Source organism: Dipodomys spectabilis, unplaced genomic scaffold, assembly GCF_019054845.1.
Source record: "Dipodomys spectabilis isolate Male_0828 unplaced genomic scaffold, ASM1905484v1 ptg000169l, whole genome shotgun sequence".
NCBI lineage: Eukaryota > Metazoa > Chordata > Mammalia > Rodentia > Heteromyidae > Dipodomys > Dipodomys spectabilis.
Genome location: NW_024870846.1, coordinates 376,820 through 448,908, shown reverse-complemented (window position 1 = coordinate 448,908; position 72,089 = coordinate 376,820). Strand labels below are relative to the sequence as shown.

The 72,089-nt window shown below is 42.7% G+C and overlaps 2 protein-coding genes across 2 annotated transcripts in view; both read right to left on the bottom strand.

The window, feature by feature from the left end:
- Positions 1-15,576, bottom strand: part of Serpinb12 (serpin family B member 12) — a 15,952-nt gene extending 376 nt beyond the window's left edge. The window contains exons 1-8 of the mRNA XM_042693508.1: positions 15,545-15,576; positions 13,479-13,664; positions 11,655-11,780; positions 9,738-9,878; positions 8,168-8,285; positions 6,048-6,190; positions 4,598-4,765; positions 1-2,637 (exon numbers count right to left, since the gene is read on the bottom strand). The exon at positions 1-2,637 is cut by the window's left edge and continues 376 nt beyond it. Coding sequence (XP_042549442.1) covers positions 2,233-2,637; positions 4,598-4,765; positions 6,048-6,190; positions 8,168-8,285; positions 9,738-9,878; positions 11,655-11,780; positions 13,479-13,646 — 1,269 coding nt within the window. The 5' untranslated portion in view covers positions 13,647-13,664; positions 15,545-15,576 and the 3' untranslated portion in view covers positions 1-2,232. The remainder of the gene's footprint in view (positions 2,638-4,597; positions 4,766-6,047; positions 6,191-8,167; positions 8,286-9,737; positions 9,879-11,654; positions 11,781-13,478; positions 13,665-15,544) is intronic.
- Positions 15,577-49,757: 34,181 nt separating this feature from the next.
- Positions 49,758-60,566, bottom strand: Serpinb5 (serpin family B member 5). Its single transcript, XM_042693522.1, has 6 exons — positions 60,399-60,566; positions 59,814-59,951; positions 57,584-57,701; positions 56,370-56,512; positions 53,737-53,904; positions 49,758-50,279 (listed from the first exon to the last, which is right to left on the bottom strand). The coding sequence occupies exons 1-6, from the start codon at positions 60,564-60,566 to the stop codon at positions 49,887-49,889; spliced, it is 1,128 nt and encodes a 375-aa protein (XP_042549456.1). The 3' UTR covers positions 49,758-49,886.
- Positions 60,567-72,089: the final 11,523 nt, after the last annotated feature.

Sequence of the window (72,089 nt, the reverse complement as noted above, 5' to 3'; positions counted from 1 at the left end):
ATGGGTCCCTTGACAGAATATTTATGGTCAGCAGAAAGGAAGCCATTGCTTTTGAATCTGAATTACCTCATTTATTCTACCTGTTAACATTGCTGGGATAAAGGGAACTTTGAACTGAAAGACCCAGGAGCTCATTCCCCTACCAGTCTCCAGGATCGGGTGGGTTTTCTAGCAATTGCAGCTGAGTCCTCATTCTGCCTCTGGCAGTCATACTGGAAGGTAAACCTTGCCAGGGCCAGAAAACGAGGGTCCGAATTTCCTTTTCCCCCAAAACTGCCAAACAATCCAAAGACACATTGTTTTATTCCATAAAAGAGATTAGTCCATGAGAAGGCTGTGATCTCCATTCCCATCTGTGGGCCTGAAATGTGTCTCTCATAGCAGAACGAAGCCACTAGGGATGGTAAAGAGCCCACCATTGGGTCATATAGTTAACTATTGACCTGGCTACCTGAGAGGTGGAGACAGGAGGAATACAGTTGGAGGCCAGCCCCAGGAAAGTTGCTTGAAACCTTACCTGAAAAACAAACTAAATTCAAAAGCTCTAGGAGTGTAGCTCAAGTGGTAGAGTTCTGGACCCTAAGAAGCAAGTGAAAACCCTCAATTCAATCCCCAATATTGCTAAAGAAGAAAAGGGGAATGTTAACCCTAATGAGTCCCGCAAAACTTGCTGCAGCCTCCCTGAACCAGCACAGTGGCAGCTGGGAGGATTGTCATCAGGAAGAGCAGCGAAATGGGACCACAACCAAGATCAGAAATTCACCTTGGCAAAAAAGAAACTGGCCAATTCCTTGAGTTAGATGGGCTGGGCAATCGTCATTCCAAATCATTTAATGTGGGCTCAGAGGAGGAACTCAGATCGTTGAATCAGAGACAAAGCCGGAGGACCAAGCGTCTGAATACAGCGGGGGGTCAGGCGTTCAGTGGTGTGGAGTTGATGGAAGCAGCCACCTTGGAAAGGGTTTGCACATGCACCGTGTCCATGAGAGGAACTCTCACAGTGTGTCCAGGCAGAAGGCCTCTTGGAGAATGGCAAAGGGGTCCAGAGAGAGTGAGGAATGCGGAGCCCCGCTTCCACCCTGGTGGAACATGCTGGGTTTTTAGGAACACCTAGCCACAGATGGAAACTCTCTGGGGAAGGGAGTGAAAAGACAGAGGGAAATGTTACCTGATGATGTCTTACAGTAATGATGCAACATGGAAAACTGAGAGACACCTTTCCTGGAAAATCCACTTGTCACCTTGCGGGCTCATTGTCCAATTGGTAATACAAATGACAGTTCACTGTTGTACTCAAAATGAATGCTGCTTGGGGGAATCATATCTCCTTGAGCAAGTCTTAATACTTCCACACCCCCTGCCATCTCCCACATCCTTGCCGCAGAAGACGTTAGGGGAAGAAGCCGGCACCTTACCCAAGGTGGGCCATGATTATCACTGCCCAGCAACACAGCCGGGTTTCCCAAACACATTCCAGTCAAACACTATCTCTTGCCATAGGTGTTAAAGTGATTTCTGAGTTTGCCATCCCAGAGAGGCAGGCTAATAAACTTTAAGGATTTCTTCCAAAGGAAGTAGATCAACAAAATCAATACCAGTCTATATATCAACTGATTTTCAAGTCACCCAGGATGAACAACAAAATGCATTTGATTTGTTTTGGTGGTACTGTGGTTTGAACTTAAGGCTTCACCCTTGGAGAGCAAGTCTACCACTTGGAAAAGACCTCAGCCCCTTTGTCTTTACTGAAATTTCAGATAAAGTACCTTTTTGCCTACGGCTGGCCTTAGATCATGATCTTCCTACCTGTGTCTCCCACAGAGCTGGGATGACAGGCATAAGCCACCATACCCATGCATTGGTTAAGATATTCAGCAGAGAGAATCTCACTAAGGTTTTGCCTAGCTTAGCCTTGACTCTCAACTCTCCAAAGTAGCTGGGACTATGGATATAAACCATCACATCCAGCCCCCACAGGCTGACATATTTTTGACAGCTGAAGGTCTTAAAGGTTAGAAAGGAGATAAAGGGTGCGTCAATACCAACAGACGAGAATCAGTTTCAGGGTGACAGGAGGATCAAGAGAAACTAAGGGTGATAGGGATCATAAAGTGAAGAGAGAATTGGATCATCTTTAGATATTATCAGAAACACAAGGAACCATGATTGATGCTACGGGAAGACTGCATTGTGTTTTCCTCTTGTACCCAAGTACTAGACATTGTGTCCCTTTCAAGGAGAGCAAACCCTGCCATAGAAAAGAATTGTATGGGTTTCATTGTGTTTGATAAAAAAGAGAAAAGGATGGTTGGCATTGAACTCCACCCAAGATGGCCGTGATCTTTCCATGCCAACAGCCCCACTGGCTGCAGCTGCCTGTGTACCAATTTCATCCACCTCCACAAAGGTCTTGTGGATCACTTTGGACAGGTACAGCTTAGGACTTGGAGAGATTCCAGTGAGATCAGCCTTCGTCTCATCAAAGATATCTGTAATGCCCATGTTGTACAGAGTAGAATTGAGGTCATAGGTATTTTCCATGGTGAACTGGGGGAAGGAGACAGACACTGATTCTTCTGACATGTTTTCTGGGCTGCTCCAGGCTACTATTTTTTCATAGCTTATGTGCTTTTCAAGCTACAAGAGGAAGAATATAATAGGTAGAGTTAGGTCACAATCCTACAAAGAATGGCTCAATTATTTCAAAGTACCTAAATTCATTTTAGCAGTTATTTAAATACAGCCACTCAACTCTTGTGAACAACTAACTCAGAGTTTAACAAAATGAATAACCCCTGTTTTCACTGTATTTGATGTTGGTATAATTTGGGGAAGAAAAGGGAAAAAAGTAAATTGTTTAAATAGGGATACTGGTGGACCCATTGCCACAATGAAATGTACAAGATGCTATGTTGAAAAACAAACTTTACAACTTTGGAGGGGGGGGCAAGGATGGTAAGGGGAAACAAGTAAATAACTTGGGTGGTGTGCAAGTGTACATAAATGTATTAATTGGAATACAGTAGATTTAGGGGAGAATTCAAACACTATAATTTCCTAGAAAAGCAGAATCATGGTTCAACAAAATGAACACCAGGAAACTGGTAACTTGAAGGGGCTGGAGAGGAGTAAAGCAAAAGGGGTAGACAAATCAAGGGGAGAAGGATGGTGTGCTCAAAACTTCCATATATATGGGTTGGGAATGTGGCTTAGTGGTAGAGTGCTTACCTAGCATGAAGCCCTGGGTTCAATTCCTCAGTACCACATAAGCAGAAAAAAACAGAAGTGGTGCTGTGGCTCAAGTGGTAGAGAGCTAACCTTGAGTGAAAGAAGCTTGGGGACAGTGCCCAGGCCCTGAGTTCAAGTGCCAGGACTGGCAAAAAAAAATCCATATATAGTCTTAATAAAAATAAGAAAACTGAAGGAAGAGTGGGGTTGGGAGGGATGGGTGAGAAGGTTGAAAGGGGTGACATTGATCAAGATGCATTATATTCATAAACTGCTTTGTCAGACGTTAACTTCCTTGTATAACTACTTAAAGATAATAAAAATAGTTAAAAATTAACAAATCAACTAATAAAACCCTAGGAAGATGAATAAATAAAACTCCATTGAGAAAATCTGTTTCCTCTGTAAAACCTATAGGACAATCTGGGTTCCAGCATTTGACAACCTTGTGTTCAGAGAACTGCACAGCTCACTGGGTAAGCTTAAACAAATGTGAATATTCTCTACCCAACAAAGATGATATGATTGAACTCTTGCAAAGATTAAACAAATAATATACATAAAATATTTAATATGCATAGAATAATGTTGGCATATGGTAAATTTTAAATAATGGCTGTTACAGTATTGTTATTATAATTAACATACTGAGTGCTCTCAGTTTCTCTCTCTCTCATTCTTTTTCTCATATCTATCCTTTATTTCTTAGGACAATATGCAATGCACCTCCCTAGCCTTCATTAATTCTTGCTCTTACTTCTATCAGTGTAAATGTACTCTCACAGAGAATCACAGAAATGATGTGGCAAAGGGTGAACTAATTCTGTGGTGATACTCACTAGACACTATTGGAAATGAACTTTATAACTTGGGGGGAGGGAGGTTGGGAGGGAAAACTGGGAGAAAATGAGGAAGGGATAACACTGTTCAAAAAGAAGTGTACTTATTACCTGACTTACATAACTGTAACCCTCTGTACATCATCTTTACAACAAAAATAATGTAGCCAAAAGTCTTGAACTCAAGTATGATGAAACTGTCTGATTAAGGGCAGAAGTGAACATCTTCAGGAAAAAGACAGCTGTTTCATTTATAGAAATTTCAAAGTTACTCAGTATCACACTGGAAAAAATTGATTGCAGAAATCTGTGGATTTTTGAAGACAAACTCCTATTCCTTGTTATGTTTTTTCGCATTTGTTCTTTAGGTTTGGACAAGTAAGACATATATATCTAATCTCACCCACATTTCTATATAGCCCTGGATATGACTGATAGCTGGACTCTAGCCCTTAGGATGGTAAATGATCACGTTGTTCTCTGGCGATCCGGAATGAAACTGTGGCATAGGTGTGACAAGGACGCCTTACCTCTTGGAGTCCCTTCGTGTTGTCCTGTGAACAAGGTGGCAGCAGGACAAACATGCTGAGCTTCCCCATATGGTACCGCATTTCCAGAATCTGGGCCTGCAGCTCCTCAATGAAGCCAATTCTAAACTGACCCTTCTGATTCATCATCTTTACACTCTTTTTCTCATTCTGCAGTGAACAAGCAAGAAGTCACAGGTGGTTATATATAGCTAACAAAATCCAAGCCCTGCTTCCCTTCTCTAAGATGAGAAAGATCTGCACCAGAAGTGTGGAGCCACACCAATGCCCCAGCCTGAGAGGCCTCTGCCTGTGGTCAGCCAGCCCTTGCCTTGCTAAACACTTCATCTCTCCATGCCTCTAATCCATCTTGCTGAAGACTAGGTATTAGTGGTCTTTTCACCCAAACATCTCCCATAACTTTGTCAGCCAAAGCAAGGCCAGCAAGCGTCCCATCTTCAATGCTGGCTCCACCCCCCAACTTCTAGCTTCAACCAGCACCTAGCTCCACATCACTATGTCTGCGGCCTAGACAGCCCATCCACAGCACCAAGGGAAGCCATAGTGAAAAGGTAATCATCTACATATTGAATAATAGCACCTACTATTACATAGGCTTTCTTTGGAAGAAAAGGCCCTACCCTGGACACCTTATATTTCATAATAACCTTGAACTTTGAGAGGTCCCCAATAGACAGCTGAGGATAGTCACCATTTGACAGGGGAAAAAATATGTGCACTGTGATAAAGCTAAACCAAGTACCCAGTGGTTGGTTGGGGTTTAGAATGAACAGAGATGTGACTTCTATGGCATAGCTAAGTAAATTAGCCTTTGTAAAAAAAATTTCTCTCAAATTCTCAGTGGAAATAGTAACAGCCATTTCATAATATTCTTTTGGAGAATAAATGAAATAACATAAGGATTGCATTCAGGGTGACACTTGGGTGGTCTCCTCCCTTAGGTACAAGAATTGCCCACGTAACCACAGAGTACTTCTCCCACGAGCCCTGGCCTTGGGCTGGCTTGAGTCTCTGACGTGAGGGTGGCGGGGGATACACGTCAGAGGAATGGAGCAAAGAAAGAAGACACTGCAAGGAAACAGAACAGGAAAACTAAACTCGGAGAAAATATGAAGCCCTCTCACTTCTCTGAGTTTAAGACAAGGATGCCAATTTGATTTGGTAAATGTATTCATTTCTAATTGCTTAACAAAACGTGTACCTACTTACCATGTACATGATATTCTGAAATACATGCATACCACAGAACAGCAAGCTCAGACATGTCACTGAACATGAGGTACTGACTACAGTTCATCACAAAATGTTCTTATCATAAATGCAAGCTTAAACTAGAAAGCTAAAAGCTGTAGATTTGAGTGGACCTATTGTAAATTTGCCGGGAGGGCTAACAGGTGGACTGGCTGGAATACCGCAGGCGCTCATACAGTACCTCATTTAGCGAGAAAGGGGCATCAACTGTGTTTTCACAGTCAAAGCTTTTTTCCCATTTGGCCTTGAAGTAAACAGCGTTCACCAGCACCAGCACAGTGGCATCGTTGATGGTGTCCTTGCCGAACAGTTCCTTGATCTTCCCTAGAGAAAAGGTGCCAGAGGACATTCTAAGCATTCACAGGGTATCCATGCCTGTAATCCTAGCTGATCAGGAGGCTGAGATCTGAGAACTATCAACCAAAGCCAGTTGGGGCAAGAAAATCTTGATTTTCTTGAGACACTTATCTCCAATTGGCCATCAAAAAGACAGAAGTGGAGATGAATCTCAGGGGGTTGAATGCCAGTCAAGAGTGAGAGAGAAACAAGAGGGAGAGGCCCTGAGTTCAAGCCCAGGTGCTCTCTCGTTCTCTCTCGTTCTCTCTCTCTGTCTCTCTCTCTCTCTCTCTCTCTCTCACACACACACACACACACACACACACACACACACACACGAAAGTACTCCCAGAGACAGAACTCTTAATACACCTCAATATGTCTAAGGTTAGAGAATGGCTCATTCAAGAACAACTCCAACCAGGTGTCGGTGGCTCACGCCTGTATTCCTAGCTACTCAGGAGGCTGAGATCTGAGGATCTTGGTGCAAAGCCAGTCCAGGCAGGAAAGTCCATGAGACTCTTATCTCCAATAAAACCACTAGAAATCTGGAAGTGGTGCTGTGTCTCAAGCGGTAGATTGCTTGCCTTGAGCTGAAAAGCTAAGGGACAACACCCAAGCCCAGAGTTCAAGCCCCACGACATACCAATAATAATAATAATAAAAACAGAACAACTCCAAAAAACTGAAGATCTAATAGAAGGGCATGTGTAAAATGATTATATTCAAGGGTGACAGATCCGGGTGCTGGTGACACATGCCTGCAGTCCTAGCCAGCTACTCAGGACGCTGATTCCTGAGGAGGGAGGTTAAAAGCTAGCCCAGGCAAAAAAAGCTGAGACTGTTATCTCTGATTAACCAACAAAAAGCTAAAAGTGAAGAGGTGGTCCAAATGATAGGGTAAAGAAGCTTGAGAGTAAAAACTAAGGGGAAGCATGAAAGGCTGAGTTCAGTCCCCAATTCCAGCACAAAAAATAAAATAAAATAACTGTGACTGGGAAGAAATGACCATGTAGGTACTCTGCATCCCTTTTAGAGACTTCTGCTATTCAGAGCTAGGAAAGTTTTGGGGGTTTTGTGTGTGTGCGTGTGTTTTTTAATTGTGAAAATGCCATACAGAGGAGTTACAATTACATGGGCAAGATAATGAGTACATTTCTTATCAAGCATTGTTGCCTATTCCTTTGTTTCCCCTTCCTATCCCTTCCCATCCTCCCCCACCCCAAACCCTTCCCACCCCCCAAAACCTCCCCATGGGCCAAAGTTGTAAAGTTCGTTTTTAGACATAACGTCTTGTACATCTCATTGTTGCAATGGGTCCACCTGTATCTCTATTTAAACGATTTGTTTTTTCCCTTCCCCTCCACAAATTATACCAACATCAAATACAGTGAAAGCAGGGGTTATACCGTGGGGGAGGGACATACAAAGCAACAAAGAAATCATCTTATAAATACATTAGAAACAATCACATGAAAGAAAAGACATTTGAATACTTATCTTGGGGTTCATTTCACCTAACATCAACTCATCTGACCTTTTCTGCTTGTCTCAGACATATACTAGTTATTGCAAATAAAGGAAACCATACGATTGCATTTATGTTGAATTCAAAGTGCCACTATTTGATATCATCTCAGCATCCCCTTTTTTTCTAAGAAATGCCTCTTTATTCACCAAAAAGTTGGTACAAAGACTTTTATTGTGGCTATAGTCCCTAAATAGCCAGAACTGCTCTGTTACTTTTTGCTAACTTCTTACTGTTAATAGAATTAACAGCCTACTTTGGTGGAAAGGCATTTTTTATTTATGTTGGCTCAAGAGTGACAATAAGCAACCGAAACTTTATAATTGTTTGCTGCTGTTCAAAATGAGCTTTGGACACAGTTTACCTATAGAAATAAAGATCAGTGGCCTGAAAAGCTCAGCCATGTTTTTGCCTGAAATGTATTTGGTCTTTCTTACCTTGACATTGACTTTCAACCCAGAAGTTGATCTTTTGTCTGGAATTCTCTGTGTCTTTCCGAAAATCAACACTTTCAATCGTTGTGTGGTAAAATTGAATCACACCATCTACATATTCCTGTTTGATTGAAATAAGTGGGATACAGCACAACAAAATTATGTAGATCTGCTAATGGGTTAGAGTAACTCAGTTGTAAGCAGTCTAATGGGATAGATGTTTGGGGTCACATATTATCTGAGAAGTAGCCTTTCCTTTTCCATCTAGCCCCAGTCCTAGTTTTGAAAAACATAATCAGTTATTACTAATGTATAGTTATAAACACTACATTCTTTCAGAGGGACCACAGTGTTCTTTATTTTAGCATAGATTGTATTTCTAAGTGGAAAATCTGAAGTTATAAACTGGTTGTAGGAGAACTTTCCTATATTTGAATTTTTCTTGTCACCCATTTGACTCTTTCTTGCATCATGAACTCAAGCAATTGTAAGGAAGTTGCATATAACAGGTCCAGGTAAATCTGTCCTAGGTAATATGGGTGCCTTGCCCCTATAATCCCCAGCTACTGGGATGTGAAGATTGCAAGAGTTGCAATTTGGGGACAACCTCAGCAAAACTTGTACAAGACCCCATCTCAACAGAAAAAGCTGAGCATGGTCGTGGTGTGCACATGGCATCCATGCAGGAAGCATAAACGGAGGATTGTGGTCCAGACCTGGCAGGTGTAAAAAGAGACATCCTGTCTCAAAGAAAACCCACAGCAAAAAGGCCTTGCGTTGAGTGAGACTCAAGCAGTAGAGCAGCTGCCTAACAAATGCCAAGCCCTGAATTCAAACTCCAATACCCCCCACTAGAAAAAAAAGGGGGGTCGGGGGAGGGTAAAATAGCAAATTTTGGTATATGTATTTTACCGTATTTTTTCAGTGAATGATACTATATACCAAAACTATTGTGTTTTGTGATATGTGAGTTTGTTAAATCTGTATTTTCCTCCTGGGATATGGAGTAGGAGAACACACTTTGGTGCAAAGTAGGTTCTGCTGGCCCCTCGCTCCCAGGATTGCCTGGGTGGCATCCTGGCCTGGGTTCACTCGTTCACCTCCGTTGCTTGGTGCGCTGCTCTTTCTGGACACACAGCAGCCCATACAGAGGGTCCTCCTACTCCACAGGGGCAAGACCTGTGGCTTCTGACTAGCACTGGGGCCTCTATTGGCCACAGCATATCTTGCCTGCGGGCCACCGAGGTTCCCCTAAGGCCTCGATCGTGGCACAAAAGGAAATTTTAGAGAATGACCTGAGGGCAGCCACTCAGCAGAGATGTGCCTCCCAGGCGCCTTGGTTGGGAAAGGCAGTCACAAACGGGCCGCGACGCAGCCCTCTCCGACTCAGGCCCCTTGCCCACCGCTCTCTGCCATCGACAAGGGCAGCTTCAGCCCAGTTGAAAACCGAGTAGACGCATACAAACATCTGGGGCAGAGGTGGGTTGGAGACCCCGCCAGGCACAGCGTCCTGGCAGAGAGTTTCGTGCTATCCGTTCCATGGCCGTCTAATCACCAGCCACGGGCGACTCACCGGGCAGAGGGGGAATTCCTGCTCCCCGTAGAGCCGGTTGGCCATACTAAGGGTGTAATACGCTTTGACCCGATCTAATTTGGAGAGAAGTTTCCCGAAGTAGCAGCTCAGCAGTTGATTGTCGCCTTTTGAAGATTCAGCCTAACAAAAGAAGAAACACACTGTCATCTGGAGCAGGGCGAGGAGAAAGGCTACACGAGGTGAAAAGGAGAATGGTTTTTGCACAACTTGGAGTCACCCAGGGCCATGTCATTTCCCGGTGTGGTTCTGTGGAGACTGAGAGTGACCCACAGCGAGGCTGCGGTATTGGATCCTCCCTGGAAAGCATAGATGGTATCTGGCACTACACAGGGTATTTTTACTGAGGAGTCTTTGGTTTGCCCTGTATTCAAAAAGATATAAGATAGTCGCTATGTCTCCTTTCAAGAGCCCCCACAGTGTGTGAGTGTATCTCTGCCTCTCTGTCTGATTGTCTACTGGTCTGTTCTGCTTCCCTGTTTGCTCAGTAAAGCTCTGCCATATTTTCTTCTGCTAAAAAAAAGAAAGATATAAGAAAACTAATCATCTGTCCACTCTCTTCTCCAACTTTCCAAGGTAGAGATAACCTGGGGAAAATCTCTCCACCTCCTGGTCTAAGAAACCATGAGCTGTCTGATCTGTGTGTGTGTGAGCAGCTTTCTAAACAAAATAGACAAAAGGCAAGAGAGAGCCAGAATTCCACAGTGACCCCGAGCCTTCCCCTTCCCTTTGACCATTCCCATCTGGAGAGCTATGACTTGAAGACACAGGTGATAACAAGGTCTGAGGTCAAGGTTTCTTTATCATGAGGAAGACAGCAATGTCTTCTCATTAAGAAACTAACTCATTTAAAATCATTTTTTCCAAGTCTTTCCATTTCTTAATAAATGGGACAATGTCAGCCAGGCCCAAAGAGACATAGGTCCCATGGTTTCCCTTATTTGCAATAACTAGTATATGTCTGAGACAAGCAGAAACAGTCAGATAAAATTGATGGTAGGCAAAATGAATCCTAAGATAAGGACTCAAATGGTTTTTCTTGCTTGCTATTGTTTCTAACATATTTATAAGATGATTTCTTTGTTGCTTTGTATGTCCCTCCCCCACGGTATAACTAACCCCTGTTTTCACTGTATTTGATGTTGGTATAATTTGGGGAGGGGAAGGGAAAAAATTGTTTAAATAGGGATACAGATGGACCCATTGCAACAATGAAATGTACAAGACGTTATGTTGAAAAATATACTTTACAACTTTGGCTGGGGGGGGGGGGCATGGATGGAAGGGAAGGGATGGTAAGAGGAAACAAAGGAGGAGGCAACAATGCTTGATAAGAAATGTACTCACTATCTTGCTCATGTAATTGTAACCCCTCTGTATGGTTTTTTCACAATAAAAAACTTATTAAAAAATATATTAACTCTATGAGCAAAAAAATAAAGGAAGAAGAAGAAACTAACTCACAGCCGGGTGCTGGTGGCTCACGCCTGTAATCCTATCTACTCAGGAGGCTGAGATCTGAGGATCATGTTCAAAGCCAGCCCAGGCAGGAAAGTCTGTGAGACTCTTATCTCCAAGAAACCAACAGCAAACCAGAAGTGGTACTGTGGCTCAAGCAATAGAGCTATCGCCTTGAGCTGAAGAGCTGAGGGACATCGCCCAGGCCCAGAGTTCAAGCCCCACAACAAACAAGGAAGGAAGGAAGGAAGGAAGGAAGGAAGGAAGGAAGGAAGGAAGGAAGGAAGGAAGGAAGGAAGGAACTCACATCCAAGACCATACCAAAATACAATTAGAAAGAGAGATGATTAATATGACTTAGTCAGAGGGACGAGGCAACCTTACCCAGTACGGGCAGGCAGAAAGAGCAGTTGGCAGAGGACAATGAGAGGTGCAGCTCACCTGCTGATCCGATGTCTTCCCTTTCTGCCCTTCCAGGGAGCTTTCGGCCTGCACTTCTTTTGTGCTTTTTAGACAAGGATCGGGTTCTTGGCTTACATTCTGGGAAAGTTCGTTGAAGTGGAGTACCTGCGTGACAAGGGGAGAGGGTCCCTCAGACGACACAAACGGTGGGACATCTAGATCATTTCACATCTAGATCATTGTCACAAAAAATGACAATGATGGTGCTTGCATAGTTCACAGAGCAAGCTTAAAGACATGTTCCTTTTTTTTTTCCTTGGATTATTAGGTGGATAGAAAGGAAGTAACAGAAATCCCTCTTCTCCTGGGACTGAGTTAACATAGCCAGACTAAAAGAACAGAAAAAAAAATCCATGAGCTACATGTAGCTCTCAAGAACTTGATACATGGCCAGTCCAAATTGGCTAGAATAAGCCTAAAGTGTGCACCAGCTAATACGCACAATATGAATGTAAAATACCACGTGAAACATTTTCTGTTGATTACATGATAATAGTTTAGAAATGGGAGACCAAGGAGCATTGAGGATTAAAACTATTCTTATCTATCTTACCTCTTTAATGTGGCTACGAAAATTCTTTTAATTATGTATGTGGCTTGAATCGTATTTGTGGAAGACAGTAGTAATCTAGAATTTCAAGTACATTGGGAGAGTAGGGATGGCACCCAAGCTGTCCACAGCCTTGTGGGGGGGAATGGAGTATCCTGTGCTGCTCACACTAAGGGAGTGGGATGGTGCACACCACCGCCTTCTGACTACTGAATGCCTGGAGAAAGATCATCAATTGCACCTGAAAGATCCAATGCATGTTCTACGGCCAAGAACATAACACTAATACTCCAGCAAGGCTAAGGAGATACCTAAGTCATAATGACGCCAAACACATTCGACCTCAGCCCTTGAATTTAACTCCTCTGCACTCTAGAACAACAGCTTCATTCATGCTGGGCCCTTGTGTTAGGTGCAAAAGCTAAGGAAATAAGAGAGCAGCCTCCGGAGCTTATAGTTTCTGTGGGGAGCTGTTTGTGTCGCTTTCATTCTAGGCCAAACGCTGAGCTAGGACAACGATTTCTGCTTTAGGAGTCACATTCTAGAGAAGGAAGCACAGAAGAACAAGGTGCCTGGTCACTGGTGTGCAGCGTGTGGTAAATGGAAAAATGCCACATGGAGAGCATGTCCAGGAATCTGTCCAGGACTGGGAGCCTGGCTGGGGCATTGGATTGGTAAGTCAGAGTGGACCTTTCAGAGGTGGTAAACACTGAGCAAGGGCTTCAAAGATAAAGTTATCTAAGAGACTGGGTGTCTGAAAGCCATCAGGCAAAGGGACCCAAACAAAGTCCCCTAGGCAAGAGTATGTGGCTTTCCCATGGAAGCAAAGAGATCAGTATGACTGGCAGCAAAGTAAAGTAAAAGATGGAGAAACGGGGTGTGTCTGGGATCAAATCCCCAGGTCACATGAGCTATTGGCAAGACGTATGTGCTCACTGTGGGCTCAAAGAGAAGTCTGGTTTTTCAAGGAGCTGATAAACAGGATCTGCTTACAATGTGAAAGGATCTTAGTCAGAGCTGCACAGTAGCAGGTTAGAAGAGATATGGGTAGCTCAGAGCTCAGGAAGGTGGTGCCAAGTACCTGCATTCTGAATATACTTCAGTGGAAGGGAGGAAGGGAGGAAGGATACAAATAAAGGCTCAGAGTCAGAAGGCCCTGAAAATGCAGGGAACAACCCAACTCCTCTGAGCGCAGGGTGAGTGTCTTACTCTGAAGGTTCGGGACCTCATACCGCACCTCCGTGGATATGTACCTCATCGATCTGAAGTGCGCTGTCACTGCGTGCTCCCAGGCGGACCATGCCAAGGGCAGCTGAGAGGCTCAGAGGGGAGAAAAATATGTTTTGATGACCATCAGCCTTGCTAATCTCTTGGAAAAGATCAAAGCAAAATTTGGTGTTTGCAGCTATAAGGGAATCCATTGTAAAAGTGATGACAACCTAAAACAATAAGAGAAAAAACGAATGAGTTCAGGGCAATAGGCAAACAATTCTCATTTCTAAACATACACACCCAAGATAGATGATAGATAGATAGATAGATGACATATAGATAGATCTAAGTATTTATAGATCTATTTATAGACATATAGATCTAGAAAAAGATAAAGATATATCTTGAGTATGTATGGGAATTCAACATTGTCTCATTCTATAGAAAGCTACCACTGTGTTTAATAGAAAAATACTACAATGAACATCTTCATAAATCTAGATCTTAATTTCTTCCATATTATTTCTTTAGGATATCTTTTTCAACCTTGGGTTTCTAGGCCAAATGTTATAGGGTTTTAAACTTTCATACAATAATCCCAGCTACAGATGGAACAAATGCATCACAATCTCACCATCTATAGATAATATCACTGCTTGGCATTCTTGACCATTTCAAAAGTTAGAAAAGGTGATAGTACTTTTAATTGACATTTCATTGATACCTGCTAACATTTGGCCATGTGTTCTTTTCTGTCTTTAGATTTCCCTGTAGTTGTCTCTTAATGCATTTATCGATCATCTGCTGTAGTAACTTATTGATTGGTTGTTAGGAAGATCTCATATTATATGCATATTTTATGCTTTACAAAACTGTTTAAAATTACTTCCATAGCTCCTGTCATGTCCATCCCCTCCCAAAGAGTAGATGTCACCAATTAACAGATTATTGGTAGATTGTTATTTTGTACGCATTAATTAGTCGATTATTAGTGGCATAGGCTAACTACATTTATGTTGTACTGCTTTCCTTAGTACACTATGATGAAGAAAGCTATTCCTCATTATGCTTAAATTAGTTATTAAATTTTCTTATTATACAAGTTTTTTATACTCCTGTCCGAAGAAGAGGTTCAATGTTTTTATTCATCGTTTTTCTTTACCTTACCAGTAAAGAACACATGGTAACCCATAGAAAAATTAAGATGCATTTGAGGATTTATTTATTATATGCCCCTTGTTCTCCAATAAATCAAACATCTGAAATAGTAGATTAATTATTTAAACATTATATACAATAATAAGCTGTAATCAGTAGAAATATTACACAGTAGAATCAGCTACTTATTAATTTTCTACTCTACTATAAACAGTTCATTTATTATAATATGGTTCCTTCTAAAGCACAAATGTAAAAACTTACACTACCTACATGCTCTCACTACCTAAAATATTCTGAATGAAATTGTTCATTCCTATGTCAAATAGAAAGAAAAAATACCCCCAAATACATCAGATCTTACAATTTCCACAAAACTTCTAATAACTCAAGAGTGAAATCCCAGCTTTACACAGGTAAATGCTATTCTGCTGGTATAAATATTCAAACCAAGTTATATAAAACTAGATAATAATCTCTGAAAACAAGGAGGCATTTGTGAAAAGTAGTATCAAATATTTTCTAACTTACAGTTCAAAAGAGGCCTTGAAATTTATGTTGCTTAAATATCATACAGTTTCACATGTCAAAAGCAATGCATTAAGAGATGAAATCCAATTGTAAAAATATGTCATGGTATAAAAAAGATTCAAGCATCCTATCTTTAAAAAAAAAATCAATCACATCCATCAGACATCTGACCATGGGTTTGAGGCTAAGCGAAGCAAGAGACATTATTCATATTTTCTAATCAGTATCACCACATCTGCAGGAAATCTAAGGCATCGGAAAACAACTTACTCTTTCTTTTAAGACATTTGAGTTAATAAAAATAGCATATTCTCTAGTTGAAATCATATTTCCTTTGAGTTTCTATGGTGGAAAATAATCTTCCAATACAGTGTTCATTGTTTTAAAATAAATTATGTTAGGCAATGTGAGAATTTACCTTCTTGCCTTCAGACTTGCTGCTGACAGCTGGCCCGGTTAAGTTTCAAGCCACACCCTCTCAGGACTGGAACTATATTGATGCTGCCCGCCCACCATGGCACTTTTCCAAATGCCAGGTTGGAATCTAGGCTAATATTGTCTTTGATTGATGGAAGGGAAAAGGAAAGAGCTGCTGATTCTGTTTTAAAAAAACAGTATGTTCTCAAACAAATTAAATGTTTCACATACTGTGCTTATATTTTCTATGCTCCTTCTACCTGGGCCTTTTTATTTTTCTTCATATGATACTAAGAATTGAACTCAGGGCCCTAAACCTACTAGGCAAGAGCTCTCCCACTGAGCTAATACTCCAGCGAAACCTAACTAGTGCTTTTAAAGAGTCCTTAAAATGGTTTTCCATCTGCACATTTTGCTCCAAATTCTACAGCAAAGCAAAGCAAAGATGTTTTACATTATGTATTCATTGTGTTAGATAACCATTTGAACTTAAGCTATTTTGAGCTTCTTTATCTGGTTATTACAGGGAACTTGCAAAGTGTGTTTTTAGCTACTTTGAAAATTGTGAAGATTTTTCCTTGTAGCCACAGGTATGGAAGGGAGTTATTATTTGATTATTGATTAGAATAACTGGCTGGCAGAGAATGGGAATTAATAAAGCATGCTGAAAGAGAAAACAAGAGAAACAGAGACCGAGAGGGAAAAGAATAAACTTTCTAGAAGAGAAACAATTTATTGGGAATGGGGAAATTGATTGACTCCACCAATGTCTCCAGAAAGGTGAACTTCTGGTCAGGCACCAATCTTGTGCAAATATGTGCAGCAGATATAGACAAATTCTGAAGAAAATATTTTTCATGAAAGAAAATTTGTTTTGGAGAATATAAACTCCTTATGCAGCTAAAGCACTCATGAAGAAGTAAACATTGTTATTCTAAGACAAGATATCAGTCAATGGACATGAGTGCCTAAACATGGATTTTCTTCATTTTCAGTAAACAAATGTGCTGTTAATATTATTCACAGCACAATCCCTTGAAAATGAGGATGTGGGGTTTTCCCCCCTCCAAATGTTTCCATAAAATTCTAAAAACCAGTCTAGTCATTGTCTGGGATAAGAACGTTAAAATGTGAATCAATTAACAGTTTATTTTGGTGGTTCATTATTTCAGTTTCTGTTAAAGAGAGTACTCGTTACAATCAGAACAGGATGGATTTTCCATGGTCCCGTGGATTTTCAGATTGTCACTTGCATTATTGTTGGCTGTTGATATTGGACTGCACTTCTAGGTACCTCAGCAGATTCAAAGCTTATTTGATTATCTAAGATTGCATCTGTGGATCCTCTCAAATAATCCAACAAAGATTTGGCTACAGATGACTGTGCCTTACAAGCTTAAAATTTTGGTGTGGTGTAGTTATTCAGTATGATGAAATCTGCCACTAAATGTATCTACATTTGGTAGCTTAAAGAGGAAGGAGGTACTCTTTAGACATTACCATATGCCAAGCACCATTTGGCACTTTGCTCATATGATCCCATTCAAGCAACTGAAAAGATCCTTTCCATCCCATGACTTCAAACACCAGAGAATTGCACTGGAGTTTGAAGGAATTTCCAGAGTTCACCTAACCTGCCAGTGCTATTCAAGGCAAGCAAGGAAAAAAAACTCTGTGTGAAGAGACCGTAAAAATTGCTTCTGTTCCATCCAGTATAGATAATTCCTCCTGAACATATATGACTCATTATGAATTATAAGCCAATAAATTAACCAATTTTCTGCCTGAAATAAAAAAAAATAGTCAAGGATGCCAGAATGACTCACTCATCAAAGTCTTTGTCATTCTAACACAAGGCAGTTTGCTTTTTTTAAAGGCTCCCACTGATAAAGGCAGTATATTTGAAATATTACATAGAAGAAACATCATGCCAAATTTTGTATCTCAAGACTGCGGAATCAAAAAGGAAAGTATTGGCATAAACAGTATCATCTAATGAAAATATATCTCATACTTAAAGAAAGGAAAATATATCTCCCATTTAAAGACAGGAGATTTATCTCTTCTCTGTCATTTTCCCTGAACTTAAAAGCCTGGTCATATAACTTCCAAAATAAGACTGAAAATTCTGTTCATTAAGAAATAGCAAAAAAATCCACTAAGTAAGAAATAACAAAATAATAAAGACTACATACAACACAATAAACTTGTTTTAAACCTTGTAATCACCAAGCCAGGCTCCAGAGGCTCACACCTGTAATCCTAGCTACTCAGGAAGCTGAAGATGGCAGTCTGAAGCCAGGCTGGGCAGGAAAGTCCAAGAGACTCATACCTCTAATTAACCACTAGAAAACCAGAACTGGTGCTGTGGGTCAAAGTGATACAACACTAGCCTTGAGCAAAAAAGTCCAGGGACAGTACCCAGGCCCTGAGTTCAAGCCCCACTAATTGCTTTCCCCATAAAATCTTTTTTTTCTTTTTTTTTTCAGATCTCAAACTGAAGCTTCTAGGATTGGAAATAAAGTCAACTGCCTGCTCAAATATGACAGAGATTGAAGATCAAAGGCAGACCAGCAATGAGCTAGCCGAGAGGACAGGAAGGCCCAGACAGAGCTAACTGATTAACAGCTGTCGCCGGGGACCTCCTAAACCTCAACGAGCTCACCTGTCAAAATAATGTGGTTTTCTATCTTCTGTATTAGGTATCTATTTGTGCCATTAATATACTTACATAGTAGTCTTACAAAAACTTTTCATTTCCTATCCAAGTCTTTATCACATGTATTTCTTTCCCACACTGTAAGTCGGGACTTCAGCCTTCAAAGCAGGATTCAAAAATTACACCCCGGGGGCTAAATTCAGTCCATTGCTGAATAAAGTTATATTGGAAAGCATCCTGCTCATTGGCTTACTACTGTCTATGGCCTTTGCTCTCAAACAGCAGAGCTGAGAAGCTGCAAAGCAGCTGTGTGTGTGTGTGTGTGTGTGTGTGTGTGTCTAGAGCTGACCCAGCTCTTCACTGAAGTTTGTTGATCTCTGCCTTACAAGATGACATGTCATCAATTTTAGAGTCTGTGAAGTATTTATATCCTGAAATAAGTGATTGTTCCTTATACTAGACAAAGGTATAAAACACTAATAAGAAGGAGAATTTCGTGTGTGTGTGTGTGTGTGTGTGTGTGTGTGCGCGTGTGTGTATCTGTCTATGTTACAGTCCCAGGGATTTAATTCAGGGCCTGGTCGCTGTCCCTGAGCTTTTTGGGTGAAGGCTAGCACTCTACCACTTGAGCCATAGCTCCACTTCCAGCCTAACTCAAGAAAAGTCTCATGGACTTTCCTGCCCAGGATAGCTTTGAGCATCAATCTTCAGATCTCAGCCTCCTGGGTAGCAAGGATTACAGGGGTGAGCTAGTTTCTTCCATTTCAATTTAACCTCAACCCCAGGTAAAACTATAAGCTCCTTAGTATTGCTATTTAAAAAAAAATAAAGCTCAGCTGCTGATTTATGGAACCACTACTTATCAAAGGCTGTCCGTGTGCCAGGCACTTGATATAGGATGAATGAGCACCTTTGTCCCTGCACTTGTGATATTGAATGCAGTAAGAGTTGACCATCCAAACTGTACTGCCTACTCCTAGTCATCATAAACACTACTAAGGATCTAACCCATAGCAGGTCCTTCCATGCTATGCAGTAACTCACCCAGTCAGTCAGTCCTTTCACTGAGACAGAAAAGGAGACATTGCTATCCCAACATGAGATGAGAAAACTAGGCCTCAGAGAAGTTAACTTGTTCACAGCCCTGATGCTGGAAAGTAGCCAAATAATTGATAACCTGCTACATTGCTATGTCTCTAACCCCAAGAATAAAGATACACAGTATCTATAGCTTCACAACCAGGATAATTAGTCCCCAATAGATATTGCTACCTTCAGAAGCTTGCCCACATGTTGGCACATACCTGGAAGCCAGTGAGGACCGTCCTCAGCTTAGGTTTGTGCTCTAATGAAGTCAATTCAATAGCACGCAGACAAAGGATCAGCCAGGTCTTGCAGCCTGTAGAAACTGGTGCGGAGAGGTGTTGAGCAAGCAGTTCTATGACTTGTAAATAATGATCATGAATCAGAATCTTTTCAAGCTGGCTCTCTGCCTGCTTATTTCCAAGAAGCCATAGGTGAGGGGCTAGTGCCTCTAATAATTTGCCTACTAAAAGGGGAAGGGGTCTAGGCCTCATGTCTCTGTTCTTTATCCCCCCTAGACAACCTGTAGACCTCTTCAAGTGCTAGGATGGACCATGAGTTCCTACATTTATAAATAGAGCACACAGGATCCCAGGGGAATCATTTTCATATCCTCTGCCAATGAACCCCCACCAAATGGACTGAGTAGGAATGGAAATATGGGAGCCAAGTTTAAAGCTATCCTGCTCAGATCGTGTCAGTGTATCAGCTTGTGTTCTCCAGGCTTCTGTTACCTACTCAATCATGACAATGCCCTAACCTCCCTTGACAGTTCATATATCTACCATCTGGCATCGCAGAGCAGACCTAACAAAAAAGCTAAAGTCTCCCCAGTGTTCTCTCCTGTTCCTTCCTTTTCGTGTCTGTCTTCCTAGTCTCCTCCATCCCCTCTCCTTCTGTCCCTTCCCCTCTACCCGCCCCCCCCTCAAATAGGGCTATTTTTGATTCATTCTGTCTCGCCAGTTGTTACCATACAACACTGACTCTTTTTCTACACATATTTCATATTCTGTTCAAGATATTTGAGGTCATTTAGTCCCATCTCTACTGTTAGATTGAAGTATTCCATTGAATGTGCACAGATAGGCTCTTGTTCTTCTCCTAATTCAAGAAGAACACACACACAGACTATGACAAAAATAGAGAGGCTCGTGGACTGCAGTTGAACTACAAATGCAGACCATACCTCACTATGGGCAAAAACCCCATTGGTCTGTAAGAAATTGAATTCCATAAGCCAGATTTCATCATCTAGAGTAATAATGATATCATGGAAAACACAACTGTAACATCAGTAAAAAGTTATTCAGTGAGGGAGATGGCTGAACATAGGGGGTAATAAAGTATAAATGAATTTTAAATAAGGCATGTCATTTGAGAGAATTTTATATATTGAAAACTAATTTATAAGCCCATCAAAATTCACAATGTCCAATTATCCCATATGCTCTTTATTCTAATTGAGCTCATACTATATTTGTAATTTGGTGGCCTTTTGTCATTTAACATTTTTACCTAAACTTGTCTCCGAGTTTTAAAATTCTATTGACAAGAATTACTTTTAATGACTATGTGAATGAGTAAATGCATGACTCATCCATTCTCTTGACATTTTGGTAATTTCCAAATGAATATAATGTGCTATTTTAAAAAATCTTTGATTTTAAACTTTTGAATGTCAGATGCTCTCTTCAGAGTAGATACCTAGATGTTGAATTACTGGATGAAATCCAGGAAAACTTCCAGCTGCAATGGGGCCACACCAAACTGTTCTCTAGAGAAATCCAACCAGCAGGGCGTGGAAAGGGCTGCCTTTCCACCTGAGTTACTTTGTTAACCACTCTTCTCTCCTGAGCCAACTCCTCTCCTAAAGGAGGTCCCTGAGTCAGGAATGAACGTGGTCAGCAGTCTTTACAATGCTCTGAACATAAATCACTACTCTGCCCAGGGAAACAAGAGGCTTTTAGATTCTCCAGGATCCATTCAAGTAAGGTTTTGAGCATCCTTGAGACTAGCCTGTCACCGTGGGGTGGGGACAGGGTGTCACTGCCTAATTTTCTGTGTATTCTTAAGGAAACAAAGACACGATGGAGCCTCCCTGTGACTCTCGCATCTGATTATATTTCTGCATCTGCAGGGGCACAGCATGTGTCTAAACGTCTTCCAGAAGACATGCCACTTTAAACACCTGGCAAGAAGATGAGCCTCCAACAACTGCAATCTATCTGGGTGTTTTCGGATGGTCCATGGCTATTGAACCATCTAGCAAGTTTGCCTGGCTGGAACATATCTATCTCTCCTTTCCTTCCATTCTAGTGGTTTCTTGGGGAGCAGACACCCCACAGTGCCTGTCTCCCAGTGTCCTTGGGGAATAGAAAGTTAGGAAAACCCTATGCCAGACATCAGTGTGAGGATCCGAATCGAGAAATAGGTCTTTGTTGGCCTTTTGGGAAAAACGGGGGAGGAGGATCCCTGGCAAGTAGCAAAGCTGAGAAGAGTCGTTTCCAGTTCCTTCTTATACACCTTCCTCTGTTCTCCCACCTCCTAGACCTTTCCTCTCTCCGCTTCTGGAGATTACAACAATAAAACTACTATGACTCCCACAATTCTATACTTACTCAGAGAAAGTCTGAACGTTTTGTGCAAACCATTTTTCTATTCTTTGTTTTCAATGGATTTAGGGGTGGGGGAGTAGTGGGATTTGAACTCAGACCCTCCCACTTAGCAAGCTCGCTACCACTTGGGCCATACTCCTGGGACTTTTCATTTTTAGTTTGCTTTTCAGAGAGAATCTCGCACTTTGCCCTGGAGCCATCCTTGAACTGCGATCCTCCCACTTCCACTTCCAAAGTTGGCGGAATTACTATTATACCTGGTTTGTTTTAGAGAGAGAATCCTGCTAGTGTTTCTTTTAATCATGATTCTTCTGTCTACACCACCCAAGTAGCTTGGATTATAGATATGAGTCACTACTCCCAGCTTCAATAGATTGTTTTTTAAAAAACATTTTTATAACTATTGAAAAAGTTCACAGGAGTAAGCATTCTTTCTTTCTTTCTTTCCTCTTCTTCTTCTTCTTCTCCTTCTCCTCCTCCTCCTCCTCCTCCTCCTCCTCCTCCTCCTCCTCTTCCTCCTCCTCCTCCTCCTCCTCCTCCTCTTCTTCTTCTTCTTCTTCTTCTTCTTCTTCTTCTTCTTCTTCCTCCTCCTTATGTGCTCTGAGTCCTTGAAAAGCCTTTGTCCATGCTGCTAATAAAAAATATTAGAGCCCAGATGCAGTGGCTTGCACCTGTAATCCTAGCTACTGGGGAAGCTAAGATCTGAGGAGTATGGTTTGAAACCAACCCTAGTAGGAAAGTCCATGAAACTCTTATCTCCAATTAACTACCAGAGAACCAGAAGTAGTGCTGTGGCTCAAAGTGATAGACTGCTAGCCTTGAGCACAAAAGACCAGGGACAGTGCCCAAGTCCTGAATTCAAGCCCCATGACTGACAAGAAAATAATTAATAATAATCATTATTATTATTATTATTATTATTATTATTATTATATACAGCTATATAGCTGGTGTGTAGGGACAGAGAGAAAAATTGGGAGAGAGCAAAGGAAAGGGTGACATTGTTCAAACAGAAATGTACTCTTTACTTGACTTATGTAACTGAAATGCATCATCTTTACAATAACAATAACAATTGTTTTAATTATTGGAATCTTTGAAAACAGTTCTGGTCACAGAGAGGAAAAGCAATACCAGAAGACAGGAATGGGATTGGTGAGTAAGGAGCCTTAGTTCTCTTCATATAAGAAAACTCTTAGATGGATGCCCATAGTTAACATATTGGCTAACAAAGGGGGGAAAACTCAAAGAGAATTCACTGCCATCAATTCTATCTAGTTACCTGAAACTTTAAAGGGAAGAGTAACTGATTATGTATCAAGTCAAGGAATTTGTCTCATTTTATTTATCTCAAATACTTCTCATTTCAGAGACTACTAGGACAAAAGACGACATCCAGGACCTTGAAGACCCTCAGTGATGCCTAAATTCTCAGACCAACAGAAGAGAACATAAGTGTTTCCTCAGTCTAATAGTTCAAGAGAAGTATCAGGGCATTCACTTGGAAAATTCTGACTTAAATGTGTGTTTGTGAAGTCGCTGAGCATGTTTTTATATTCAGGATTTACTGGTCCTTCCTGCTTCTTCCAAGCAGAGGATAAAGGAAATTTATAAAGTGAGGACTCAAAATATGTTACCTCCAAAGTGTGGTGCCACCAGTGAAAAGGAACTCACAGGTGGGACAAGAGACAGACAGACAGAGACAGAGAGACAGAGACAGCGGCAAAGGTCACTCTTTTGCTTTGTCCTGCGTATATTATAAGCCAGGTTCCTCACCAAACCTAAGATGCCTTTCTTTTTCTGCTGCTTAAAATTCAAGAAATCACACACACGCACACACACACACACACGCACATGCACCGCACACGCACACACACACACACTCACAAAATGAGACTTATTTTTGGTAAATTCACAGTGACTTGGTGACCCACCAGTTTCTCTCCTAAGGGAAAACAAATTACATATAATCTTTCTGTACTTTTTTGCATGAGTGTGTTCTTTTGCTCAAGCTAAGCTCTATTCTGACTTAGGAATTCTCTTGGTATATTTGTTCATTATCTGCATTCAGTTATAGAAGCAAAAGGGTTGTTGTGGTTTTATTTTTCCAGCATTAAAAATTGATTTTAACTATTTGGTAAGTCACTCATACAGCTTTCATGCAGATAAGCATGTAAGCAAAAGCCAATCATATGACATGAGTTATAAAATTAGCATTACATTTGTTAAAGCAACACTCTGAACATCACCACCACGTTGGTACACATCACATCTACCCACAGAGATGGCAGAGAAGTATTCAATTAAAACCATGTCACAGCCATATCAACAAATGCCCTAGGCGTAGCTAGGAAAATTGACTAAGGACGCCATTAAGTCCCCTTGACAGCAACTCTTCACACACAAGCTGTTCAGACACTTGAGTGAATCCGAGATTGGGCAACTGAGTGTATGTGCAGGTCACCAGCCAGGCATAGTCACGGTACAGCTTGGGCTTCCCGATCACATAGGAGTATGGGGCTGGGATCTGCACTGTGCCTTTTATGAAAGCACATTGCTTCAAACTTACAGGACAGAAAACTTGAACTGAGAGTTTTAAACCATAAAGTAACAGGAATATGGAAAATATGAAAATTTGTGAGATATCTTCTAATGTGGAAAATATGAATATATTTTAAAAGAGAGGGTAGCGGATTTTCCATGCTCTAATATCTTCAAAACAAAATGTTTTAAACTAAGCCTGCTTTTTATCTGTTAGATGACTGTGATTTAAGATCTGAGTAGATCAACAAGCTCTTTCATAGCACAAGTGAGATATATATATATATAGTGGGTTCTTTCCTTTCATCAGATTTCCTGTCCATTATGAGGGCAAAATTAAGGGGTTTTTTTATCATAAGACATTTAATGTCTCCAAGTTTTATACAGGAAGGTATATCGCACCTATTCTGATAATCCTTATGTTATTAACTTCTTTTATTTTTTGTACTAGTCCTGGGCTTGAATTTAGGGCCTAGGCACTGTCCCTGAGCTTCTTTTTTGCTTAAGGCTAGTACTATACCACTTGAGCCACAGCTCTACTTCCAGTTGTTGTTTTTGTTGGCGGGAGGAGTAGCTTATTGGAGATAAGAGTCTGACCAACTTTCCTGATGAGGCTGGCTTTGAACTTCAATCCTCAGATCTCAGCCTCCTGAGTAGTTAGAATGACAGGTGTGAGCGAGCAGCACTGGACCCATTCTTAGCTTTCGATCTCCAGCTTTGTTTTCACGTTTCTGGGGGTTTCCTATACTGATTAGGTCTTTTCTTACTGGTCAACATAAATCCAGGATAACATTAAGTTATTGCTGTGCTTTAGCAGTTAAGTTACATTTTATCCCTAAAAGAATGTATCCTTCTAAAGAATGATTTTATTCTCAAGGTGAGTAAAAAACAAATCAGTTGTCTCAGGACCTTGTGTTGAAAAGCTATTGAGTTGACTTGGAATCTTGTCAACTGGGTATAATGGTAAGGATTTATTTCCTGATTCTCAGTCCTCTTTTATTCATTTGTATGTTTAATACAATGGCAGCCTTTCACTGTCTTGATTAAAATTTCCCCTGCCACCATGCATAAAAATTAACTCAAAATTGATCAAGGACCTAAATGCAAAACTAAAAAATCTTTGAAGAACGTACAGAAGTCCATCTTTGTGACTTTGAGAGGGGCAATGCTTTCTTCATTAGGGTACCAAAAATGTAGCACCAATAGAAAAATAGATACATTGAAAGTCATCAAAATGAAAACTTTCGTGCTATAAAAGACACCATCAAGAAATTGAAGACAGCCCAAAAAAGGATAATGATATCTGTAGGCCCTATCTTTGATAAGAGACTTGTACCCAGATTACATGAGTAGTGCTTACACCTCAACAAGAAAACAGAAACTACCCAGTTAGAAAATGGGCAAATGACATCAATCAAATTTCTTTAAGGAAGATACATACAAATGACTCTATATATTTAAATGCCCAATATTCTAAATTGCTAGGGAAATAGGAACCAAAACCACAATGAGATGCCATTTTACATCCATAGAAAGGGTTATCAGCAAAGACAAACAATAGCAAGTATTGGCAAAGTTTGGTAACATTGGAACCTCCAACATAGCTGATAGAAGCAGAAAGTGGCACAGCAACTTTGGAAATGATGCAGAAATTCCACTTCTAGGCATATTCCTAAGAGAAACACAACCATAAAAAACTTACATATGCATGAATGTTTTTAACTATTTTATTCATAATAACCCAAATGTAGAAACAACTCAAATCTTTAACAGCTCACAAATAGAAAAACAAAATGTGGTGTATTTAGTCCTAAAAACACTTAAGTGTTGATATCTGCTACCACAGAGAAGTGCTATGGATATAACATGCTAAGTGAAATAAGCAAATCACAAAAGCTGTCATATTTTATAACTCCCTGAACATGAATGTCAGATCTTTAGTAATATAATAGGCAAATCCAAAGATACAGAGTTGACAGGACTTGGAGGAAGAGGAGTAATAATAAACCTGGCTAATGTGTATCAATTTTCATTTAGGGGAGTTGAAAAATGTTTTAAAATTGATTGCAATCATGATTATGCAACTCTGTGAATATACTTTTAAAAAACACTGTATTATGCACTTTTAAGAGTGGATTTTAAGTGTAGAAATACATCTCAATAAAGCTGCTTCTTTTTTCCCATACTTTTATTGGTGCCCATTAGTTGTACAGTGGAATTTCTCCGCAGCACATCTGTAATGTTCCTTGGGCAGACATACCTCCTCTGTCACTCCTATGTGCCCTTATCCTTCCCAAAACCAATCTCAACAAGCTCCACCATTCCACTTTCACACCTGCACATAAAGGATTTTGATCACATTAGCATTTTATATTGCTTTCAGCAGATCAAGACGTTCATTGGGGGTATGAAGTCCATCTATACTTCTACATCTAAGTTTCATGTTTTATTTATTCCCAGTCACAAGCCAACAAATGATTATTTAGTATCTATCATACACTACCATGGATATATCTAGAAATTGAAAAGATAGTCCTAAAGTTAGTATCAATGAAAGTTCCATTATGTAATAGGAAAGCATCACAGGGAGTATCAAGATTACTGCTTGTTTCCTCTCACGCACCCCAAAACACTGTGCTACTCTCTATACCTCATCTCCCAATGCACTCATTACCCCTGTAAATAATAGCAACTGAACATATCTCAATATTCATCATAAATTAATGAATGCCCTCTCTTCATCATTATTTAACCATACATAAGGTTTCCATAGGAAAAAGAGTTACCCCAAATAATTTCATGACTTGATTGTTTGTAGTTGGCTCTCTAAGAGAAAATGAAATTTTTAACTGGTTATTTTAGTCTCCAAAACTTCCAAAACCAATCTACTGAGAAAAAAAACAAGAAGGCTTGCGCAATTCATCTGCGCCCTGGATGAACATGGGGCTCTTCGTGTAGATGTCACTAAGTCTCGTTAGGTTCCAAGCCCCATGTGTTCCAGCTCTGTTGCTATCTGTTTTGTCATCAGTGCAGTGCCTTGACTGTTATGCCTATCTATTATCCCCTTTGGTCCTTTTAATATTGACTCTGTCAAAGCAGAGAACATAATGCAGTGTTAACTAGGTACAGGCCAAGGCAGCAAGAACACGCAGGTGAGCGGAACATGGTTCTCTGCTGGAAGCGTGCAGTTTCTTGGAAGAATCAACCTGGCAAATCTCTGCTCCACAGCAATCTATCAGGACCCCACCTGACTCAGAAATGCCACAGCTGCTACCCGCCCATGATACACACTTGTGGTCCCTGATTTAGATAAACACTTTTGATGTAACAAATTTAACCTTTTCATTGATAATCTCTTTATTTTGTATTTACAAGGTTTTTCTCCTTTCACAAAACTGGTCATTATTCAAGGACATTTTCTTCTAGGTGTTAGCCACACTTTTTCTTATTAGCCCACCAAGAAATTTAGTTTGGTCTGTGATGTGAGGCAAAGACACATTAGGTGTTTTCACCTAAACACCTAGTCAGTCTTCCCCACACTGCATGGAGAATTACCAATGCTTCCTCCTTTACCACTGCTTCCTTAGTATACAATGAATTTTATATATGATAATACTAGAACATTGGTTACAAATGAATAATATTACCAATTTAATAGAGTTGCAGTGTGGGTGAGTGAAATACTGTATGTACATAATGTACTTCATGTGTACCTGACACACAAAAAAGGCTCCCCAAAAGACACTGGTTAGCTTACCTGAAGGAGATCAATCCGAGCAATCATCTTAGGGGGTGCTGGGGGCAGAGCAGAGAGAGGGAAGCGTTCTCTGCTCTTTGCTTACTTCATGGGAAGAGAAAAAAAGGAAGCAAGCTCCCTCTTTCGATGACAAAGACGACTTCTGTAAATATCAATTTCTCTATTTGGCCAATAGCAAAAAATAGAATTCTTCTGTTTTGATTTGCATTTGCTTTAATGGTCTTACATGTTTTAACATTTGGATTTTATTTCTTTTTTCTATGAAGCCTATCTTTTTAAATAGATTTTTATTGTAAAAATACTGTATAGAGGGGTTAGAGTTACATGAGTAAGGTAATGAGTATATTTCCTATTGTGCACTGATGCCTCCTCCTTTGTTTTACCCCTACCATCTCTTCCTTCCCCACCCCCTCAACTACTCCTCCCCCCCCCCCAGGAAGGGAGAAAAAGCCTATCTTTTTATCCATTACCACTTTTCAAAATTTAAACACTTGTATTTCATCCTTATTTTACTTGTGCTTTTCTGCTGAGATATATCTATCGATCGATCAATCAATGAAGATAGATAGATAGATAGATAGATAGATAGATAGATAGATAGATAGATAGATAGATAGAAAGATAGATAGATAGATAGATAGATAGATAGATAGATAGATAGATAGATAGATAGATAGATAGATAGATAGATAGATAGATAGATAGATAGATAGATAGATAGATAGATAGATAGATAATATGGACTACACCTACTCTGAGCTCTATCTCAACTCTGCCGCTACACCTTAATACATTAACTTTTATTACTTGCAAAGTGACTTTTTCTAAATCAAATCTGTCCCCTTCTCTTTACAACTGTCCTGAACAAACTTATTTCCTCTTTTTGTAAATCTTATTTGAAATTGATTCACACTTACAGAGAGTTGCAAGACTACTACAAAGATTTATTACAACCTTTTATCCAGATTAATCAATTGTTCAACCTTTTGTCTCATTTGCTTTAGAATTACTTTCTCATATATATTATTTCAATATTATATAATTGCTATATATTACATTAATTATCTCTCATATTACATATCTCATAAAGATAAAGATGCACACACGTGCTATATTTGGAACTACTGATGAATACATTGTAAATAGGTTGCCCTTGTAAATCTGTTGTGCATTTCCCAAGAAAAGTGACATTCCTTAGCACAATTACTGAAATATGGAGTTTAACCTGGCCCCTAGTCCATATTCTATTTTTACCCATTGTGCAAAAATCGCATCAATTTTTCTAAATCCATGACCCAGGATTATAGGCTACATTTGATAGCTGAAGCATTTTTTTTTGGTCAGTCTTGTGGCTTGAACTGAGTTTGGGCACTGTCCCTGACCTCTTGAGCTCAAGGCAGGCACTCTACCACTTGAGCCACAGCACCACTTCTGGTTTTCTGGTGGTTAATTGGAGATAAGAGTCTCACAGGCTTTCCTGCTCAGGCTGGCTTTGAACCCTGATCCTCAGATCTCAACCTCCTAAATCGCTAGGATTACAGGTGTGAGCCACTGGCACCCTGCAACTGAAGCTCTGATGTCTTCTAATCAAAGAAATTTCCTGTGTTTTTTATTGTTGTGGTGGTGGTAGTGGTGGTGGTGGTTTTTGTAGTTATTTCTGTTTGGGATTGGGGGGAAGGTTTGGTTTGATCATGGGAATGGAACTAAGTAGCCTTTACTGCTTGAGTAATGCCTGCAATTTATCTCCGAATTAAACATTTTAGTCAAGAATAATGCCTTGAGCAACTGTTTGCCCTTCTTAACCCATCAGCTCAAAGGCCCATCACATTCATCTGCATTTTAACCAAGCTGACTCCTGATCATCTGGAAGGGTGATGTCCTCTAGACTTCTCTGTAAAGCCATTATTACCCCCCCTTTTATTGGCTAAACCATAAATGAACAAGGTACTTTGAAACTATGCAAGAATCCTTGTTCTCACGAAACATTTCCACATTCTAGCCTCCTTTAATGATTCTTGCTTGAATCAATTATTTGCTATAACTATTGAGAAAGGACGACTTTTGAACCAGCACTCCATCTATTAATGATCTAGAAAACATTCTTAAAACTACCTCTCAAGTCCTCATCTAAAAACCAATTTTTTTTAAGAAAACAGTCTCACTTCTTGAGACATGAACTCTGCTCCTGGAAAATCTCTGGGCGTTCTCACAAATGGATTACTCTAGTCGGCACTAATTTGTTAGCCATTGTGTACTGTGCATAAGTGTATTTTGCAATTGCGATTTCTAAATACTTGGATCCCAGGCACACACCTTCCTCAGCCACCCAGTCATTATACCAGGAGAAGCTCTCGAGACAAAAGTGCTGCTGCAACGTGCTACCCCCACCAACAAAGCAAGTGGCCAGACCAGTCCTGATGACTAATGGCAGACACCAGACCAGAATGTGAATGGGTCCAAACTCTTGGGTACTCTGCTTGCTGGGTTTCTCCCATAACTGGACTGGACTCTTTTCTGCTGGGGTGGGGGAATGGACCTTCTATGAAATTCAGGCTCTTTCCATGTTGCATTGGACTACAATCTTGGAACCCAAGTAAACACTAAAAATCAACTGAGTCCAGCTTCTTGGTGTTGTCCAATACCTTGTTTGTTCATGACACACTGTTGAAACAATGTAGTGAGTAGGAAGCAATTTGGAAAATCTAGTCCTTAGGTGGTGATACATGATATAGTAAGGTAGCAAAAGCACACTATGGCAAATGTTGGACCCTCTAACTTTAATAATTCTCTTGTCATTCACGAAATTATTTGTCTCCTTTAAAAGAGTGTCAATTACAAGTGATTTTATAGCTTGCTCTTGATGATACAATCTGATCACTTTATTGGCTTCTTGTCTTTCTTTATGTAGACACTGAGAGTGTTGGCCGGGGCACAATGATTTGAAAATATTAGCAAGGAATTTCTCAACAAGACCCGTGACCCCAGTCAATGGTGGTTAGGGGGGCGGGCAATCAGGAGGTGGACAGGGGCGCTGTAAGAATCCCGCAGCACAGATGATGTGACCTTGTCCTTACACTTCCCGATTCTGAACCCAGCAAGCTCTATGCCTGCCAAGCCCACCACACTTCACAGACTTTTCTCTGATAAACATTAAAGAATTCAATCATCCAATGTGTTTACCTGTGGATTTATAGCCACATTCTAGTTACAACAAATGAGGGAAGACATGCAATCTCTGTTTTGGGGGTCTGGCTTACTTCACTTAATATAATTTTTTCCAAGTCTTTTCATTTCCTTACGAATGGCACACTATCATTCTTTATGACAGATGACTAGAATTCCATAGAGCATATATACCACATTTTCTTGATCCTTTTGCCTGCTGAGGGTCCTCTGGGTTGATTCCATCTCTTGGCTATGGTGAACAATGCTGCAATGAACATGGTTGCAGTGGTAAAAGACAAAACAATTGTAGAGGACTCTAAACATTTACACAGTGAGATCAAAGGTGGATATTCTTAGGAGAAGATCACAAAGGTTCTACAGCTATGGGCATAGGGGCATATGACATTTATCGAAATGGACTCACTCCAAGAAATAGAAACAAGAGGTTTTATGTTATTTTGTATCTTGATTTTTTCTTCCTTTGTCACTCTTTTTCACTTCTATACCTTTTGTCTTGTATGTAAATTTATCTGTTTAGGGGACGGTAAGAGGGAAATGGTGGGACAAAGGGTAAGCAAATGCAGCAGTGATACTCATTAGACTCTATGTTGAAAAGAACTATATATAGTTTGTGGGGGATGGGAATCAGGAGGAAAAACTGGGAGAAAACAAGGGAAGAGGTGACCCTGTTCAAAAAGAAATGGACTCATTACCTGACTTCTGTAACTGTAACCCCTCTGCCTATCACCTTTACAATAACAATAAAATAAAAAGAACTCAACCTATTCTCATTCCGTCAGCACAATCTTCTTCAAAAACTATCTAGGACACCCCCCCCACCCAAATTTCAAAAGACCATAAAGATTTAACCCCTGAAAGACAGCAGGAAGGAAAGAACATTCCCTCCTCATGCTACTTACAAGTCTTTCCCACACACCTGTTCAGACTCCTGTAAGTCTACCCTTGTACACTATTGTTTAGGCATGAACATGCAAGGGTCAGAAGGATGGCCTGAGAGGGTGGACAGGGGGGTGTCAATGTGGCATATATGCCATTGAGGATGGAGTTGTGCCAACTGATCTCAAAAGCCCCAACTCTGGATCAGTGATGAGGAAGATCACAGCCTATTCATTAAATAAGGGGACCTGGATTACCACATATTCCAAAGGATGACACATCCCGTCAGTCCATTACCTGTGAAAGTCAGAGGTTGAATACAGAGAGCTGGGATTCCTCCCAGGCGTGACATTCCATCATTTCACACTTGGCAGCAAGTATGCTCACTGCCATATTTGTTCATGTAGAAATTGGATGGGAAGACAATGACTGGATTAGTGGGTGATCATAGCAACATGTCAAAGGTCAAAGACCTCATTAAATGCTATATTTATGACTCAACCTTCTTATACACCCCCAGAATTAGAACTTAATTTTTGATTCATTCACTAATAAACCTGTACTGAGTGATTTACGTAATAAAGAGCTTTGTGTCACACCCAAGGTCAGGTTTGTCCAAGCTCTGAAAGGCTTAGGGGCATCCTGCAAATATGCATTGGTTTCTAACAACAAGAATTATGATGGTCTTGCCATTCTAGCCACTGTGGCTCCTGTTAGCAATCTCCAGACTTTTCAGTCATCTTCACCAACATCCCCAGAACCCAGATGTACCACCTGACTTGTAGGCTCACCTTTAGATATCCAGCTCTTTCGCAAACTCTTTTGAATTTGAAGAACTATTTCCCTCCTCCATAGAGACAATCTTCTTCAATCTTCAACAAACCTGCCCTTGATGAGCACAACGCTGGATAAAGAACAGAACTGTAGAGTAGGCAACATTTGCCTAAAGTTTACATCTCCACCCCTCACCTCCCTTCTCCTCCCGTGGATACCCAGCCTGAGATATCCTATAATACCCATCCCCTCAGAAACATTCTCTACCCGTACCCCAAACCACTCCAACCAGAACCTGACACTCCCATCCTGCCTGCTGAGGTAGAAAATGGTTGGTTTGAAAGGCTAAAAGCTAAGTGGAACTTTGCTCTAAGACATATGGTCTTCTCTGACCATACTTGATTTTGATGGGCAACCACTATCATAAAATTTTATGAAAGTAGTAAGGAATATCCTCAAACCACACGAGAGAAGATGCCAAGGTCTTAGCAAATTTCTAAGTAGAGGCTTGAAGTCAATAACCACAGAGTCTCTGGAATGGACAGGCCTAGGTTCTCTATCTGTGTAAGGTATCCACCACTAAAGCATGTCCTTGGTGTTACCTAGTAGAACATAGCAGGTCAAGAGGCAAGTGTGTAAGCTAGAGTCCCTGTGGCCTTGAGAACCCGCTATGATGGGCTTGTACTCATTAGGATGAAATGATTGCCAAGATCTTGGGCACGACATGAAACAATGAGAATTCGTGTGATGGTGTAGCAACTATGGGATTATAAAAACCAGCATCCATCCCTAAATCACAACAACTCAAGTTGCCAAGCTTAGCTCTTATGATGTCCTTGATTCCACAATTTGCAAATACTTTATTAGTTCCTCTCAATTCTCAGCAGAAGATGGGAGAATATTGTCCCAATGTCACAGATGAGGAAATGGAAACTCCAGAGAGTTGAGTGATTTAACACTAGTTATTGATCTCTAACTCATGTAGCTCAAACCCATGTCTGCCTTACCCAGAAATCTGTGCTGACTCACATACTGTGGCCGAGAATTTATATCACACAATGTTATTAAGCTTCACGGTGAAGACTGTGTGATGATCTCTGCCTCAGCAAGTCTCAAAACTGCCAACTTGGCCTTTATCTCCTCACCCTCTGAAAACTGACGCATACATTGACCAGAATTCAATAAGCCTCAGTAGTTTAAGTCAAGGACACTAGGATCAACACATGGAGGGAAAATTGAATAACACAAATGAACACTCTTAACCCATTTGTGTACATGGGTTTATGACTATCAGCCAACACTAGCAGAGTTTCTCTGATTATTTGGGGTTTGAAAACACGCCCCCAGAAAACCTATGTACATTTGGGCAAGCATGTTATGCTCTCTGGGCCAGAACATCATCAATAAAAGATCTTCTAGAAGAACCTGAGTAGAAGACAAGCACACCAGGACTGAGAACTGAATTTGGGGACTGGGCACCGTCCCTTAGCTTTTTCACTCCAGGGCGGCACTTTGCCGCTTGACCTACAGTTCCATTGCTAGCTTTTTTTGGTGGTTAAGAGACTCATAGACATTCCTGGCCAGTTTGACATCCACACACAATCCTCAGCTCGCAGCCTCCTAAGTAGCTAGGATTGCAGGAGTGAGCCGCCAGTACCTGGCAGAATCTTCAGAGCTTAAGGAGTTATTGGTCCTCCTGCCACACAGTGTAAATCTAAGCATGAATTATAATTCTGGAGGCAAAAATAATGTACGTGGAAGTGGCAGGGATTTAGTAGCTGATTAGTATGTGTTTATTAAAGAGTAATCCGAGTTTCTGAGCTGTTTCAAAGTGTACTACTTCCATAAATCTTATCCAGTTTATTCTCCCCCTTCCTGCCACCCCTTCCATTTAAGGACAGTGTTCTAATTATTGTCTGTTATGACACATTTCACTTAATTATAGACCTGTCACCTGAGTATCCTTGAGGCAAGGATGTGATCGCCAGGAGTGAGGCGATCTGACAGAGCAGATAAGTCCCTGCTGATGGATCGTGTTGACTCACACAACTTGATGCCGGGTGCTGAGGGCAAGTCTCTGAAATGAAGATATAGTTTGAAGGCCTCAGTATGACAACTTGTGACTGTCACCCATGTTGTTTTGATTGAGCTCTAACAAATAGAGAAATACCACTCCACCACGAATGAGAAATGGAGACCCTAGCCCTGAATCCAAGAAGGATTTCTCTCCACCTCCAAAACTGAGCCGTGGACGTTTACAGAGAAGATCTCAACCTGGCCATCCAATGCCAACCTCTAGGAAAATGGCTGCGAGTGTACATGAACTAACAAACAAACAGCAATGAAGTGACGGTGGTGATTTGACCTTCACCGCTGAGAAAACTAATGGGTAAAACCTCCCCAGTGGTGGTGGTGATAGTTTCATCCTTAGGCCACCAAAGAGCTTTGCCTCGGTGGGCAGGAAGCCCCACCTCTGCCAAGCATCCTGGCTGGGCATTCCTGTGCCCAGTTCACTGGGGTCAGTGAGCGGAGTGAGGCTGCGGGCGCATGTGTGTCCAGGGGAAGGTGACAGGGGAGGGGTGTCTCCAAGGACATGTCACCTCCAGGGACTTCCTCACTTCCCAACACTATAGTCCGCCCTCTTGCAATGAAGAAGGATTCCTCAGCACATGCAAAAATCTGGGTTGAAAATGATTCCAGAAGGGAGTTCTTGAAGAAGTAGAAAATGATGTTATGAAACTAGTAAGATGACTAATAGCAGAGTCATCTGGTTTAAGGACAATAGGGCGGAAATAACCTAAGCTTGGACCCAAATAGATGACCAAGCATGAGGTTTTAGGTGATATGTTATGGGTTTGGGGTTTTTTTTAATAATAATAGTATAATTTTGTTTCTACACTCAGGCCACACACACATATGAACACACCACTTCCTGTGAGAAAGTGGTTCCCACTCATAACAGGACACATGGTTTTCTCCTGCAGCACTGATATCTGGGCACACCCAACTCATGCAGCCAACGCTGAATTTCAAAACTGAATGGAGTTGATTTTCTCCAAACTGGCTTTCTCTCCTGTACGTTCCTCCAGAATGACCTTGCCACCTGTTCATTTCCTCTAGGAGGGTTTGTTGATGTCTCCTTATGGTTTCTTGGGGGCGGGGGAGAGGGGAGAGATATGTTTATTGTTATTATTGTTAGTGTTATTTTCTTTCTTTAAATGTTATGTTTCAGAAGTGGCGCTGTAGCTCAAGTGGTAGAGGGCTCGCCTTGAGCTGAAGAGCTGAGGGACAGCGTCCATGCCCAGAGTTCAAGCCCCATGACCGACCAAAAAAAAAAAGACTGTAAATGTTATGTTTCTTGTGACCTTTGAGTAGTTGTACAAAGGGGTTTCAAGCCTACATGACATTGACTCTCCTTGCGTTTTCTTCTCTCGCAGTTGCAAAGGGACATCAGGATGTTTTGTTTCTATCTGTCCGGTTCCTCTACATTCCCACCCTGCTGACAGGACAATCCCAACCATCTTCCACTGGCCTTTCTGTCTCCTAGTGACCCCAATTCAGCCTGTTTCCCTCTTTCCCTGGCCATTGCAAATGTGCATGCTCCTAGCTACAGGCTATCCTGGAAATGATAGACGAGCCTCGTTTCTTCCCCTTCCTCACAGGCTTCTGTTCTGTTCACACACACACACTTTCCCCATGCACCCTTCCTGCTTTGCTCTCCCAGAAAAAGCATCCACCCCACCCTCCACGACCCTCTCCATCCTTCAGGGCTGGGCGAGACCACAGCCGCCGTCCTAAGCCTGGTAACTCGGTGCAGCTCCACAGTGAAGACATTAGCTTGCGCTGCACATGCACTGTGGGGAGGGAGGCCATGCCCTCCTCCAGGGGAGCGGGGCCTCTCCTGCAGCAATCGGCGTCCACCTCCAAGGAAAGGCCAGAGCCTGGCTCACATGCGCTGGCAGACCCGAGGGCAGAAGCCCCGCGGTGGACTGCAGATGGTCTCCAGAGGCTCAGACACAATCCCTTTATTTGTCCACTTGCAAATGGCTGCATGTGTAGAGACTGGGAGGATCTGGGTCCGGTGTCTGGGAAGATGGACAGCCTTACTGGGGGCTGAGCATTTACTTTTTTGTTGTTGTTTTGCAATTTTTTTTTTGCCATTCCTGGGGCTTGATCTCAGGGCCTGAGGTACTGTCCCTGAGCTCCTTTTGCTCAAGGTTCAAGGCTAGCCCTCTACCACTTGAGCCACAGCTCTATGACTGGCTTATTCTATGACTGATTGGAGATAATAGTCTCACAGGCTTCCTGACCGAGCTGGCTTGGAACTGCAATCCTCAGAGCTCAGCTCCCTGAAAAGCTAGGGTTACAGGCTGAGCCACTGGCACCTGTCTCTGAGTATTTCTAAACCTGATGCTTGCTTCAAAAGGCCTTCTTCTTGAGCTCTACCTTGGATAGTAAATCAGACTCTATATAGGCATGGGCCCTGGGAATCTGCATTTAATAAGATTCTCAGGGGCTATTACTTCATGCAGAACTTCTAGAATGGGGAGTAAGTCATCTCATGACAACAAGTGAGACATGAAAAGACTCTAAACGCCCAACTGGGCTCCGGCATAGGATCCCACCCTACCATTAGTAAGATCTGTTATTTCCATCACTTGCCTGTGACAATGCACCAAACGGTACTGGAATCTAGGGAACAAAGTCAGGAAGGTGACACTCCAAGCTGATAAGGACAGCAGCGATGCCACTGAGAAGAAGGAAGCAAAGAACGATGAGCAAAAATGCAAGCAACAAAAAGATTGCCTGGGAGGCTCAGCCCCCGAGGATAGGGTTTAACACCCCAGCTAAACTCAGTAGTGCAGCTAAAACATCTAGTACGCTTCTGGTGCAGAATAGATCCCAGGAAGCATTACCTGACTTGGAGAGTTTCCACGGAGTTTTCCTCTTAAGTGATTTCCCTGAGCCATTGCAGATGGTTCTAAGGAAGCTCAACCAGACGCTGTGAGATTGGAATGGAGATACCTCAAGACGTACATGGGCCATCCTAGTCACAGAACGGTGCTGGGAGGGACTTTGAGCTTCTCTCTGAGACAGCACGGAGGTAGTAGAATGGCAAGTGGGTTTTCGCGCCTCTCCTCGTGTGTGGTGCGTGTTGTCTGAGGTTTTCTTTGGGTCGAGCATTGGGTGACCGGTGGGTCACTCTGTGAGGGACAAAAGTATCTCCAAACACCAGCGTCTTGCATGACGCCCCGTGAACGCGGTGTCCCAACACCAGCTCCCCTGGCCCCTTCCCAGGCTTTACCTGGTGACACCACAGTGCTTTGGCTCTTTGTGACAGGAGGTGACAAAAGGGACCAAGCAGCAGCCTTGGATTCAGAGAACCGCAGTGCGGTTGCCAATCTCCTGCTGTGGAGCTCTGTTACTCTGGGCCAGTGGAAAGGCCACCCTGCCTCAGCCTCCACCTGTTCATGAAGATTCATCAGCTCTCCTATGCAAAAAATGTCTTGTAAACTACAAAACACACGTGTGTGGTCTCGGTAGAGTCTGCTCAAGCTTCCCTATTCTAAGACATGTGTTGCTCCTAGGTTACCAAGAGAACGAGCCAGCGATCATTATCACACCACAGCTACCTGGGGCCCGGAAACTACCTCCCTCCTCCCACCTCCTTGACAACCACACAAAAATAACAATGACATTAGTCAAAGAGATCATCCACCAGGCCTATAAAAACCTGAAGATTACAGCTGTTCACTGGTAAGGATATAGATCAAATCTTCAAACAAACAAATGCAACATGGTCACCAGTACACACATACAGCCCAATTCCACTTCTGTCTAAAATATTGCAATTTAAAATGGACATGTATGCATATGCATGCCCAACATCATGTTTTATTTAATCAATAAATGTGTACAATTATAAGGTATTGATCAAAAACTTCAAGGTAGTCAGGTACCAGTGGTTCTTGCCTGTAATTTCAGCCACTCAGGAATCTGAAGTCAGGAGGAGGCCAACTCGATATACATATTCATGAGATTCAATGTTCAAATAAACCAGCAAAAACCTGGGTTCGAGGTATGGCATAAGTGGTATGGTGCCAGCCTAGCAAATGTGATATCTTGAGTTCAAATACCAGAACCACTTTTTAAAAAAAATCAAAATGATAATAAATAATAGAAATAAAATATTCCAAGGCATAGGTGGTGATTGTCAGAGGATGGGGATGAGGGAAATAGAAAGTTATTAACGGACTCGCATAACATTTCAATTAGGAAAAAGAAAAGTGTTCTAAAACTAAATTTTTAAAAAGAATGACTAACGTAGAGATTTATGACATGTTACCTGTAGTCAACAATATTGTATTGCTTACTTCCCAAGGCTATCTACAAATTCAATGCAATACCTATCAAAATTCCAACCTCATTCTTCAAGGAAATAGAAGAGGCAATCCAAAAATTTATATGGAACAATAAAAGACCCCGAATAGCAAAAACGCTCCTGAATGGAAAGAACACTGCTGGAGGAATATCAATACCAAACTTCAAACTCTACTATAAAGCCATAGTAATCAAAACAGCTTGGTATTGGCATAAGAACAGACCTCAGGACCAATGGAATAGAATTGAAAACCCAGAAATGAACCCACAGACCTATAGCCATCTAATCTTCGATAAGGGAGCTAAAACAATAGAATGGAAGAAAGACAGCCTCTTCAGTAAATGGTGCTGGCAAAATTGGTTAACTACATGTAGAAAACTTAAGCTAGATCCTTATATATCACCCTGCACCAGAATCAACTCCAAATGGATCAAAGACCTTGAACTCAAAGCAGACACTCTGAAAACATTACAGGATGGAATAGGAGAAACCCTGGGTCTCCTTGGCTCAGGCCGAAATTTTCTGAATAGAGACCCGGAAACACAACAAATCAAAGAAAGGTTGGACAAATGGGATTGCATAAAGTTGCAGAGCTTCTGCAGGGCAAATGACATAGCTAGCAAGATCAATAGAAAGCCCACGGATTGGGAGAAGATCTTTACTAGCCATACAACGGACAAGGGTCTCATATCTAAAATATACTTGGAACTCAAAAAATTAAACCACCCAACAACAAATCCTCAAAGAAACAACTGCCCAATAAATAAGTGGGCGAAAGACTTAAAGAGAAACTTCTCTGAAGAAGAAAGAAGGATGGCCAATAGACACATGAAGAAATGTTCAACATCCCTAGCCATAAAAGAAATGCAAATCAAAACAACATTGAGATATCACCTCACTCCAGTTAGAACAGCAAAAATCAAGAACTCTAACAACAACAGATGCTGGAGGGGATGTGGACAGAAAGGAACCTTACTTCATTGTTGGTGGGAATGTAAACTTGTTCAACCACTTTGGAAAGCAGTATGGAGGTTCCTCAAAAGACTCCACATAGAGCTCCCCTATGACCCAGCAATCCCACTTTTGGGCATTTACCCTAATGTTTACAAACAAGACCACACTAAAGCTACCAGCACAACTATGTTTATTGCAGCATTATTTACCATAGCTAAGATATGGAACCAACCCAGATGCCCCTCAGTAGATGAATGGATCAAGAAAATGTGGTATATATACACAATGGAATTCTATGCCTCCATCAGAAAGAATGACATTGCCCCATTTGTTAGGAAATGGAAAAACTTGGAAAAAATTATACTAAGTGAAGTAAGCCAGGCCCAAAGAAACGTAGGTCCCATGGTTTCCCTTATTTGTAATATCTAGTATATGTATGAGTCAAGCGGAAAAGGTCAGATAATGTGATGTCAGGAAAATGAACCCTTAGATGTGTATTTTAATGTTTTTTTCTTTCAGGCATGTGTTTCTAACACATTTATAAAATTATCTCTTTGTTGCTTTGTATGTCCCTCCCCCACAGTATAACCCTTGCTTTCACTATATTTGATGTCAGTATAACTTGTGGAGGAGATGGGGAAAAACCAGTTGTTTAAGGATACAGGTGGACCTGTTGCAACAATGAGAAGTACAAGTTGTCATGTCCAAAACGAACTTTACAACGTTGGTGCGGGGGGGGGGGAGGGGGCTGGGGGGGGAGGAAGGAGAAGGATTGGGATTAGGGGGGTGGGGGGGGGAGGCTGGGAAGGGATGTGAAGGGTAAACAAAGGAGGAGGCTTCAATGCTTGGTAAGAAATGTACACATTATCCTGCCCATGTAACTGTAACTCCTCTGTACAGTATGTTCACAAATAAAATTAAATTAAATTAAAAAAAAAACAATATTGTATTGCTGAATGTTTAGCAATTTGGAAGGGACAGATCTGATATTAAGCACCTTTTTCTTTCTTTTTGGACACAGGGGTTTGAAAGTGGTTCATGCTTGCTAGACAGGCTCTCTACTGCTAGAGACATATTACAGCTCTTTATTCTTGCTCTGCTTCATTTGATCTAGGGTCTCCGTTTTTGCCTGGCCTGGCCTGTGATTCTCCTGTTTTATGCTTCCTACCAAAACTGACATGACAGACACCCATCACTATGTCCAGTGGTGGTGGTGGTGCTGGTGCTTTTTTTTCTTTCTGTAGAGATGAGGGTTATGGGTTATCGAATACTTGCCCAGTGTGACCTTGAACTTGACGACCTCAGCCTGTCCAATAGTTAAGCCTTCTTTAAAACAAAAAAGAATGAAGTGGGTGTGTCTCGTGCACAGAATAAAACTTATAAGAAAAGTTATCATCATTTAAGAGGAAGGAGGAGTCAGGGTTTCTGAGTGTGTATCTTGGCCGCAAAGTGAAGAACATCGCTGGAGAAAAAGGACAGCCAGGCTGCTCCTCCTCACAGCTAGCTGATCTGAAAGATGACAACTGATGGTTTGAGACCCTGAGCAACTGCTATAGCATGACCAATGGCGCCATCTAGTGGACCAGGAGGACAAAAGCAGGTCGACTCTCCATAGGCACACAGACACTTAGCCACAGAAACTGCACTTGATTTCCCAACAGATGACACCAGAGACAGGGCTGGAGTTCATACCTGGCTCGTGGGGTCCCAAGCCAGTGGCCGCTTTCTGCCCAGCAGAGGTCTCAGGCCAGAGAGAGGCCTTAGAGGCCTGGGTGTGGGTAGAGTGAGCCTGCTCCGACACACACACACACCTGTGCGAGGCTTGAATCAAATCCCACCCCCTGCCCTGTGCTGCCCGCTCTGCACCTGGTGAGTACCTGGTCACCAGGCTCAGAATCTTCCTCCAGTGATGTTCCATCTTCATCTTTGCATGGCCTGTGCTGTGCCCAGCCCTGGCACCCAGGAAACCCCTGCAGACAACCTGCTCCCACACAGGCCTCCTCCACCTGGCGGAGGGGCGGGGCCGGTGGGAGACAGGACAAGGGAAGCTTTTTGTTGGAAGCTTTTGTTTTGTTCTTTACGGGATTTGGCTATTCTGCCATAGTTTGTAAGAAACTGCAACCACGTGATCTCCCAGACCAAGACAGTTTAAAGAGTTATTAAAACGATAGAGATATATAGATAAGATCTTTACTTGGCTGACAATGGATTTTATTTTACTGGTAGCCCTTTAAAATCATACTATGCACAGAGAGAGAGACAGAGAGAGAGAGGCAGAGAGACAGCACAAGTACAATTTTATACTTATATATACAATATATAATATAGGTGTATACGTAGAGAGAAAAATATTCATATATAATCATTTATGAATATATAGCCATATATATGCATATATACATCTCATATATATATATCATATATATGACTATATGGGTTGTATATATGTATATATGTGCATATAAGTGTGTGTGTCTAATGTATATGGGATGAATTTTGGTGACAAACAAAAGGGCTTTCCACCCAAAGAAACATAGGTTTCCCTTATTTGCAATAACTAGTATAAATCTAGGACAAGCAGAAAAGGTCAAAAACTATGTACATATGACCATATAAGATGATATTAAGTGAAATGAACCCCAAGACAGGGACACAAGTGGTTTTTTCTTCCTTGTTATTGTTTTAAACATATCTAAAATGTACTATGCAATTTTTTTTGTTTCTCTTGTATATTCTTCCCCCATGGTATAACCCCTGTTTTCACTGTATTTGATGTCAGTGCCATGCATCTTGTATATACATTTTTCTAATTTGTGGAGGGGAAGGGAAATAAGAAAATGTTGAAATAAGGATACAGGTAGACCCACTGTAACAATGAGATGTACAAGACACTATGTTGAAAACAAACTTTACAACTTGGTGGGGGGGGGAAGGTGGGGAGGGAAGGGATGGTAAGGGAAAAACAAAGGAGGAGGTAACAATGTTCTATAGGAAGTGTACTCATTACCTTACCCATGTAACTAACCCCTCTGTACAGCATTTTTACAGATTAAAAACATAGAAAAAAAGAAAAGGGGTGGAGGCTTTCCAGCCAGGTCTGGTGCGTCAGCTGAGGCCAGCTGAATCCCCTTCCTGGAACTTTGCAAGGCTGACTTCCCAAAGATGGGAAAACCTGTTCTCTACAGGGAAAGCCACTGACCTAGTTACCCTGCCCATTGAGTTCTTACTTTCCCCTAAGTCAGCAAGAAGAAGAACTAAGAACAGGAGAAAAAAACAACAACTTCATTCCAAGTTCCCCTACCCGGCCCACAGTGACTGGCAAAATATATCAATCACCACCTCATCGCCAGGCTGGACCAAAGGAAGCCTGCTGACTGGGGGCCGCGCACAAGTATCCATTGCTCCCAGAACCCACGCTGCAGTCGTCAGGCAGGGAAGGTCCTGTTCTCCCTAAGAAACCATGGCACTAGAGATGGTAAGAACTTGTCATGGCAGCCAGCAGATCCTCACTGCTTCCTTCCCAGTCCCTCCCCGTGTTCACGGTGCCCTGCAGCCGAGCCTGCTCCTCCCAGCCCGGCCCCCTACAGTGGCCATGAGCTCTGAGCAGGGCAGCTCTCTCATCAGCTTATTTGTTCCTCAGCCCTACTTGTATTCTTTTCTTTGGACTGGCGGCCTGGGCACTGCCCCGAGCTCTTTCGCTCAAGACTAGCGCACTACCATGTTAAGCCACAGCTCTATTTCTGGTGGTTAACTGGAAATAAGAGTCTCATAGGGATTCTTCTGCCCCGGCTGGTTTGAACTGTGATCCTCAGATCTTAGCATCCTGAGGAGCTAGGGTTACAGGCATGAGCCACCAGCACCCAGCTTAGCCCTGCTTCCAATGGGCCTCATTTTACATAGAATTGTTGCCTTTAAAAAGCAGATACTGAACTGATGACATCACCAATGATAATAGTAAACCTGATATTGATGGCATGATGATGCTTTCTCTTTTCTTCTTTTTTTTTTTTTCAAACTGTACTGGGTTCTGAAAATAGACCCACTGCTAAGCTTTCTATGAACGCAGATGAGGTTGCTGGGTACCAGTGGCTCCTGTCTGTAATTCTCGCAACTCAGGAGGCTGAGATCTAAGGGTCCCTGTTCAAAACCAGCTTGGGCAGGAAAATCTGTGAGACTTATCTCCAATTACACAACAAAAAGCCAGAAGTGGAGATGTGGCTCAAGTAGGAGCATACTAGACTTGAGGGGGTGAAAAAAAAGCCCAGGCTGTGAGTTCAAGCCCCTGAACCAACACACACACACACACACACACACACACACACACACACACACACACACCCCTTCAGGTTTACTCTTAGTCTATCCCAGGAGAGGTGGGAGGCAGGGCCCTCTGGCAGAGATGGGGATGGGGGGTGATGATCTCACGAGTCTGGCCCGACTCCTGGTGGCAGTTGAAGCTCCAGGGACGCATCTGTGTGCATCTCACCACTACTGCAGAATCACACCATTTGCCTTTCCTGTTCCGGGTCTTGAGGCAGGAAGTGAACCTTTGCCCTCTTCATCTGAAAAGTTCTCACAAAGCTAAGCAGCCAGCCTTGGCCAGGCTGCGATGATGACAGAGATAAAAGCCATCAAACAAGGAAACGCCCACCTCTGAAATCCCCGAGGCATCGAGGCTCTGAATAAAAATGTTACAAAATCGGTTTCTAGTTCAAGAGCTAAGACTAAGAGGGAAGACACATCAATCCGATGTCAGTGGCAAATGACGCTCAGTGATGTGAGGGGAAAATGGGGTTTTTGAGCATTTGAATGACATTAAACTAGAAATATCTGAAAGGTAAACCTTCCTGGAAGATGTTTCTCCTCATGTAAACATTTAAGTTTTATGTGATTTTATTCATCTGTCTTTTACTGACTTAACAAACTAGTTAACAAAATATTTCGCTTTAATATAAACAGAAGATAAAAAAGTTTGTCTTTTAAGGTAAATAGTTCAATTCAGCAAGAAAAGGTTTGGGTGCCATAAAGCACCGTGGCTGTAAGGGTCCGACATGAGACTCCAGCCTAACAGAGGACCTCCTCACCATGTGTGCTAGCAAGTTCTAACACTGTGCTTCTCGTCACCATACCCTTCACCACAAGCAAGCTCTTATCCAGCTACGGGGGAAGTAGAACTATAATACACATCGTCTTAGCCATCAGCCCAGCCCAGACTCACCTCCAAGAATGAGGGTTGCTGGCAGGAGTGGCAGTTGGAGAAATAATCATTATCAATAGTTATTAACTTAATAGCAACAATAATAGAAGATTAAAAAGTACTGGTTAGAACCACTATGGGCTGAGGCTGTGGCTTACTGGTAGAGTGCTTGCCTAGCATGCATGAGGCCCTGCGTTCGGTTCCTCAGTACCACATACACAAAAAAATGTGACTACTTCAATCAAATTTTAAAAAAAAGAGGACCTAAAATGCCATCAAACAGTCCTAGAAAAGAGCCACTATTGGGCTGGGAAGGTGGCTCAGTGGAAGAGCGCTTGCCTTGCATGCATGAAGCCCTGGGTTCAATTTCTCAGCACTACATAAGCAAAAAGCAAAAAGCCGGAAGTGGTGCTGTGGCTCATGTGGCAGAGCACTAGCCTTGAGCTGAAGAGCTGAGGGACAGCGCCCAGGCCCAGAGTTCAGGCCCCACTACCGGACACCCCCCCCCCAAAAAAAGAGCCACTATGTGAAAATGTCTTATACACCTACCAAAGAGGACTCTTTGTATCATCCATCCTTACATGTGTGAGTGTGCATGCATAATCATGCCCACACACACATGTATCAGGACTTCACGTGTACTTCATCCAAGAACATTCCCCTTGTAATATACAAAAATTGGAAATACCCAAATGTCCATCCGTGACAGACTGGGTTGCAGTGTGTTCACAACTTCAGGGACAGTATGGCGATGAGAAAAGGGATCTATGTTACAGGCGAGACTATGGAAATTTGCACAGCCAAATAAAATAGGACAACAGTGTGCTGCCATCAAAGTCTGTGGATAGCAGTGAGATAGTTTTCCAAGTTGTTAGAAGATACCAGCTCACCTTGAATGCGGGTGGCTGGACAGTGACCAGGGCAGCTGTGGGAATGGCCAGGGCTGGCAAGCAGGGTGAGGTCCTGAGTTCAAGCACTAGTAACCATCGGGGAGGACCTAGTGTGGAGGGGCTCCGAGAGGGGTGCTGGTCACGTGTCTCCACCATGGACTCCTCCGGTGTACTCAGGTGTACAGTACCTGTGAACACCGTGCTTGGAAAACAGAGGAGTAGGCAAATCCTATAGAGGGCGATGTTATTTCATATAACCAGGCCCAGCCAGGGCTTGGTCAATAACAGCTCTGGGAGCCCTGGATTTTCCTGGGCCTGGACTGGAGTTTCCCATTCAGCAACATGTCCCAGGATCTTTGGGGACTGAGCCCAAGGAAGTATGTGGAAGTCTCCATTGCCCATGGGCCTGTGGAAGATGTTTGATCTTACAGTCACTGGGCACATTCTGCTCTTTTCATTGATGTGAACACTGGGCACTGGCATGTTATTAAATGTCATCATTGATGGGACTTCCTTTCCCAACTGAATTATAAAGTCCTTGAAGGAGGAAAACAAGTATTATTCCTCTCTAAACCCTTGTACCTTTATCCCAGAATGATGTACCTGGCAGACAACTCAAACTGTGCAAACTGGCCCACCCAAGAACTCACTTGGAAAAGAATTTCGAGCTGGGGAGGAAAATTATTCAAATGTAGTATTGCAGTCACAAAAACTTGACCTTGTAAAGCATGCACATCTTTATTTAGCCATCCAAAACCCAGCATGAAGGACTTTGAGCTACCAAAGATGTCAACTGGCAAATTCCTTGTGTTAAACAGAAGTCCCTTACACCCTACGAAATTCAACTTGTTAATTCCTTGGCCAATTCACCTTTTCAACAAAGCCAAGTCTAACTTCAACCTGGCAAAAATCAGAAGCCGCAAAGGGGAGGGTGGGGGGCCCGGTAAGGCAAAGGTCCACTCCAGCGTGCCCCAGCACCAGGAGAACAGAAGTGCCAGGAGCTGGGTGATGTGGACTGGCAAAAGAAGTGTATCAGGACACGGCTAAGGGGAGGTGCGGGCAGTTGTACGCCAGGTGTGTTGTTGCTGTGCTAATAGGTACGTTGGGGTAGATTTATTCATGTAAACCAAATGAAGGCAAAGCAAAGATGCACCCTGTGGCAGGACGGGCAGACACGAGAAAGAACGCTGCAGGCCAGAGCCAGGGGCTCACAGCCACAATGTGAGCTGAGAATCACAGTTCCATGGCTAGTCTTGGCAGCCAAATCCAAGAGACTTGGATTATTCAGTTAATCAGCCAAAAGCTGTTGGAGTGGAACTGGAGGCCTGGCTGAGTGCTACAACACCAGCGGTGAGCAGAAAAAAAAATATCTAAGCCCTGAGTTCAAGCTAGAGACCTCAAGACATCGAACTTTTATTAGGGTCTGCACAGACAGGGGTGATCAGTCCTAGAAAGCCAGGTTAACTCTCAGACACTAAGTGACATCAGCCTCCACCACCAGTTGGGGAAGGAGAATGATGCTGGCTGCCATTTTCTGCGGGATCCAGGGGCTGATAGTAAGCAAGACCCTAATGTTATGTCATAAGGTATGCAGGGGTGGATGGGTGTCTGTGAGTCTGTGTGTCTGTGTGCTGGTCACAGGGCTTGAACTCAGGGCTTGGGTGCTTCTCTACTTAAAGCTGGTGCTCTACTACTTAGGATACAGCTCCACTTCCAGATCTGTATGGTTCATTGAAGATAAGAATCTCACAGACTTTCCTCCCTGGGCTGACTTCAAACCATGATTCTCAGATCTCAGCTTCCTGAGTAGCTAGGATTACAAGCATGAGCCACTGCCCATCATTGTCTTAACAATCTTAGGGATCTAGGATGCAGTTCCTTACCAACATCTAAGCCACAGTTCTTGGCTATCATTTCCAAACTCCCTGCCTGGTACAACAGGAAGTTTATCCTAGCCGTAATCAGGTAAAAAGGGGGAACAATTTGGAAAATACTAAAATGCACAAGTGTGGAAAGACAAAGGGATTTTAAATATAGAGTGTAGGGGAAATCAAATGGAAAGATGTCAAAAGACCCTGAAGATATTTCTGATGGAATGATGCATCAGCTTGGTTCTATTTCAAAACAGTCATTAAGAAAAACATAAGGAACAAGACACATAATCCAACAATATTTTATTGTCAGTAGCAGAGAGGAAATTCAACGGTGAACCTTGGGAGCAAGAAGCACCTATTTACAATGGAAGGTGAGGAAGGGATGAGGGCAGGGATTGCACAGGATCTGTAGTGCATCATCCTTCGGGAGGAAATCCAAACACGACCCTGCAATGTAGCCACCTCAACAGATCTACTGTACCAATCACTACTCCTGTGAGCTACAAACTCACCATCTGACGAACCCACAGACTAAAAAAGGCGCTGTGAGCACTCTCAGCACTGTCCTCTTAGAGGCCCCAGGCTTCAGGTCCCTTTCCTTTCCCTATCACATTAGACAAATTCCTGCTTTTAGAGCATGGTGAGAATCCCTGGTAGTCGCTATCCAAAATCCTTGGGAGTTACCCAGAAGCCCCTGCCACCAGTGGCACACTGGCCAATGTCAAAGTAAATGTCAAAGTCAGATGTAAAAGTCAATGTTGACCAAGCTGAGCTTCCAGGGTTTCTCACACTGCAGCAACTACAGGCCTAAAATTCTTTGCCCGATGTCCCCAAATCTAATTCGGTTCTGCAAAGTGTCTTCCTAATGGCACACTTACTTGTGAGCAAAATATAACCACTTACTTGTCCATTTTGGATGAATGGTCTCTCTACTTTGTTGCAGAAATATTAAGGTTCTGATTTGCAGGTAACCAGACTAAGCCAGACCTTTCAATGGAGTTCCAGAACATATAGTATATGCATTACAGTATCTTTCTAAAAGCTACAGAATTAGGGAGTTGTGGGGGGGGGGAGATAAGTAAACATGAACCCAAGGTTCCTGGGACTAGGGTAACTTTGTGGATCTCATGTTCTGTAGTCTCTATAGACTTTGGGAAGTGAGATTACCTGGAACATTCCCTATCTTATTGAAGAAAAGCCAAGTCCTAGGAATAAGATCCTCTAGATCTTTGTTAGAGGAATTCTTGCATGAGGAAAATGGTATTTCTGCCAGTAAAAGGGCAGTTTGACAAATAAGGAGTATGTATTTGTCCCATGGAAGGTGATCTCTTTACCTTAAAAGCAAGTCATATTCTTTAACAACATATATAAAAACAAAAAGAAACCAAAGGGAAAAAATAGAAGAAGAAGGTGTGTTAGTAAGGAAGGCTACATATGCCATGTACCAGCCGCCTGCCAACCCAGCAACCTTAGTGTGTTTAGAAAGCAACGCTTTGCGTGCAGCATCTACAGAACACTGCCCCTCTCTGGTGGGACTTCACTCGGGCTCTGCCACTTAGGGAGAACAGAACTTGCCAAAGAAAACGATGTTCCGAGTTTTGTTGTGCCGGATGAGGTAAATAAATGGGTGGTTGGCATTGAACTCATCCTTGTGTTGCAAGATCCGGGATCCCGGCACTTCGATGGACTCACCACCATCTTCTGTTATTTCTAGGCACACGCTGTGAATCACATTGGAGAGGGCCACACCCTTGGTGTCAGACATCCCAGAGAAATCAGAGGTATCTTCATTAAAGGTAGTTTTCAACCCTAGGTTTTCCAAGCTAACCTTGGGATCAATCATCTTTTCCACCTTAAACTTCGGAAGGGAAAGTTTGACCTTGGCGTTGGCCAGGATGCTGGGGTTGGTCCATTGTAACAGCGTCTCTGAGTTGAGTTGGTTTTCAATCTGAAGCACAAAAGGGAAAGGAAAAAAAAAAAAAAAAGAATGTATTACCAATTTGTAATAGATCTTGTTAGATTAAAAAACAGTGGAAGTGGTTCTATGGCTCAAAGTGGTAGAGCACTTGCCTTGAGCTGAAGAGCTCAGGAACAGCGCCCAGGCCAAGAGTTCGAGCCCCATGACCAACCAAAACTAAAACAAAAACAAAACTTAAAAACGGTGATGGTCGTCATCGTGGGCTTGGGAGCATTCTGGATGGACCATCAAAGATGGCAGGTGACTAGTTTTTCTCCTAACAACCAAGAACCACCTTGCTCTGCTCTTCTCCTTCCCACACAACAGAGAATTGCTGGCTTTGAAATTTGTCAGAGCAAGTTTTTGATTTGTTGTTGTTGCTGCTGCTCTGGTATTGGGGCTTGAACTCAGGGCCTCAGGCTCTCATTTGGCTTTTTCACTCATATCTGAAGTTCTACCAATTGAACCACACCTCCACTTCCAGCTTTTTGCTGGTTAATGAGAGATAAGAGTCTCATGAACTTTTTAATCCGGGCTGGCTTCAAACTGCAATCCTCAGATCTTGGCCTCTTGGGTAGCTAGGATTACAGATGGGAGCCACCAATTCCTGGCTAATCCTTGCACCGAATTTGAGGTATTTTTTTTTTGGGGGGGGGGGGAACAAGGAGAGAGGAGGAGGTAAGTAATACAGTTGCCTTAACAGAAGCTGATACATGGATTCTAATGATGTATACACAATAGTAAAATAATATAAAAGTATGAAGGCTTTTAACCTTATTTTCTGAATGGTTTTATCATTTGTCTACAGAGAAATCCAGAACATTCATGCTTGGGCATGACAACAAAGTTAATAAGTCTAATTAAAGGTAAAGTTATTCTCGTTTTGTTTTTGATTTTGTTGGCCTGAACTGGGTCCTGGGTGCTGTCGCTGAGCTTTTTTGCTCAAGGCTAGTGCTCTATCATTTTGAGCCACAGTTCCACTTCCAGTTTTTAGGTGGCTAATTAGAGATAAGAGTTTCACTGACTTTTCTGCCCAGACTGGCTTTGAACCAAAAATCCTCAGATGTCAGCCTCCTGAGTCGCTAGTATTACAGGAGTGAGCCACTAGCACCTCGCTCTTCTTGGGATGTTGTTGTTGTTGTTTTAATATGGGCACTTGGACTATTTCTTAGTCATTCATTAAAATTGTAGATGAATGCAATCACTTTAATTCATTTGAAAAAATGAGAGCTATGCTATGCAAAAATCATAAAATGGCCTAGTCAAAAGTGGAGGCACAGTTCAAGCAAGAGAGCACCAGCTGCGCACAAAGAAGCTGAGCAAGATACAAGGTACTGAGTCCAGTCCCCAGTACCAGCAAAAACAAATAATCAAGTGGCTTAGTCATAAGATTCTGCAGGGAGCAAATCTCAAATTGCTCCTTGCCCTCTTCAACCTCACCACCGGTCCAAGGAGAAGTCAGGCACCACTGAGAACGTCAGCATCCTGACTGCCACTGTCAGAGCAGTACTGCGCCAACACTGCCCAGTTTGCACATTGCCCTCCGTGTCCACAAGAGACCACGCTGTTAAGGGCTGGACTGCGTCTCTCTGCGTCCCAGTAGAAACACCTCAGAATGGGACATTGATTTGGATACAGGTGAAATAACTTAAGATAACATCACTGGGGTGAGCCCGATTTGAATATGAACTGGTGTCCCTATTAAAAGGGGGAATTTGGGACACAGAAAACAGAGAGACGGAAAAGGCATGTGGAAATGAAGGCACAAGTCAGGGTGGAGTGTCTACCAGCCACAGAACTCGATCAGAACGCCAGCACACCAGCAGAAGCCAGGGGAGGCCTGAGCGGACTCTCCCTCCCACTTCTCAGAAAGAAGCAAACCTGCTACGTGTGTCACTGGGGAACCATGAGGAAATAAATGCCCGCACTCCAGCGCCCCAGTTTATGGTGCTTTGTTATGGCAGCCATAAGAAGATAATAAAATTTGTGTTCTTAACAATTCCTCCATGAGAGTCCAACAAGCATTTTCTTTAGGTCAATATTTTCAGAAGAAAAACAAACACTTTTACGAGGGCATTTGAAATAAGAAAGAAAGGAAAAATCTCAGAAAGCTGAATAATAGCTTAAAGATGCAGACAGGAAATGGAGTAAGTAAGAACAATACCTCAAACCAAGAATGAGGACAGGAGTTATTATTCAGCTAAGAAAGTGAGGAATATAAGATAATGATATCTAAAGAAACAGGGAGATTGGGTCGAGTTAGACTGTCTCTGGAAAGGCATAGGTAATTAAGGCCTGACTAGAAATACAACACAGAGAAGAGGAGGTTTAGGCAGCTGGACAGAAGCTGACAGAGCTGAGAGAAAGCTAAAACTCACTCATAGGCAGACTTATAATAGTCTGTATAAATGGAATATTATAGCCCTTCCTTCCCCCCATTTTTGTTGTGCTGGTCCTGGGGCTTGAACTCAGGGCCTGGGAACTGTCCCTGAGCTTTGGGGCTCAAAACTAGTGCTCTACCCCTCTGAGCCACAGGGCCATTCCTGGCTTTTGGGTAGTTCATTGGTGATAAGAGTCTCATGGACTTTTCTGCCCTGGCTGGCTTTGAACTGCAATCCTCAGATCCCAGTCTCCTGAAGTGCTAGGATCACAGGTGTGAGTCACCAATGCCTAGATCAAACCCATGTGATATATGTGTGTGTATTATATCTATAATATATACACATATATATGTTGCATATAATATTGATGCATGTAAGTATGTATATACATATATATGTTTATCTACATACACAAACAAACATATACATGTGGGTAGATATACATATATGTGTATATATTTTGTACATATCACACCAATATGCATTTCATATTATACAATATGACTTGCATAATGGAAAAATTAGAAACATGATAAAATCTCATATGTGTCCAAAAATGCACAACACAGAGTGAACCCTGTGGTAAGCTGTAAACTTGATTAACGATAATGCTTTGATACTGGCTCGTGAATTATAACCCACGAACCACACTAATGCAACCCACTAGTACCAGAGGAAACTCTAGGATTGGGAGAGGGAGAAGTGCACATAAACTCAGTATTGATGGCTCACCTTTCTGTCGATTTAAAATTGCTGTAGTAAAAAAAACCACATAAAGAACATAAAAAACATAAAGAACTTGTGTTCCCCAGAGAGGCCAATGCTGAGCAGAGGGCAGGCCCTCGCCCGGTTGATAGCGGGACTGGTTCCACGACAGAGAGCCAATTATCCTCCCTTCTGGCTCTCCCTTTCCTCTCCTGTGAATAAGCAACGGTGTCTAACACTCTGGGAAGACGTAAAGGGGATGAGGATGTGGAGTGTTCAGCCCCATTCCTGGGGCTCTGTAAGTGCAAGCAGCTACCCCTCACAGTCCCACCCAGCCCTGGGGGCTCCGCCTGCCTCCTCACCCTCTCCAGGCCCGTGGACTCGTCCTCCACATCCTTGGGCAGCAGGACAAGCATGCTGAGGTGCTTGTTCTGGAAAGGAAGCTCGATGATCTTACAGCCGATGTCATCGATGTTGCCCATACAGAACGTGGCCTCCAGATTCATCATTTGCACTGGCTTCGTCTCCGTCTGTTAATGGCGAAAGGTTTGGATGGCTTCATTTCGCAGTGCATATGAGTAAATATACACACATGCACATATGCACACACATATGTATTACATACACACACATTTGCTCTTTATAATTTCAGGTCAGTCTGCATTATGATTCGTCACCTGGGACCACACCTTGCTGAAACTAAACCATCAAAGACCGTCCTGGGAAGCCCTCTGAAGCCCTTTGAAGCTTCCTTTGAAAACAAATTCATGTGCTGTACAATTCTACCTGCTGTACCTTGTAGGGACTGTATATGACTTCCATTTGCATGAATAAAACATTAAAATAAGATAGCATCAAATATAGGCAGAGTTTCAATTAGTCTTTATAGATGCCTATAATTCCCAGATCCTTTCTCCTGGTGGGAACTCGTTGGAAGCTACCTACCATTAATATAGTGCTTCCTGAATATATACCTAATACAAAAATAAATTCAGCATAGGGCCACGTGTGGCGGCTCATACTCAACCTTCTTGCTACTAGGGAGGATCCTGGCTCAAGGCTAGTCAAGGCACAAAGTTCAAAAGACTCCATGCCTGTCAATAGCTGGGCGGGTGTGGTGTGAATCTGTCATTCCAGCCCTGTGATGTGGGAAGCCGAAGCTGGGATTTGGAGGATTGCATGTCTGGATCAGCCTCAGGCCAGAAGGAAAGTTCACAAGATACATCTCAACAGTGATAGCAACACAAAGAACGATGGACTGGGGGGGGGGGGGGGGGGGGTCAGGGGGAGGGACACGCACTCATCCTCCTAGCTGCAGAAGGAAATGTAAATAGGAGGATTGAGGTACAAGCGGGCCAGGACAAAAAGTGAGACCCCATTCCAAAATTAACCAGAGCACCCTTCCATGAAACAAACCAGCATTTATTAAAGTCCTTAATATGCTACCACAAAGGAGGGGGTGTGAATAACCAAAGCAAAACATGGCTGGAGGTGGGTCTAAGAACTATATGTGGAAAACATGTGAAAAGTGTGTCCTTAATGCCTCAGGCACACTTCTGGTGGTAAAAGTCATTCCTGTCCCAAGTCAACTTGGAGGGCACCAGGGCTGGCACAAGCGAAGCTCAGAAGTGGGGACAGGCCTCCTGCCTCCCTCTAGAACCCACTGCAATGGGTAAGGAGCAAGAGCAGTGGCTCCAGTCCCCCCCTTTTGCAAAAGCATTCTGAAAGCCCGTCAGATCTTGACTCACAGTGTTCAATCACGCCGAGGATCAAGCCTTGGAGGACCGATTGGTCATCCCGCCAATAAACTTACAGAGCACCTAGACATGTGTTGGGGATGTGGCTAGGATCTGTGATGGAGACGAAAAACACCTGCCCCCTGTGTATGAGTGGAAGAGCCAGATCAGCAAATCGATTTTGCTCGGAAAAGTACATTTGAGGGATGAGTGAATACGAATAAACATTCTAGGGTGGAAAAAAAGGCAGCGATGAGAGGCAGTCCAGCTGACCCAGCCATAGGCTCTATCTAGTAAAGCCTTTCTCCTAGATTCTAGCAATAAGAAGGTGATATACCTTGGGACTGATGACAGGTAGCCTGAAAGCTGGAATTGATACACACAGCTATGGGTAAAGTAAGATATGTTCAAGTATCATAACTGAAGTATTTATTGCTGTAGATACTAACACAAGCCATGTCCCGCCAGAGGAGTCCAAACCACATCATAAAGTTCCCTACGTTTTCCTAGGTTCTGTAATAATAATAAAAGTAATAATAATAATAAATCAAATGCCCAGTCTCGGTTCTTTGGTTTCATCTGTAAGACAGATGTTTTATATATGTCTATTAGCTGTTTTTGGCATGTCCTCCTCACTAGTATTCATGAGATTGCCCTGAAAGACAGGCTTCTAATGCTTCTTGTTATGAAGAACTTTGTGATGCAGATGAGGAAGTGTATATCATTTTTCTTCACAGATAATTAACTCCTTAAAAGTGATGGCTTAAATACTAAAATAACCAAACCAGGCTGTGAACATCACCCAGTAAGTAAGTCAGGAGATAAGTAAATTAAAAGAAACTTGAACCTCACATTTCACTCAACAGGTGGTCTCATCAACATGTGAGAAAATGAGATCACAGAGAATTTGGTGAATCGGGAAGGATTCCTAAACAGTTGAGATTTCCTAGGAATGCAAAGGTCTCTGCAAGTAAGGTTTCCGCATTGCTTTTGTTTCTTTACCTTCCTTGCTAGAGTTCCCTGTATTTTCCTTTCCCTCACAGGTGTGAATTCCTGAACACATTCACACATACACACACACACACACACACACACACACACACACACACACACACACACACACACACACACACACACACACACACACACACACACACACACACACACACACACACACACACACACACACCACGTCCCTCCCTCATGCCCTATTACCTTAAGTTTTTAAACTCTACTTACTACTTTATGTGGCCACATACCTTGCTGACTCTGAAAGGGCATTCTTTGGTTTCTGATTCTGGAAATTTCTTCATCCACTTTCCAACAAAGTAGGCAGCATTAACCACTAGGATTTTGGTCTGATCATTTACACGGTTGTCAGACAAAATGTTTTCAAAGTGACCTGCAAATGAGTTTTAGAAAATCACACATGGCAGAGTTCTTCCAAATTACATCAGACGTGCACGTGTAAGTTCAGCTTGTGTAATGTAAGCCCTGGAAGGCAAGGCCCATGAATTTCAGAAGTCTTTTCTCTCCCTCTGGATTGCCACACCTGAGGGAGCAGAGACCTAGGACTGGAAAAGAGCTCTTTCTCACTCCTGAGTGGGAAATGTATGACCTTCCCCTTCTTCCTTGGCCCTGGGCTCTGCCTTTCACATCCATTACCTCATTTGTTTCCCAGGGGTCCCATAAGGCAAAGACCATTATCCTCATTTTACAGTTGAAGAAATGGAGCTCAGCACAGAGGCCAAAAGCTGTCCCTTACCACACAAACACTGTCAGTACAGCCCTAAGAAAGGCAACATGGTCATTGATTTTTCAACCCAACTCATCTTAGTTCCAATTCCTTTCTATCAAAGAAAACAACTAAGAAATTTTAGCGTGAGGATGATCAGGCAGAGAGTGGCCTGGAAACAAGCATCTGGAAGCAGAGCCGGAGGCTTACTGAAGAAAGGCCCTTGGACTAGCAGAACTGCATGAGGAGCTGGGAAACTGAGGAAAAGCTGCTTTAAAATTTGGATCCTTCTATTTTGTTTGGTTTTCTGTGTTTACTTTTGCCTAAAAGTTTTCATTGTCCATGTTCATTAGTAAAATTGGTATAATTTGTTCACTGGAAGCAGCTTTAAAAATCAAGTTCATGTCAATCCTTCCCTTTCCATGCTGAAAAACTAGCTTCATTATCTGCTCAGAGCAAAGCCTTGTAGAGCTGGGCCTCCACGGGGGTATGTGGAGCCCATAGGAGAATGTGGAGAAGTTCACTAACACTGGAGCACCTGAGATTTCTGCTGAGGAATGAGTTAATACTAGTAATGCCCAGAAATGGACGTTGTTGGCAGGCCTCAATGGGCTAGAATATAGCTGTGTGCTAATAATATCCCAAGGAATTCTCTGGATGTTCAAGTTTAGAAGAAGGATTCATGGGGATAGGACTGTTGACTTAGCCACTTATAACAGAACAGATAGAGTTACTTGCCATCTGTGAGTTCCTTAATGGAGCTGTTGATCTGACTTTTTGTTTCATCCAGTTTATCTTTGAAGTCCACAGTTTCCAATTCATTTGCATATGGCCTTTTTGTAGAGCTGATAAACTCCTGAAAAACACCCAGTTCAATGAGTCACAAAGCACTAGCTTTGTTTAGCTGTGCCAACAAAAGGATTCTTTAAGCATCTATTACCAAGGATACAGATGTATGAATAGAAAAACCTCATTTAACAATCACTGCATTTTCTTAACCCTACATGTTTCATTTTGCCCAATTATAAGACAGTGTCAATGATTCAACACACTCTTCACTTACATGATGGGCTTTTTTTTTACATGAACTTTAATTTCAAAAGCATTCAAAACACATGTCATAGAAAAGCAGAGATGTGTACAAAATGAGAACAGAGACAAGAAAAGTTATCTTCACTAAAACAAATATTCTATAGACTTTTGATATTCAAAGAATGGTCCAAGAATTAGAAGCCACTGAGTCACCTGGAACCGTGTGAGAAAGCTAGCGTCCTAGACCTCCTGCGTCACACTGCCCACATGTTCTGTCTGCCCATTCAACTTTGAAGTACAGTGATATGGAAAGCACAGCAGTGTCTCTGCCTGTAATGCCTGCTTAAAATGCAAAAGCCCACACCTTAACCCACCAAACTTAGTTTAAGAGATCTGAGGCTATTTGTCCTTTAAACAAAAACCCAGGTAGCTTGAATGTAGGTGGCCTTCTCAACCCACACTTGTTTGGACTATTAACTGGGAAATCTGCAGGTGGTATATACCAACAAAAGCAAGGGAAAGCAGTGGGGGAAGATGGACTAATCAGGTTGAAATAACTCCTAACATTGAATGGAAAGGTCAGTGAAACTAAATATGACTGAGAGTCATGTCACTTCACTCCCAAACACAGGGACACTGCACTCTTAGCCAATTAACTCGGCTTTGGTTAATTGCAACCCAGTCTTGGTGCTGACTGATGCCATTAGTTGTGACAGGCACTAAGAATATCAGAACGCCTCAGCGAGATGAAGAACTTCTATTTCTCACTTCAACCACTGGTAATTTATTAGGCATATCCTCAAATACCACCTGGGAGTCTTTAACATTTCTCCATTCCCAGCCTCAACTCACATTTCAATTTTGTTTAATTTCCCAGATGATGGTTGGAACAAAAACAGTTGTGTGTGTGTGTGTGTGTGTGTGTGTCTTCAAGCCACTAGAAGAAAAAAAAACTCATGACAGTATTTATTAACTTCTGTTCACAAAAAGTCTGAACTGAAAAATAAAAGCCTAAAGTTGTGTTAGTATGGCAAAATCTTTGGCTTAGTAGTCAAGCTTTTAGATTTGGGAAACTAGAAATGCTGATTATTCAATCAGGAACCAAACCATTCCCTAGAGAGGGAACTGCCCTATAGTCTAGAACATTCATTATGTGTGTTATTTTTACTTCTTGAGATAGTACAGGAGCTTAAACTCTTGCTTGGCCGTTTCACTCAAAGCTGTAGCTCTACCGCTTGAACCACACACCCACTTCTGGCTCCTTGCTGGTTAATTGGAGAGAAGTCTCTCTGATTTGTCTGCCAACCTGGCTTCACACCAGGATCCTCAGATCTCAGGCTCCTGAGTGCAACTATAAGTCTAAATACAGATAATTAAACTATACCAGGGGGTCCAATATAAGGGAACTACAATGTTTAGATGTCTGTTTCAAGAAATGGATGCACTAAATAATTAGACCTGCTTTGTCAATCTGATGATGCCAATCTGACCAGCCTAGAAAAACAAAATTAATTTCTAATGAAGGCAAACTGTGAATTCATTGTAGTTTATTTTTCTCACTGATTTTTGAGAACTACCAGGAATATATTGTATTCATAACCAAATCAGATGAAGTGCTTAAAACATTGTCAGGACTTATTCCAGCTATTTAAAGACGAAGGAGGTTATCATGAGCCATTGAGATAGCTTTATGAGATATGTGACCAGGAGAAAGCAGGACTTCTGAGGGTTTAAGAGGGTAAATGGAAGCACACCAGCTTGCTCTAGACTCTGAACTAGATGGTGTGAACTGTGGTTGAGTCCCAGTGCATTCACTTCTCACTCAGACCCACATCATACATAAATACCTTAGAAATGAATAAGTTGTAAGGCTAGCAGTGTGCAATGGCCCACATGGTTAAAAGATAAATCCTGCTGATCGCTTTATATTACTTACTGTGGAAGGATTCAACGATTTGTCTACGTAGAGCCGCTTGATTAGTTTCAAAGAGTAAAAGGAACTCAGTTTATTTACATCTGAGGTGACTGTTTGAAATCCAAAGGGCACATCTTTGACATTTTCAAAGTGGAGGACCTGTGAACAGAAAAATGAAGTGCATTGTGAGAAAGCCTTGCCTCTCCCAGTGGACGTGAACGCGGGACATGCAAACCCCACCATCTCTCCCTGCTCGGGCGTGGAAGGTGTCAGGTGATTTGCCAAGGACACTGGCAATGGGACGGCTGTGACTGCCCAGCAGCTTCCAGGCTCTCCATCATGATCTGGTGCCTGCTCTCAGCTGTGGGTTGCAGGACACATAAATGAACCTCCACGCTCGAATACAGATTAAGAGTCCTAACATTGGGCCTCTCAATCCTGAGCAATTCTAACCACAACATCTCCACTTTCCCATAGGCCCTGCCTATGGGTTCTCATAAACGCGCACATGCACACGCACGCACACACACACGCACACACACACACACATGCACGCACACACACACATATACACACACACACACACAGCAAAGCATAGGTGCTTACCTGCCCGATTTCATTGGCTGTGTCACCTTTGGCACCAACTTGAGCAAGTGACAGAGAGGTGGACAGACAGATGGGTGAGAAGAGGACATTGCCCTGTGGCTCCTTTTCACACAGTTGTTTGAACAGGTCAACAGCAAAAGCCGAATTTGCCAGTCTCAGGGCGTCCATGGGGCCTGCAACCACAGACAAGGGAGAGAGGCATTCCTAGGGCACAGTTCAGGATCTCCCCCTGTGTGCTGCCAACACACACAGAGGTCTTCCTCAGCAAAAGGAATGATCCCAGGTGCAAGAAAGGAAGGAAGATAGGGTAAATTCAAAAAGAAGCCTCAGGTCAAACATTCTCGGGTATATGGGGATCTTCTGTGTGGGCTGTCCTACCCAGAAGCACAGCGGCAGCGGCCTCGCCTGGAGCCCATCCCTCCTGCCTCCTCCTCAACACATAGAGCAGTTGACTGTCCGAATCCACGTCTGTGTGCTTGGTAGCTCAGCAATGGCTCACACCTATAATCCTAACTACTCAAGAGGTAGAGATTGGGAGGAATTGCAGTTCACCATCAGCCTAGGCAAAAAGTTTGCTAAGTCCATCTCAACCAGTAGCTGGACATGAGCTTATATACCTGTCATCCCCAAGTGGAAGACTGAGATTGGGAGGATCAAAGTTCCAGGTCCAGTTCAACCAAAAAAGTTCACAAGACCCCCATTTCAATTGGAAAAGCTGAGTGTGGTGACGTTCCAGGACGCTTGTCACCCCAGCTGATGGGCAGTATAAATAGGAGGATTGTGGTCCAGGCCAACCTAGGCAAAATGTAAGACCCTCTCCCAAACATAACCAGAGCAAAACAGAGACATTGCTCAAGCAGTGGAATGTCAGCTTAGCAAGCTCAAAGGCCTGAGCTCAAACCCTAGTAGCACCACCACCAAAACCTACTTTTATTTTAAATTCTTGGGACAGTGTTTATTATATAGTGTTTCAAACAGGATGCTGGTTAAATCATACAAAACAGACATTTTTGTGCATCATTCAAGGTCAAATTAGATCCATTTTGTGTGATTTAACTTAGTGTTTATTATTATAAAATGAAGTACATCCTCCAAAAAGACAAGCTGACATCCTAACCTCCAGTCCCTGTGAATGGGACCCTATTTGGAATTAGGGTCTCTGCAGCTTTAAGTAGAGATGAGGTTATACTGGAGTTAGGTGGGCCCTAGAGAAAAGATACAGAGAGACCCACAGGAAAGGAGATGATGTTTGTGCCACGGACACAGAGAATCAACATGACCTTAAACGTCTCTGAGCAAGACATGTGCCATCATGTCAGAAAGCTGCACTGCTGGAGATTGAATATTCTTGGCCGGGACTCAGAAAGGTGTTAGCATCAAATGCCTGGACAGGCCCAGACCCAAGGCTCTACACCTGAGGGCTGGACAGAAATTCTAAAGGCAGATATGCAGAGGAATAGCAAGGAGCTGACCCCCTGGCCTTCAAATACACTTTCGGAATTCTCTAGTTGCGGGTCATAAGGTTTGTTGTGTGGGAGATGGACTCAGAACTATTAGACTGCATCTCACTGTCTAGATACATAAATTCACTACCAAAAACAGTGACTATGTTTCACCCTATGCGTGCTCACGGGGCATCCCCACTGACTTCCTCTGTCCCCGGTAAGTACCACGGGGACACTGTACCTGTACTAAGCAGGTGTCCAACATGCCTACCCTAAAGTTATGGTGAACATTGGACTTTTGCTTAAATCCCACAGCCTTGTTCCTTCCCCTCTCGTGGTAGGTTTGTGGCCAGGGATAAAACATCACACCTGTGGATCAGATTGTGTGCAGACTGAACCCAGTAGGATATGCTGAGACAAAAATAGAATAGAAGAAACCTGAAGAGTGCCTACCACGGGGGAAGTTCAAAGAGACTCTTCCCATTTTATACGCTTGTAGGAAAATGGAATGATGAACTGGGCATGGTAGCTCACACCTGTAATTCCAGATACTCTGGAAATTGGAATCAGGAGGATCCAGGTCAGCCTAAGCAAAAGGTTATCAAGACTCCATCCCAGCAGAGAAGCTCAGTGTGGTGCTTGTCTGTAATTCCAACTATACAGCAAACGAGGAGGAGGATCACAGGCCAGAGCTGGCCCCTTCAAGAAAGCAAGGCCCTATCTATAAAGGGCTGGTGTGGTTCAAGTGGTAGAGTGTTTGCCTAGCAAGCGTAAGACCCTGAATTTATAACTCTGTATTGAGGAAAAAAGAAAGAAGAGGGAGAAGGGAGAGGATGAGGAAAGATTGGGAAATGGGCAAGGAAGGAGAAGAGAAGGAGAGGGGAGAAGGGAGGAAAGGGGAGGGGAGAATCGAGAAGGGGAGAGGTGGGGGATAAAAAAGATGGAAATATACAGGAAGGGAGAAGAGGAGAGGAGGGAAGGGGAGAGGAGGGAGCAGGGGAGAGGAAAGGAAGGGAAGGGGGGAGAGGAACCCAGGAAAATTGGTTTAATAAGGGGAAAAGGACAAGAAAGAGCAACAGAGGAAGTGATTTTGATCACTCTGTTCTATGTATGTATGGAAATAGCACAATGAAATTCTTTTGTCCAACAAATAGATTCTAATAATAAAGAAACTCTTCATGGCAGGTTGGAGGAAGGTATATACATGACTTTCAGAAAAAGAGGTCTGGCTCACAGACTTACTGTCAGCAAACGTACTGTTGATAATGCTCAGTTAGTTACAACAAAAGCACAGCATAAACTTGAAGTCATGAGCTGTTTCTTCACCGAATAGCTAACCCTAAACCAGAAAGCCTTCAAACTTTTCGATACTTCAGCAACAGAAGGCCTAGTCAGGCTAAGAATAAGATGAAAATACATACAGAGTGCTTTAACAAGTACAAGTAATACTCCTCAACATATATTTACTTCCTCAGAAAAAGAAAACGTAGAATCATTGTTGCATAGTTGGCAGCAAACAACAGAGTGGTTTCGTGTGTTTGGGGGAAAAAAGCATGTGTGTTCATGGATTCATCTGCTGAGGCTGTTTGACTGCCAGCACCTAGAAATGAAGGCAGAAAGAGGACCAAAGGCTAAGGAAATGCTCCTTTTTACCATTGATTCATTATAGTATTTGGGGATACACTTAGCCCAAATGACTCTGAATGCAAGCTCATTGAGCGTTTAATACACCTAATTACACCACACATTAATACTGTGTTGCAATGTCAGGCTTAGATCCAGGGACCTGCTGGAGAAGGTAAACCAGTGCACACCTGACACCTGGGAGGCTTTCCCACCAGCCAGCCCCTCCCTTCCAGGCAGTCTCCCACCCCCACCCCGCCGTCCCCGCACAGGTAATCCTCAGTGTGAGAGTCCAAACTCATCTACCTTCCCGTCTAAGCTTGCACCTGGCTCTTAGAAATTCCCCTTGCCAATGGGGAGAGGCATGCACTCCTTCCTTAATAGCCAAAGCACATATAAGCTGCAAACCATACTAAAAGTATCAGAGAAGGGCCACACAGAGAGAACTTTGGAGCACAAAACAATCACTGATTTTTTTATTTTTTTTGTCAATTGTGGGGTTTGAACTCTGGGCTTGGGCGCTGTCCCTCAGCTCTTCAGTTCAAGGCAAGTGCTCTACCACTTGAGCCACAGCACCACTTCAGGTTCTCTAGTGGTTAATTGGAGATAAGAGTCTCACAGACTTTCCTTGCCCAGGCTGGCTTTGAACCACGTTCCTCAGATCTCAGCCTCCTAAGTAACTAGGATTACAGGCGTGAGGCACCAGCACCCAGCCAATCACTGATTTTTAAAAATGAAATATTCATGGCAAATCTCATCAGGTGCTCTGAGTGTCATCTGTAGCCAATTAAAGTCACTGAGACACTGATCTGGGCTGAGGTATCTCCAAAGATGACTGCCACCATCCAACTGCCACTTCCCTGGACTGCAAGCCAATCCAAGCATTTAAACACATCTCAGCAGTGTCAGCAATACATGCCCAGGGATCAGTGTCAAGTTCCTCCATTGGCCATTTTGCATGAGCAAATGCTACAAAAATTGAGATAGCAATTCCTAGGCAGTAAGTCTACACAACTAATGGCCTGTGTTCATTAAAAATAAAATGACTAAAGTCACTGCAAAGTTTTCCAATTCATTATCCCCTTGGTACAGAGATTTCTCCTTTCGATGTTTATGAGAATCCTATAATGACTTTTAACAAAGATAATTTTTGCTTTTAACTCTAACACAGGAGCCACCACAGCATTGAGAGTCACTGAAAGGCTTTAAAGGAATTTTCCTTCAACCAAGGAAAAAGTGAGATGCAAGTTGAAGTAATAACACAAAAGGGTCATTTTTAAGAATACATAAAATGTTATAAATTATATAAAATTAGATGAAATGCCTTGCAAAATGTTTTTGCTAAGGTGTGGTAAAAATCAAACACCTTTAAAGCCAGACAAGATCTTGCTTTGGGATCTAGTCTGGCCCCACCTCTTCATTTTGCAAATGAGTGAATGGTATTGTGAAGAGATTCTCCCAGGCCACCCACACAGGGAGTGAGAGTGGCAAAACCAGACCCAGAATCATTTCTTCCAGCTCTTGGCCTGCCACTTCCCATCCCACTTTACCCCCTTCTGTGGCAGTCATTGTATCTCTACCAGCATTCTTCTTGCCCAAAGTGTCTTGAGTTCCCCAAATCCCCAACGATATCCTGTGTGGATTGTTTTGTTTTGTTTTTTTCTTAATGTGGTTTCTTGCTTTTGTTTTGTATCAATACTGAAACATTACCCTATAATCATCCTACTTGTGGGAGCTCTGATTCTCAAGGTGTGTGCTCTTCATCTTTTCTGAGTCCTTACTCAAGTCAGGCACTGAGGTAAGTGTTAAGAAATCGAAAGTGAGCAAAGCATGGCTCCTCCCTCTATTGAGCTATCAGCGGATGGTGTAATCAGGATGATGACTGTTTTGATAAGGTTACCTAGGGAACCCTTAGGAGCCTCTAAGCCATACTGGGAATCTCAGTAACATCTCCACAGAGACCGTAACAAGAGTCCTAAAGGATGTGTAAGACTTAAGTCATGCAAAACCAATGAGAGAATGGATATGATTCAAGGGCTGCACTGGCCCCATGAATGGAGGAACTACCTATCTGTATTAGGATGGACTTTCAGCTTGTTGCTGTCACACGTCTGTGTGCAACATTTCTTCCTTCCTCAAAAACTAATTCTTCCCAGTGTCCTTAATATGCCTCATTTAACAGCTGAGGAGATTCAAGACTTTAGTGAAAAGGTCTTGAGAAACCTTGTCTATTGTAATACTTCTACTGGAGTGCCTAATAGCACAGCCTCTGTGTTTCACTTTCCAGCACTCAGAGAAGAAAAGTCAGGACCAGATAAGGAAAAGATGAGCTTGTCTAGCTGCTTCGGTATGAAAGAATAAGAGAATTAGATGAGGTGATTGCATAAATACCTATGGAAAGTGCTTTGATGTCAGGAAAGTACAATGAAGCCACTAATAACAAGGTTAATGACTTTAATTTCTGATGGAGAAGGAGCTTCTGCTTTGCTCAGGGATTCTAAAACATTATACTGCTTCTGGTTCCTTAGAAGCCTCACCTGGACCAGGGACCCAACCCACAGCTGCCTAGCAAGTGCCAAAAGGGGCCGAGGTGCTGAGCCTGCATGCCCCGGAGACAGACTGTCACACAGGGCCACCGCCTTGGCTCAATCCACGGCTTTTGGAAGCCAAGAGAGAAAGCTGCTGACTCATTTCTGCGGAGAGGCCTGGGCTCACACAGCCCTCCCCCCATCAGAGTCCATCAAACACCGGCATGTCCAAAGAGCATCAGAGGCATCGAACTCGCCGAATTGTATGGACTATTCCTTGGAAGAAATTGAGAATCCAAAAGATACTGAGAGAGTCCATGATGTCATGGAAACAGCAGTTACCTGGGAGTCTGAAGCGCGAATTCTAGTTCAGCAACAAGGCCACGTAAGCTGTATGACTCCATCTCTGTGAGCCTCAGCCACAGAATGGCAGGGCTGAGCAAAGGCAGGCCAAGGGGCCCCGAGTTCTGAGCATGCACCACAGGACCACGGAGCAGCCTCGCATGTCACATGGAGGTTTAATGCGACATAGTTAAATGAAGTCATAAAAAGGGGGGGGGGGTAAGTAAAGGAAAAAAAGAAAAGAGGGAAGGAAAGGAAAAGAGAATAAAAGAAAAGAAAAGAAAAAGTAGAGCCCAGAGGGAAGAAAATAGGAGCTAACCCACTTTAAAAGTCCGAGAATCCGCATCGGAAGTATTCCACCTGTTTAGGAAGCATGCTGACCTCGACAGAGAGAATACTTCCTATCTAAAAGGCAGCAGCCCCAAGTCCCTGGTCCCTGCTTGGAGGCTTCATAATACCCAAATCAGCCCATAAGTCTTGCAGCTACGCAGCCACTCGAAGGCGAGCAGAGCTGTGTGCCCAGGGTGTGCGGGCCACGCCCTTTCTCAGACCAGCAGGTGAGACCCATCCGGAGTCCCTGGGAAAGGCCCCTCCACCTGCGGCCCACACCTCGTGTCAGTTCCTGCGAGTCCTCCTGGCGCGCAGTTCTGGGACTGTTCTCCCCAGAGGTCTGGGATCTGGAGTTGATTTGGGGGGGGGGGGTGCAGGGGCTTGAGAACAGGCTACCCCAGGTTGAGTCACCAGCTCCAGCCGCCACCACGCGCCCTGCGACCCCTTCCTGGCTTACCTGGAGTTGCAGCTGTCTTGGGATAATGGGCAGCTGGGGGAAAGCAAGGCGCTCCAAGAGCCGGCGGTGAAAGCAAAGCTGCTGCGCGGGGCAGGAGCAGCAAACTGCTCACCTGAGCCCTGCCCGCGGTGGCCACGCCCCCTGTGGGCCACGCCCCCGGCGCCCCCGCCCGCGGTGGCCACGCCCGCGGTGGCCACGCCCACCCCTCACCTGGCCTCCTGGGCTTCTGACTCATTCATGCAGGTTGGCATTGAAAGAGGTGATTCAGGGTGAGCCTCTGTGGTCTGCAGGGCTTCAGAAGGCCTCCAACAAGCCGGGGCAGGAGGGGGCTGCTTTGGATCCCGCCTAGGGCTAAGTACACACACGCAGACCTAGATATCCGCAACCCCACCCCACCAGAGGGGAAGTTTATGGGAGAAGACGACTATTTCATGGCAGCAATGTGACAAAGTGCCCCAACACTTTAGTGGCACCAAAGAGCACTCCGGTCTCCACCCGTTCCACGGCAGGACATGTTCGTGCAGGACATTTTTTGGCAGGATAATTAATACAAAGGGGAAGAAATTGTATCATGGGTGGCAGAGGGAATTCCCAACAGATCACGCAGCTACACTCTGAAATCCCTTTGTAAAGACAGCTTTTGACATATTCCAAGTTTCTTGCCTTCCTCCGAGTTTCCTCTGTGGGACTTACTCCCTTTCCACCCACTGTCTCGCCAGGAAAGTACCTGAAACTGAGCCTGCATTCCTAGTTCACTGACTTACTTCCAGGTCTCCATGTGACTAAGTTTAAGGTGGGGGCCCATCTTCATTCATTTTCCTAAAGCCACCCCCATGGTGTGAAGGGCTTACTTGACCTTAAACAGCCAAGCAAAGCTCCAGACTCAGTGAGTGAGAGCAACTCTAAACTACAATTGGCTGACAGCTTCCTCTTCATCCCCCCCTCCCCCCCCCCCCTATTTCATTACTAATCAGGAGTGAAATCATAAACTAAATGAGTTCAGCTCCCAAGGTAGTATTTGGGAGCACCAGTAGGGCAAGTACAGACAAAATTCTAAGGGTGGAGGGGAGCAGGAGACCTCCTGAAAATCACCTTAGGTTAAGAGGGGACATGGGCAGGAAACTAAAATCACATGACACAGCTGCTGTGGGAAAACTTGAGTGTGTGGGTAGGGCCAAAGTCATAAATGTGCCAACTCTATCACTAGCTGCTGGAGAAATCCTAAACAAGGTGCTTGCTCTGGCTTCAGTTTGTTAGCTTTTTCATCTGTAAAATAGGATATCCATGTGCACATCCAAGAAGAGACAATGCATATAAAGTGTGTGGCACACAGTCCCTAGTGACCAGAGTCTTACCACTCAGATACAATACGTGCAGGATATCACTCTATGGCTAAAAGCTGGGGTGTGTGGCAGTCACATCAAATTCACAGCAGTTATTTATTGAACACCTGTTTCATTCTTGCTTCTGTGAAGCATCGACTTTTAGGGACTTGTCCTTAAATCATAGAGTATAGACCAAGGCCTATTCTCCGTTTTTTATGTTTCGTTCCTTCCATCCACAACACTCTTGTTCAATGCTTGCCCGCCTTAGGCAGAAACATTTCCAATGTCAGAAACTCAGCACACCTGTCCCCAGTAGGCCTGTACCCTTGGAGCACCTGTGGATGATTCTGTTTGAAAGTTAGGTCATCACTCAATGAGAGAGAAGAAGCAGGCGTCCTCTTCTCAAAGATCTTACAAAGTACAATAAGAAGATAATTAAGAATTTAAATTATCTACCACACACTCCTATGCTTTAGTTATTTTTTTTAATATGCTCTTGCATTTTTGCCCTGGTGGACTAAGACTGTAGCCCTCCTGCATAGCTGAAATCTCAGCCCTGTACCACCATACCTAACTTTTTGCTGAGGCTGGCTTTGAACCATGATCCTCTCATCTCTGCCCCCTAAGTGCTGGGATTATAGGTGTGAGGCATATGCCCAGCAAAATCATTCATTTGTTGAAGTATCTGTGGAGATGATACCATGTGTACCCTTCCTAGTATCCACAATTTCCACTTGAACCCAAGTAAGACAAGGACTCAAATGTTCATGTAATATCACAGGTGAGAGCCAATACTGGCTGAGGCAGAGCAGTGATTGGCATTCAGTACTAAGACTATGAATATGTAACCCTAGCTGACTGAGAAGAACTTTCCTGGAATGCATTTCTCTATGGTGGTCCTCTGTTTAATTCTACACCAAAACACAAAGAATAACAGGCAATTAAGAGAGGATGGAGTTAGAAGTTATATAAGTAGTTCATAGGTCTGAAGTCACACTGTTGGAATCAGCAATTGGAAATGAAAATGGCAACTGACTGATTGGTTTCAGCCTGTGGGTTCCTACTCTTCCTCCCCTTTCCAAGGGGATACTTTGCTTGGCGATTGTGCTCGATCAGATAAAGACCTGCTCAGAGCATCAGCCTTTGGGCAAGTCCTTGGGAAAGGAGAGCACAGGTGAGCTTTAGTCTCTAATAATCTAAGATCTAGGAACATTGCTACAATGTAGAAAATACAAACCTGGAGGGAATGTCTAGGAAAATCCACGCTGCTGGGTACCAGTGGTTCACACCTGTAATCCTTACCACTCAGGAGGCTGAGAGCTAAGGATTGCCATTCAAAGCCAGCCAGGGTAGAGAAATCTGTTATTTCCAATTAACTAGCAAAAAAGCTGGAAGTACCATGAGTGAAACAGCCAAAGAAGATCAAGAGGTTCTGAGTTAAAGAACTAGAAAAAAAGACAAAAGGCAATGCCGTGTGTTAGCATGAAGACTTAAGAGATATGAGACAGAAAAAAAAAACCTACTCGCACTAATTACTCAGAGAGCAATATCAAAATAATTGTACGTGGTTTTCATGTGACATCACCAATCCCTTGTCCATGAGGACAGCCTCATGAACAGCCACATCTACAGCACTCTTCGGTCTTTTTACTCAGGAAAAACTGAACCTATAATATAGAGCCAGGCACAAAACCAGACTGTACCATTTTCCATACAATTCACTCACCACACATTCACTTTTGATTTTCCCCTCTGGGAAAATAGAAGCAGAGATTTTTTTTTTCTGGTTTATTTCCAAGATGTGGGACAATATTTGGTGCACAATAGGATGAACAGACAGGAAATAACCTAATACAGGCACGCAGTAGGTACAGGCTGAAGAGATAGGAAATAACCTAACATTGTGTGCAGGCAGACTGCACACAATGTTCACAATTCAAACAGAGATGGATTCAAGGCATAAATCTGAATTCACTTTGACATTGCCATAAATACCAGCCATTTCCCTCATTCTGTACGTAGACAAGACCACTACATCAGATTTGCCCCCAAACACTTTACATTCACATCTGCAAAATAGAGATTTTTTTTTTTAAGAAGTAGTAGGAGCTGGGTGCCCTTGGCTCACACCTGTAAACCTAGCTACTCAAGAGACTAAGGTCTGAGAATCATGGTTTGAAGCTTGTCCAGGAAGGGAAAGTCTGTAATACTCTTTATCTCCAATTAATCAGGAAAAAGACAGAAGTGGAGTTGTGTCTCAAATGTCAGAGCACCACCCTTAACCAAAAATCTCAGGGACAGCACCCAGACCTTCAGGTCAAGGTGGCACACACATACACACACACACACACACACACACACACACACACACACACACTCACTCACACACACACAGAGAAGAATGTTAGTAGGGAATGATATACCTGTCTGTAGGAAAATGTATTTTCTCTGTAATTCCAAAAGTAATCCAGAATGTTCATCTCTTACTGATCACACAATTCATTTTATTCACCCTGTATTTTAAAAGAGTAGGGTTTTTCACTGGAGGAGAGAAATGGAGTTTAAAGAATGAATCACCCACACATTCATTACACAATTTTATCAAACAGTTTCCTCTAGTGCAACAAAAGTAATCATTGGCCCCAATGTTTAATAACCTAGGAGATTGTTTTGCTGGTGCTGTTTCTCCCGATAGGTTGAAACATTTGCAAACATTATAACTGGATTGCTCAGCATTTGTTCTGGCTGAGGGATGATCAGATACATCTAGCCACTCCCAGCAATAATTCACAGGAGCTTTGTTATGACATGCCCTCAGTCTCCTCTCTCTTCTTTCTTTCTCTCTCCCTCTCTCTCTTTCTCTCCCCTTCTTCCTTTCTTTTTCCCTCCTTCCCCTTTCCCTTTCTCTCTAGAGTTCTCCTTTTTCCTAAGAAGGAAATTTGTGCCAGGCACAAATTGCTCAGCATTCTCCCTAATACCTTCAAGGCATGAAGTGTTTCCCCCGCAGTGGAATGAGATCTCCACTGACTCATAAGCTATCCCTTTCCCTCACATAGCAGAGGAATAAATGCTGACCTTGCACATGTCCCAATCATTCACAGGAAGTTCACAAGGAAGGATCCATCCTAGTCATCAAAAACTATCATAGATTTTTTTGTGTGTGTGAAGAAATAGTCAAACAAGATATGGTGATTCTATCTGGAAGTTTCTGACTGATACAAGGGGAAAGTTATCTATAAAACTTCCAATTTATGACCCACAAATTTATAATGAGTTGCATGCCATGATCTCTACCTTGTTGCATGGTGCAAATGACTAGGGCATTTTGAGGATCAGTGTCTTAGTTTCTGTCTTATTAACTCCTAATGCGTGTCTACAAGACATTTTATATTACATAATGGTTCATCATAAAACACAACGTGAATTTGTTTTACTAAGACACACACTTAACAAACAAAACTATGACAATTAAAAAAAGAAAGGGAGATAGCAGGAACCAAGAGTTAAACCAGAGGCAACACATTTTGTGTTGCACAGGCAAATTTGCTTTGGGGATGGCTGGTATTATCAGTGCAGGTATCTGAGCAACAGATTTTGTGCTAAGCACTCAGGTTTGATAGTTGAGGAGAAAATAAGAGGAC

Excerpts from the sequence above, each read along its gene's own strand:
- Serpinb5 (XM_042693522.1), bottom strand. The coding sequence starts at position 60,566 with ATGGACGCCCTGAGACTGGCAAATTCGGCTTTTGCTGTTGACCTGTTC. Across the intron at positions 57,702-59,813 it reads AATCGTTGAATCCTTCCACA|GAGTTTATCAGCTCTACAAA; the intron begins GTAAGTAATATA and ends GGTGTTTTTCAG. Across the intron at positions 53,905-56,369 it reads GCCCTTTCAGAGTCAGCAAG|ACGGAGACGAAGCCAGTGCA; the intron begins GTATGTGGCCAC and ends CGCCATTAACAG.